Raw genomic sequence first — 72,089 nt, 5'->3', positions numbered from 1 at the left:
TATTAATTGTATTTGGAGTTAAAAATAACTATATATATACATTTACATTCTTATAATTTGTGAATTTAGTATTTGTACTGTCTTTGAAAATGCCAACTTATAAACAGTGTATGTAAATTTTAATATTTAAATAAAATTTTGAGTTCATTTTATACGTAAAAATAACTGATAATTTATTATATGAGTCAGTATGCAGCTACTTAAATATTGTATACATTTATACCTATCGGATCATTACAAATTTACTTATTTTTTTTTTCGCATAAAAATAATTCGCTTTACATTTTCTGTGTAAATGTATGCAGAGATATTAATTGAAACACGATTTACTTCATTATTTGTATACACACACACATATATATTGTGTGTGGTGTGTGTAATATCATCACAAATTGCCTTATTTTTTACGCATTAAATTAATTCACGTACTCGTATAGCTACTGTGTTTATAAATTTACACAGGTTTACTTAATAATATATATATATATATATATATATATATATATATATATATATATATATCATAATTTATAATACATTTGAAATTGAATGAAATTATTTTACATCATAGCATATATTATTGTATATTTTTATAAAATAATGTCATGTAAATAATAATTTTCTTTATAAAATTTGGAAAAATCATTACATAAGAAGTCTCTGTGAAATATTGATGATCATTTTACGTATATTATGGTTTTAGATTATAACTGGTCTGCTGGTGTACAACGCCGCAATGAAATTATAATATTATATTTATTGTAAAAAGATAATGTTTTTATATATGCATAATTGATCCGTTTATTAGACCTCGCGCAAGCGTTAATACAGCTGAGTTTAAGAAACCTAACTATAGACATTTAACGTATTTATTGTAGATACCAACTACCTATATATTTATAATAAACATGTTGCGCAAACTCAGAATGATTTATTAAGTATAATATGTTTGATATCTATTACTGTACTATCAGTATATTACGTCTACTACTACTGTATATATACGAGTATACTAAATATCCGACAATCATATACATATATTACATGCATAGGTGTATACTGTATAGTACTATAGTGTATAGGGTATATAAATATACTATAATGAATCATTTTGTATAATAATATTGTAAGTATACTATAATATATTATAAAGCGAGACTTTTTTGTACATAATTATACAAGCGCATATACTCATACATTGGTATTATACATTATATACTCAATGAATATTTCTATTTCTCCCACTCCCACGACCCATTTATATATTATTTATGTATAGGTATACCTTGCACTCTATAGTTACTTATATGGAAGTATATCACAGAAAATAAGATTTTACTCTGGACTATATATTATGCTATATTATATTCTACTATAGAACGAGGTTAATTGTTAATTATGTAATAGAAAATGCATTTAATAACCTATTCCGTAATATCCAATAGATAAACCCGTTTGGTTGGGGGGAAAAAAATTATTAAAATAGTTTTTTTTCCTTTTTCCTTATTACGCATTATTATTTTAATAGACGTAGATATTAAGTACACACAAATGACACCACATAAAATAGTATGTAAAAATATTATTGTGCTGATATAGTTATTGAAAAGATAAAAAAATATTGGTTGCATTTTATAGATCGGTAATAACATTTTGTTTATTATTGTATAATATAGTAAGTACTAAGTAGGTAGATATAATTATCAAGTAAATTGTCTTAGTAATACGTATACACAATAATAAAAAATGTTTTAAATAGTTAAACAGTATGTCAGTTTATCAGTAAATGTATATGCATATTATACTATTATATATTTTTCAATAAATTTGTATTTTGAGAGAGTTCCTCAAAATAACACAAACCGTATGGAATGTTATTATTCGATTATAAACGAATGTAAGTTGAGATAGAACAGGTTGGGCTTAGGAATGTTCAAGTGGAAACATTAAAAACTATATTAACTGTGGACTAAAGCTAAATACGTTCACATAATATTATTACGATATAATATATTATGCGTTTGGTAAATTGGAAAATGCATTTCGTTTAATAGAAGAAATAAAAAAGAATTGTTTTTGATATTTTACGAAAAGAAAAATTAATTGAATTAATTGTTTTCTTTTTTTTTTTTTTGTTAATCTCCAAACCAGTTCTGTCGTGTATCCAATGTGTAATTTGTACTTTGGCGAATATAATTGGTGATAACCTTACTTTAGAAAATGACAGGGTGATTTGAGCCTCAAAACAAACCGGTATTTTCAATTATTTGTAATTCGTTTATAAATTAGTTTTTCAACAAAAGCACAACGCTAAAACATTGATTACAACGTAGTATGACTAATTTCTAAAACTGGTTTCGCGAAGGAAATTCGATTTGATTAATAATATCTATTTTAGAAAAAAAAAATTATTTTGCCACAGCCATCCAGCGTGGATAATAATAATGTACATCCATGTACTTTATGCTACATACATACAAGTAGAATACAACAGAAGATATTACGATAATATTATCATAATATAGTTATTTTTATTGACCTACCTAAACATTGTAATTATGGTTTGAAGAGCCATGGATATTAAATATATAATATAGCCATGTAGGTTAATGTACCAACGAGTCTCACTATCGTTATTATTTTTAGCACAATAGTTTGTATATGAGGCTTAGTACACAGGGTGATTCATTAATTATACTCATCTTTATTTTTAATTTTCCGATGAATTCATTCAGATAATGATTTTTGGAATTTAAAGTACAGTGAAACCTCTATTTAACAAATTTGAAGGTTATTTGAAAAAAAAATTTGTTAAATACAAATTTTGTTAAAAAGAAATATTATTTTTATTTTTTTTTAAAACTCTTTTTTAGTGTTCAAAATGTTTGTAAATGATAATATATTATATGTTTGCATGATAAATAAATAAATTAAAATTAAAAAAATGTATATAAATTATTTAAAGTAGGTACCTACATAAATTGTAAAAAATACTTTTTTTTATTCTTTATTTTCATAGAATTTTCTAATATTCTGTTGAAAAACGTTTGTACTTATTTAAATAAATCTGATCGATGAGTGTGTATCTAACAAGAATAAAATAGTTTTAAAATTCGCTGTAGAAAAATTAATTCGTTAAATAGAAAAGTTTTTGAATGAAAATAGCATAGTTTCAAAAAAAAACAAATATTTTGTTAAATAGAAGTTTATTAAATGGAGGTTCACTGTGCTCATAGATAATGTTTTCAAATTTTTATTTTTGTAATTTGACGGAAAATTTTTCTGGACATTTTGATATATTATCAAATTTAAAATCCGAATAAATAGATTTTAAGCTATTTAACTTTATGTACTAAAAATGATAACTTAACAAAACAATCCTTATGTAGTATAAAAAATAACAGTAAATTGAAAAAATGGTCATTAACTACATTTAAAAATTTCAAGTATTAGAATTTGAATAAATCACTAAATGGAAAGGGGCAGGGGAGTGACCATGTTCGGTGAATCATCTTGTATATAATAATTATAATGTGTGGTATTATAAATAAATGAATCGTTTTTTATTCGATAAAAAATCCAAAGTTAAAGTTCTACAAAATTGCACGAATAATCAATTTCTAGTTTTAATTATCAGTGGATTCGGGCCGCTGCTATCTGCTATATATATATGTATAAATTGGAATGGTAACGCCCCGATAGTATACATACATGTACACGTGTACATATTATATTATATATAAACATAATAGCTGCTATTACTTTTAATATCGATTGGGAAGCAAATGTTCTTGAATTATCTATCGTGCGTAGGTATTTTTCCGTTGTATATTTTGGGCGTGAAACATATTATATCTTGTGCGTTCATATGTCTTATATATTAGTATATTACCAATGCCCTATGATATAATATATTTAAAAGCGTATCAGAATAATTGTTATTCTAATTTTCTAAAATACTATATTGTTACATAGAAATAATAATATATATTATAATAAAGTTCTTTAACATTTATAGTCAGTATCCGTGATTATATTTTTTTCGGTCGGCCAATTTCTAGTGGGTGTTTGTATAGAGGACGACAAGCGATTTGCTGCTGCTGAAGTGTATAATATGAGTGCATGTAATATGTATGTATAGAAAAATAAGGACAGACACATAAACGAGCGCACGCTAAGACGGACATTTGTGTTTTTAATTATCTAATTTATGGCACGATTTTTAATGAGACGTCGAGTAAACAGATGTTGGCGTATATAAATATGTGTATGTGTATGTATATATATGTTATTTTTTAAATATAATATATAAGTATCTCCAACCCCTCTTTTCATCATATATATTAAATAAATATATTGTACACATTACAATACGCCTGCACTGTTGCACTGTAGCACACGCGCTATAGTGGTGCACCTATATATTCCATGGATAACAATATGTTATGTGTGAGTATGTGTATAATTTTACATATATATATATTGAATATATTGACTTTTTAATTTATTAACCGGTTAGGTCAAATGGAAAAATGTCCCATTAAATTACATAAAATATAAATTGCCTGGTTGTCGAACACATCCCCCGACTGGCTATATATATTATTATTCAACGTTTTTTCAGTTAATTGAGGGCGTTTATGCATATTATATAATTAATATTTATTTTTATTGGTTAACTTGGTACGATCATGTTACATTTAGTTCGTAGTGTTTGCAGTTTTCACTAGTTTAGTACAATATAGATATATGTTTTTTTGTTGATTTTCCCTACATCTTCTACTAGTTCTACTATTACTACTATTACCAGGTAGGTTATACATACTTTATAACACGTGAAGGTTTTATTATATTACTATTTACTATAATATAAACTTAATAAAGGTTTAACGTTTAACGACAACGGACGATGTGTGGACACCAAGCTGTCATCGGAATCTTCCAAAATTCTTTGTTGCGAATCAATTAAATTCGAAACAGTCTATCAAATTAATCTGTGGATGATATTAAAACATTTTATACATAATAGCTACCAGAAATTTATAGAAATTATTATGAAGAACTGAATATAAACATTGATTATTCCGAGAAAAGATTAAAAGACTATAAGATAAACACTATATTCTATAACTGTATTATTATTTGTGTAAACAGAAGAATGACATGAAGAAATAAGAGGCTTTAATTTATCTTGTTTTGATCCAATCGCAATAGAATGTGGTCAATTTAAATTCGTTTATATGTTACGAAACTGCAGGTATTGTGAAAGAAAATAATATGGTATATACGATAAATCAAAGAAGACTCTTCGCAAATAAATAATTAGCAAAACAAACTAAATCAGTATAAAACTATAGATATGCGTATGTATAGTAATAGCATGAACAAAAAATGTCGATTTTCCCTTTTTAATGTATATTCTACTTTGCTCGTACGAAAATGGACTCGTGATAAATGCATGTATTGTGTTATTGTGTTCTCGAAGTACTGTGCAATTTACATATAACTACACAAGTATATAGTTTACCCAATGCGCAAGCCACAAGGATGTTAAACAATAAAACGATACAGAAAATAAACATTATGTGAAAAATATTAGTTGAAAATGTTATTAATAGTTATTATAAATAAACTTGTTAAGAATATTAATGGTACGTCAAAGTCTTAATAACTATTTTAATTTATACGGATAATTATTATCATATTAATTTCTATATAGTCTAAGTATAATTATATATTATGTTATAGTTCTATCTCCTTGTATATGAAAAATTTAATTTAAAAGATATATCTATAACGCGCATAGGTTATAAATATTTATTTGACTATAAAATAGTATGCATAGTCTTTCCTACAATTTAGTTGAAAAATAATTAAATTTATCATAATATATATATATCAATAACAGTTCAACAATGCATGCGTGAAGATTCTGATAAAAATGCTAGGGATAAAATTAATAACTCATGATAAAATTATAAAGAGTAATAAACTATCATTTGTCACAGCGCATTTCAGATTTATAATATGTAACTATGGCAGCTTATAATAATAAGATATTATCTTTTATAATTTAAACATATATATTTTTAATTGTAATGTATCAGTATTTGTCACAGGAGTTCACAAAAACTTACATAATATCTATCAGAGCGATAATAACTATTTTTCATGAACGCGTCACCATTAAATAAAAGCGACCGATATAATTTATTTTATTGAGTATATTTTCGTTTTTCGTACTTCTTTCAGATCAGTATATACCAATTAATGAAAATATATTATAAATAAACAAGGATAAAGCTACTTATTTATACTTTAATGTTTAATGGGCAGTGGTTACTATATTATCTAAAAAAATATATTAACTAAAGAATTCGTGTAAAAAGACAACGGGTTTACCATTAAGTTATTCAAAGGTTTTTAAAAAATGTTTTTAACATATTTTTATAACTGGCGAAATGAAAAATTAACATCTTTTATTATTGTCAGATAAAATTTTGATGAATTATTATGTAAATTATTGAATAACATGTAAAGCGTTCGTATTGTATAGGTAAACGCGTTTTACCAAAGACTAATAAATCTTTTGGTGAGAAGTTTTTAGAGTTATTATATAATGATACCTTAGGGAGGGGTATAGTTTACTTGAGATATTTTCACACTTTTTTCGGTACAATATTCTTAAAATGTATTTGATTTTAAAACACTGCACAAATTATTTATTTTTTTCGTATTGGGAGTAAAATACTCTTTGGAAAATCTAAAGAGAGACATTTGAAGGGCGATCTCACCCGAAAATTACTTGAATATACTAATGAGTTACAATTGTGTATGTGTTATTATATAATAATCATAATATGATAGGTATGATCTCTTGTAATTTGTTATTAAAAATGGGAATAACGATAAACTCGTATTAGACATTTGTGCTGATAATAATTTAGAAATAATCAATTCGAAAATATGTATATCATGATTAATATTTATACTTTTTTTTATTGGCGAGATTTACTAATATATTATTTACATATTACTAAATCTTTTACGTTTCCATATAATTATTGATTCTGCAGAATGCAGATTCATAACTATGTTATTTATGTTCTTGCGTGCACTTTATTATAAATACCTTGTTACTGAATATTAATAAGTAATGAAGTATTTATAAAATTTACCACACGTAATCTTAAATCAACAACATCCCTGGATAGTATGTTATGTGTATAATATTACGAATCCTGTGATAACCCCCCTTAATTCATTCAGCGTTAAACTATATTTTCTAGGTACGTTTACTGTAGTCATGTCATTATGTGCATTGATACTTCATATTATATTTAATATCTATACTCTTCAATGATATAACATTTTGTTTATGATTAATGTACAATCTGTATATCAAATTATAATAATAAGCATATGTGATAAGCGAATACAAAACATGACAGGAAAAAACGCATTAAAATGATGAAAGAAGACACCTGTTAAAGACTCTTTCTATTATGTTAATTAATTATTATAATAGGAAGTATTGACAACATTTACGCTTCAGGCGTTAACGAAGATTAACAGGAATTGATTAAGAGAATAAGTTTTGAATTAGTGGATTTAAATAAGATGATGAACGATTATGAAATCATTTAAAAAACATTTTGCTCCTTCATACGCAGTTTCAATTTATAAATCTGTGCGTCATTTTAAGTTCGATAAGTAGAGAAGAACATTAATGAGAATAATATTTTGAAAAAAATGAATGTTATTTGTATTTATGTTGAATTCCATTACAATTGGTTTTTAAAAGTGTTATACATACATAGTTAAATTATAAAACGGGGGTGCGTTAATTTTAACAAAAAAAGAGTTCTTAATATCCGTAGATGGTTATACAAACTTCAAAAGAATCATCGTAATTTCAACTTGATTAATTTTCATTTTATTTTCAATAAAATTATATTTTAATTAGACTTAAGTAATTAGATAATAAAATACACTTTATGCAAAATATGTTTTTTTTAAATTAAAGATCCTCACTATTAAAAAAAAAAAAAATGTTTATGAAAGTCGATTCTCAAAGATAAAGTATAATATTCTTAGTAAATAGTAGATCACGGTCAAAAAAGTTTGGCCGTACCAAATCGTTATCATAGTCTATTACATATAAGAATTTGTTTTGTGAATTGTAATTATTTGAATAAAATTATATTATAACAGATGTATCTATTGATTACTTGTTTATAAGAACTTATTGTTATTACAACAATTAAAAAGTTATTAAAACAATATTACGCTATAACAATAATATAAAAAAATATTACCTATGCATATTTTAAGAATTATTTTTACACGTTTGGTACCTACAAATTGTCATATATGCTTTTGATCAAAAACATTTATTAATTTGTGAATTTGGTTTAAATGGTATAATAGTTTTGAATTTAAAACAGACCTAGATTTTTTAGTTGGATTTTTTCCAAAACACGTACCTGTAATACAATATCTACCATTTTATGAAAATATCCTATTTAAGTTGAAGGTCGTTTTACAAAAATATTATTATAATACGAATGAGCATAATATATATAATATAATAATATGGTATGTGTACGATCTCGAGAGAAGTTAGTATACCTGGTGGCTTCGAAATTTCATCCCCTACGGCCCAGTATACTACAATTACAGCGGACGATTACGGTTTATCTCAACCTAAACTAATATGGACTCTTATTATATAGAGGGAGTAATAATATGTATGTGTCGTCGGTTAGAAGCTAAGAAAACAATTTCTGACGATTCGATTGTGTCTATAAATAACTGGTTGGGTCTACACATTGATGTTTCAAGTCAACGATTAATTTGAATATTTTTAAACGTAATAATATCATGAGTGTCATGCGTTAAGAAATAATTATCAAATTATTCTAATAAACCTATGATTAAATAACAATATAAGCTGAATTATCCAGGTTTACCCATGTACTTACAGTTTTGAATGCAATTGTACCACCTATTTAATTTCATTAATTTTATTTTTATGCTAAATAAATTATTTATGTTTTTTATTTTAGCGCGCATGGTATTTTTAATTTGTATATCATTTTTATTATATCTTAAAGTATATGCCATATCTCTATAGAACGATAATTAATTTAAAATTTAGTTCTTCCTTTAAAAATTTTTATATTAAATCAAACGATTTGCTTTCGTATATTTTTAATATATTTATGCCATATTTCTATTAATAATTATAATTTATAATAGTAATTTAGTTTATAATCAATATTACTTAAATAAATAAAAATATATATTATTTTCCTTAACTAAAATTAAATTCATGTGTGAGCCACCTTATAGTTTTATAGATTAAACGTGGGTGGCTAAAATAGCGTTTAAATGAATTTTTAAAAATATCCTATGATGTATATTTTATATAAGTAAGTATAAATATATAATATGCATGTTTATGCTACATTTGAGTAACCTTTATACTGTTGCTACATGTTTTCAGAAACTATGTTATTGTTTTAGACCAAATTTATGCTTCTGCAGCAGTTTTATAAATTATCATATTTGTATCAAAAAACATACATAATCATATGATAAATATAATTTAGTAAGTGGGTAAGATTTAGTTATATAGGTATATCACCTATGTCCGACTTAATTTCTGATACCGTATGGTTTATATTGGGTGATCTACTCGTTTATTATTATTAGTTGTTATCGCTCAGATTGGTGTATATTTTATACTATAACTCATGTAAATAAATGTATATGTGATTTGAAAAATTAGTTTATAAGGGTTATTAGACTAATTAGGACTGATAATATGATATAATTAATAAGATTATTAAATATTATACATTTTAAATATACAGCAGTGTTATATATTAAAAGTCATTACGTTAGTATTTATACTTTATATTTTAATTATATTATTATAATAAAAAATCGTATGGTATTAATTTTGTTGAAAAAAAAATAAATATTTATCTATTAAAGATTATTATTTGTAAAAATAGTTCAATTATATTAAATACTAGATCCAATATTACATAAATCCCTTATTTTTATAAAACCATTCATAAGGACTACTATTCTTAGAAGTATATTTTAATAGCTAAAAAAATACTTGTTGTAATTTTTAATTAGGTACATCAAAATGTTCAATAAAATTATTCACTAAATAATTTACAGCAAAAAAGGTTGATCCTCATTTGATAAACACAAGTTTTTATGATCACAGAAAACTTCTTAAGCAGTAGGTACAAACAATTTAAAAATTTAGAAATTTGGTTTTTAAGTATAATATTATTAAATAATTCCAAATCTCAAAACTAGAATGAATTAATTATTAAAGGGAGAAATTAGGTAATCATGGTTGGTGAATCATTCAGAATTTATCGTGTGTGTTTATAATATATATATTATGTGAAAAAATAGAAAAATCCCCACAACTGTGTAATGGTACGCGATTTTCTAAGAACCTCGTCGCAGTCAGAACCGTAATTAACAACGTCCTACGTCCATAATAAAAACATGGTAGGTATAATATCTACAGTCTTGCTGATTTAGCATCGACAGCACAGTCATTAACTCATCATCATAATAATAATATCTCAGCTAATACGCGACGGATAACGGCCGACATACATTCCCCACACTCACCAGCCACCGACATATTTACCTCCCCTGCAGCGGGTTAATGAAAATATTGTTAATATTACAATTGTTAGTCTACCGATTTATTAAATACTTCCTACAGGGATAATAATTTTGTATACGTATATTATTGTATTTCTGATAATTTACTTACGGAATCGATATTAATTCCATTTACATATGAATACAGAAAGTTAACTTTCTGCAGAAATAATTTAAAATCTTTAACAAATTTTGAACTGTAGATACATAATTGCATGTCTGTTTTCTATTTTAAAAGTTTACCGTACAATTAATATTGGCAAATGCCAAATGGCGTTCAAATATAATTTTTTTCTTGTTATTACAGAAGTCATATTTAAAAATTACCAATATGCTTGTAATAATATATTATATGAAAAATGACATGGTAAATGAAATATAATTTAAATTTAAATAGTTATTATAATGTTATGTAAATTATACTATATAAATTATGTACCAGTGATAAATATTAAAATAAACGTGATAATATAAATTAAAAACAAATATATTAAAGTTTTAAATTAGTAAAAATATATTATGATTATGAATATTATTATATTTGAATGTCTTATATGCCCAGATGTTTTTATTTAACTTATAAAATAAATGTTTAAAATTTCTAGAGCTGTGCCTATCAAGACATACAGGTTTTTTTTAAAGAAAACATAAATATTTAATGAACTTATATAGTATCTGTTGTTAGTAACCAGAAAGGTCGATTTTGGTGGTAAATTACATATAAAAAGCTCAACTGTCGAGCATAAAATTATAATTTTTTTTTTGCGCAAACGACATACTATAATTGCAATCAATAAAGTATTATTTGTTATATTTATAAGATTATGTACATAAATATTATGCATATAGAAATGATTACTTCTCATCGTTTTTTTCAGTCAAGGAATTCATCCGCATTTGATTATATTTACATCGGACCGCGGCCTTCGGAGAAGATTAATCTAATCGGTGCGCGGTTATATTATTTAGGTGTTTATAACTACTCTTCGGGAGCCATTGAATGAAAATATAATTGCAAAATAATATAGTCATTCCTATACATATATATTCATTTGAAATGTTAATAACAAAGTGAACATACTACAGGAAAACAAAATTAAAAAAATCTAACTTATAGTTGGTAAATTTGTCTATGAACCCGTCTCTACACGCTAGTATGCTACTTTATTTTATCTTTACTAATTACATTGCCCCATTCGTCATTTTGTATATTCTATATATATATATATATATACAAACCTAATTTTCGTATTATAGAGATAGTGTTTATGGTATTACACTGAATCGTCAAAAACAAATTCGATTGTATAAAACCGCTAAAAGGTAAAAAAAAAAAAGGTAACCGACGACGGTAGCTGTACATAATGTCTTTGAGGCGCATTTTAATTGACATCAATCAGATTGCATATAATTACTGGACAATAATTGGATTACTCTGTCAGACAAAGGTATAATTTTAAAATAAAAAATAATAACGAGACGACGTTTATATTTTTATCTAATCAATCTCGAGATTAGTGTGGGAACGAGTTTTTGAGAAAAACATTTTTCATAGAGGGTTTTTTCTCCTTATATTCACTATTCGGATTCGTGGGACCGCGTAGATTTACAAGTAAGTGTACAATATAATTTCTAGTTGTATTCCGGTACATAGTGTGCAGGATATTATTCCAAGAGTTATCATCGGGTACTCGTTAATCTAATATATATGTATATTTTATATAATATATAGGTAGGTATTTAATAACGGTAAACATATAATACACGAACTGTTCCGAATGACATTTTAGTCTAAACCGTTTTTCTATATACCTATATAATATAATATATAGATGTATAGGTGATATACGTACATATTGTAACAATACGGTCAACTCGAAAAACACCCATATAATATTTTATAATACTGTATATTCTCGTATACAAAAGAATAAGCCCCACAAAAGTAATTTATTATTTTTAGTATTATCATAATTAACGTCTACAAGTAACAAGTGTACCAATCTCTAGATAGGAAAAATGTAGGAATTAGGTACACTATTATTATGATCGTACATAATCGATTAATATATTAAAGTTTAATAACTTAAGAGAACGTTGTACCTGCATGTGTTGTATTCAACTTACTAACGCATACAATACCGAAATATAATTTCAGTAGTTTCAATTTTATGTGTTTAATCTTAAATATTAGATTGAAATGGCTTATAATTAAATTTCAAAATAAGGACATTATCTGTGTTTTCTTGTTGAGTTTTTACGGTATTTTTTAAATATTAATATTTTACATACTTTTTTTATTTTTAAATTTGATAATAGGTCGAATTTCACTTTAATATTTAAGCTAAACATATAAAATTGAAACTACTGAACGTATATTTCTGGTGCGTAAGACGCACGCAGGTACAATGTCATCCTAACGATAAAGCACAATATTTCGAATGTAGTAATAAATTATATTTAATTTTTATGGAACGATTATTTATGCATAGTTATTATATTATAATAACAGAAATTTTCATCACACGAATAGATCTCGGTTTTTAATTATCATTCGATTGAGCATTTGCGCTCGTATACGTATAGTAATTGTACAATATCAAAGTACCTATTATAATAGCGAACGCCGAGATGACGTCTCGAAGATTTAAACGAATGTGTACGTTAAATAATATTATTATTGTTCCAAAAAATCTGCAGTCCAAGTTATATTTTTCCGTCATATATTATGGTACATGTACACAACCACCCTGTAATAATATTATATTATGTATACGATGACAAGTATTTAAACCATAGATCTTATTTTCAGTATATGGTCTATGAGTTATATACGTTCCATATATATATATATATATATATAACCTAACGTATAATAATAATATATAACGAACGCAGTGTATAAATGCACACATATTGTATAGGTTTAATTTACGATGGGCGGGCGGCAGTCAAGCAGGAATGCATCAATATAGGTACCTCTCCCTTATTCCGTATACGCATGTTGCATATATTTAATACTAAGAACACGCGCAAATAATGAGTCTGAAAAAGTCAATTTTATTTTCATAAATGAGATTTTTTAATCGCACTTATCGAGTATTCGTGTATTACTACGAGCTCAGCTCGTATGTGTATGTATGTATATTCACATACCTAAATATATATATATAATGATTATATAGATTTGAGGTATTATTCTTTATACTCATTCATTTTTTTTTTAATAGACCCGTGGAGTGGGCATAGACCAGGAAGTATAGGTTATAAATGCATCTGCAGAAAAAATTAGTTCGTTACTCTAGCGTGGCTCACGTATTATAACGAGATTATATAATGTGCAAGACTCCGTGTACCGTGTCCCGGTGATGGTAATTGGATTCCAATGAGACACGACCATCGCAAACATAATCCATAAAATATAATATAATATATAGGGTGAAAATGCAAAACGTTTTATTGGCATTTTTGTCAAAATTGAGTTACACATTAAACAATGTTTTTAAAATGGTGGCGAATCGATTAGCGTCATTGGATACAATCAAAAATACTATTTCTCATTTAAAAGTCAGTTGATGCTAAATGTACTATTATTGACAATATGAATTTTGTCAAAATGAAATATTTACTATTTGAAGCTTAACATACAATTTTCTAAAAATTCCGTGGTAAAAGTTTAAAAAAATATGGTCAAAACGTACTAGTTACATCAAATTTTTCAAAATGTATTAATTCTATATTGATGCAAAACGTTCTATTTCCCGGGTAAATGGTATAAGAAAGAAAATTTATAGGTGCAAAACTCACTATTTACAAAAACGACTATATCTTAGACTTTTTTTTTTATTGTTACGTTTCATTAAATTATAAATAGTGTTGATAAATGTTGAAAGTTATTTGTTAATCACATTATCGAATTGCCAACATGAATTAAAAAAAAAAAAAATCATTTATATCGTCGATACCTATTTAACTATTATAAAGCCTGTCAAAACTTTATGATTTGGTATACATAATAACTGAATCATGATTATAAATTTATATTTTTAATTAATCAATAAATCTTCGTAACTATTACTAGTTGCTTTCATTAAGTTTGATTTAATTTACATCTAATTAATTTATATTTATTTTAGTTTAACTATGTTAAAGAGAATGAAGCTTATGATAGACAAAGTGAAAATCAAGGTTACCTATAACTATACTATACTATATATAATTCATAAAAAATAACATAATTTCAGAAAATTTAAACTTTTGCATACCACCAATTCTATAGTGAAATTATCAATTATCATTTCATGATTTTTATTGATTATATTCTCATGTAGTTGATGTTGAGCAGCAGAGCATCAACGTTATTGATAATACTACTAGAAATAAGATAATATGACGTTTATCTGCAAATAGTATTTTCTAACTTATTAGTTTATTGATATTATGTGCACATTATAATATCTATAAAACTAATAGTAATTTATGTTGCTGTTCTAATTGCATTATAATAATTACTAGGCAATTATTTTATTATCGTCACCTAAAGTTTTAAATTATTATAAGCTATTAATATCTAAAATTGTTTTTATTCTCTAAAACATAGAAGTTATGAATCACATTTTGTTTCTAAAGATGAATCTTATATATATGTAATGGCTACATGCCTACATTTGGACTATGTGTTAAATATTTTATTAATTTAAAAGGTTTAAATTAGATTGAATTATATATTTTATAATAATACTCAATTAATAAAAATAGAATGTCCTGTAAATTTTTTAGTAAAAATGTACTGTTTGTGTTCATCAAAGCAAAATGTATTATTTATTGCAAATAATATTTTTTGATTAAACTTAAAAATTAAAAAAAAAAAACTATAAATACAAACAATACATTTTAAAATACGTTTACTTGTACAAATATATTCAACAGATTTTTACCTATTTTTATATATTTTCGTGACATATATACCTAAATAATTTAATGCATAGCAGAAAATGACCTTTTCTGAAAAATATGTAAAACACAAATAGCAAATTTTGCTATGTTACCCTTCATATACAAGAAAATTAGCAAGTACCTATTTAAACTCTTTTTTTAGTTAAAAAATATCTGTTGCATAATGGTGGCGTTGATGACCAAAACCACGACTTATTTTAGATAATTATACATATTATGTATAAATTAATAAAAGTAAACGTTTATTCGCATCAAGTGATCAATAGCCAAGTTTGCGCACTTATAACTAGTTCTGAAATTTGGCACATGGGTGATGTTATTTTTAAGGATAAACATCTTAAAGCTAATATTCTAAATTTTGTGTTTTAAAGAGGGGCTCAAAAAAGAATTGGTTGACTCACGAAAAACGATTTTTTAATGTATTGGGATGCTATTAGTTTCATAAAATAAAATAGTTATTATAAATTATAATTTTACATCTGTATTTGATATTTGGTCGAAACAATTTGTGTAGTTTACATTCAACGGAGTTTAAAAAGAGATAAATTCTCGAATCCACGGGCAATGAATTTGTCACGGGCATTACTATGCAGAATCAACTAGTATATAACATAGTAAATAACTATACGTATATAAATATTATAACGATGATTCGTGTTTATACTTAAGTTATAAATTCGTAGCTGGTTCAAGGAATTAGTATATATATTATATATACTGATATATGTGATCACAGGAAAATACATAAAAAACCGATATTAAAATTATATGCGTTATATTATATGGATAAAATTGTATACTATAATAAATCTAAACGCGTAAATAATGTTTCTCACGAGTTATGTCTAATTATGGAGTTAGATTTTTTTTACTGCTGTTAGACGCGTCTGATTACTAATTACTCCACTAATTTGCAAGTAATAGGCGTGCTTCGAACCCGGTGTAATTGAAATTTTGATCGTAACATAATTTTGATAACGTCCGTTTAGAGAAAAATTTAAAATTTCTGAGTTTATGGACGTAGAGAGTAAGCGTAATAAACATGCTATATACACTTATACACTATCTATAATATAATATTACCACCGCGTTTAAAATACAAGGTACATATATAATATACGTACATACTTAAGAGTATAATGTGAAATGCAAAATCCAAGTTTCCGTTCATTATGCATTAAATTACGTGTTGTGATATCTTTTCTGTGCGTGATATAAAGGGCCCCAAAAACATTAAAATAATATAAATTAGTAGGTATTTAAATATATATGTATTTTATGTATTTCAATTGACAAATTACCAGAGGAAAGTGCTCTAAAATTAAAATAATTTCGTTACGAATATGAAATATTATAAATAATGTTCCAATAAATATAATATATTCAAGAAAAATATTATTTATTTAGTGATTTAAGTATACAATTGTAAAATGAATAATTTGTAAACTGGTAAACCTCAAAAAATAAGAGTATATAGGTGATATAAATATATTTAATCATTTTTTTTTATGTAATATTTGTAGGTACGGAAAGTTTTAATATAATAAAGTTTATTTTAATTACGAGTATTATTTATATTTTAAACCTAATAAAGCATTGATCGCTTGTCACGTTCGTTATACACTGGCACATTGCACAGCATCTAGGCATTTTTATAAAAAAATTAAAAGTATAAAAATTAAATTATTTTATGGGGAGGATTAATTTACATTAGAAAAAATTAAGACTTAATCTAATCAGTAATTTTAACCGTGTAGATACTCCAATTCTATACAATAAATTTTAATTGACCTGTGACCAATATAATATGTGTGAGGTATATGTATGAAATTTGACATTTAGCTTATTTTAAAACGCACCAATTTATTTTTACCGCTACACCTTACATATTTATTGGTATAATAAAATAAAAACATTTACGTAACCTAACTTAACCTAGGGTTATTAGGATTTTGCGAAAGCTTTACGAACGACGAATGGTAAATATTCGATATAGCATAATGTATGCATTTATCACGATTCACTGCTTATATATATATAAACACTACCTCACACAAAGAAAATTGTAATATTGACATATTATAGTTTAAAATATTCTTAGAGACGTAAATATTCTGTGTTTTACGTAATGCGTGAAAGACGATAATAATAATATTATTATTATAACTGGCAACAGTGTATACTTATATGTAATAAGTTATATTCATATAATTTATTCTATGGGACATGGTTTAAATAACTAATTTTTTTTTTGTAGATACATCATGAGACATTTTTTTTTTTTTTAATGACTTTTTATCATTTTTAATCTCATACATGATTATTTCCTATATAATGTAGAATATACTGTGTTTATAACACTGCAGTCTTTATGATGACGGTTTTGTACAAATCCCAGATTAAACTCTCTCTCTCTCTCTCTCTCTCTCTCTATATATATATATATATATATATATATGTGTGTGTGTGTTTGTTCGTACCTATACCGGCTATACTACGTAATATAATACACTATACCTTCCAGACTCGATCACTAATATTTTTCCACGGATCCGATACTTATATGCACACGTACTACACGCCATACAATAATACTTATAAGTTATAATAAAAGAATTGCAATATTCTCGCACTGTGTAGATGTATACTATATAAGGTATATGTTTGTACATTGTGCTTGAAGATAATTATAATTTATAATATACGAGGTGAATCGCGATATTTTTTTTTATTTAATAATGAATTTATTTAAATTCCAAAAATCAGATTTTAAATAACTGCATTATTGAAGAAAAAAGAGGGGATGATCATGCACGTGAATCATTTTGTATATTAGTACTTTACTACATTTATGACATATACTGTCATAATAATCATAATAATAATATATTATATGAATATACGATGATCAATGTTGTTATATTACTCGCTAGTCGCTACTCAAGTAAGTACCAATATAAGTAGTATAATACCATGTTTAAATAGTAGTAGTTTTAGTATTAATATTAATAGTAGTATATATATAGCAGTAGTTTTCGATTGTGTTATCGATACGAGTTTTGCTTCCTGTTTACCCCGCGGTCAGCATTCTCGCTCATCGTTCGAATATAATACCTTTATATTATTATTATATTGTACAATGTTATACATATTATTATACATTATATTTTACTTGTACAATGATCTGATCGATCGGTGTCGACGACGACAACGACGGCTTGCTGTCCGATAACACTTTATTCTTCAATCTCGAGAGTCGAGATGTGTTTACCAAAACAAAAACATCCCGTTTTACGCACGCGCACGAACTCGTCGATATATGAGTTTTATTATTGTTATTGTTATTATTATTATTATTATTATTATTATTATTATTGTGTAGTGTGTACGCTTCATTACGCGGCACGGTCGCACCTCAATGTATAATATAATGATCTTTTTTTCCAATCCCCGTCCATCTACACACATCCATCTCCTACAGACCAAATATAATTAAAATAAATCGGTCTAGGTCGCGTCTTTTGTACGACCCCAGGGGTCCTCAAAAGATTACTGGCCCGTTTTGGATACATATTTTAAGGTCTGCATGGTGAGCAGGTCGTGTGAATCGTATCGTAAATACATATGCAGACGCAATACGCACAAAGGTACATGCGTCAAGATTATTAATATAGAAATTTCAATCGGCCTATAGATATAGTTATATTCGAATCGAAGATCGAAAGAAAATTATTTTACACACTGATCGTTTTAATCGTTTTTATTTTACTCTCGGACTATTGTTATACGTGAATACTCGATTGACACAATAAAATAGATTATATTATTAATTTTTAAGGACTTATGCACGCGTAATACATAAACACATTATTCATATACGCAATACCAAACACAACATTAAATAACTATAGTGTATGAAAAAATCTAACCTGAAGAGAAAGACAACACTTAAATACTCAAATAACAAATGATGAATAAATAAAACATTTTCTGCCAATATTTTTATAAATAATAATTTTCTTTCAAAATCGGTGAAAAAAAAAAGATTTAACCTCCCATCAGAAATTTATACGATCTAAGGGCAAACCCTGAATTTAATTTCTTACTTTTTATTCACGGATATGGTTTAAAATATAGTTAAACAAAAACTTATAATAGATGCATTTAAAGATGAAAAATTTTAAATATTGAAATCAACATCGTGCTCCGATTAACTCATTGTAAACGCGTACTATCATCAGCAAGAACGTCCGAAGGGGTTGCAAGGTATAACACTTTAAACACGCTAATACCTTTATCCTTATATTTTATTAACGTTTACCATTGAGACTCGACCGTATTATATTACGTAAATAATTTATTATTGTTTTTGCTATAGCTATAAGGTTCAACTGTTATGATTGAAAAATCACGTTTTCACCGCAAATTGATTTCATTAAGAAGGAACGGGCGCAACTGGTTGCCCGGTTTGGTGAAATTAACATAGCTAATAGATTATCAGTTTAGTCGTATTCATCGTTTTATGCTGGTCTATTGCTTTGGTAATATTATTTTCATGTTTAGTATAGTATTCCAAAAATGTTTGGTATAATGCGTAAAATTGGCTCGCTAAATTTTTACATTAAAAAAATTGACATTCTATAGTAGGATTAAGTTACCCATCTCTACAGTAAGGTATTCACAAAATATTATCACCTCCATTTTTTCATTAAATAATGAAATAATTCTAATTTATTTATAGTATAGAATTATTTTTGTACTGTACCTTTTTTAGGGAGTGTCCTAATACTTTTATGACAACACAACTTTTGTTTTTCAAATAAGATTTCTTTTTTTACTGTAATTAAGTTAATGGATATTTATTTTGAAATTTTTTTTTTTATACTTCTTTTAAATTTTAAATAAGAAGTTTTTCTGTTATTAAAATTTTATATTTAAGATAATTTATAGTTCTTAAAAATTATTTCATAAAAATATTTAATAGATGTAATATTTTGACGCACGCTTTTTAATTTTATGGGAAAATAACACATATGACGTATTTAATACATAGATTTACTTATATACGTAATAGTAAGTACCACCTACCTACTTAATATTTTTATATTATTATTATTATTTTCTAAAGATTACATCTTTACTTTAGTATAGACAATAGTTGTTTATTTTAAAGTTAGTGTTATCCATGTCAACCACATTAAATGTTATATAATGTTATGCATAACTACTAACATAAAATAATTTAAATTAAATCTAATTTTTGACTAAAAGAACACGACTATATAATATACGCTTAAAAAATTACACATAGTAATTACACTCAATTTTTTCAAATTATAAATTTTTTCTAATAAAACTGATTTCACCGTTCTACCAACAGTTATTTATAATAACAATGTATGTATTTTATTGGTAGAGTTTTGTGTATTTTAATAATTATCTCATTAAATATTAACTTATAGATAGTATTATGTTAAATCATACCTTATAATACGCAAACAGCCAATTCTCTTATTTTTCATTTGTTTTTTTTTTTTTTTTTTTTTTTTTGTCACGAGAGTTATCCTGTAAATGTAATCTGAAAATAACAAAACATTTTAATATTATACGATATAAATATTACAGATTAAATTTAAACATTTAATTAATAAAAAAATTATGTCAAATATAGAAGACAGTTTTTTTTTTTAAAAAGGTCACAACGGTGTCTCTGTTATACATCCACTCTTAGTATATCATAATAAAAACTGTTTCACTAGTACCCCAGCGATTATATTAACATATAAATAGTTCAAATGAAGATAAATAATAATTTATGGCTTAGATTTTATTTAAAGAGATTTTAAAATTTATCATTGTTAAATAATAAAAATTATTTAAAAACCAATAATTAAAGTCTAAAAATATTGATACTAAATTTTCCACTGAAAACTAAACGAATGCTTTAATCAAAATCGTTACTATAATTAATTAATATTTTATTAAAGTAATTGATTGTTATTATTAGGCATTAAAAATATTGTGAATAAATAAATAAATTTGTATTATAAACTTTGTATGATTTTAGCATCCCAAAATTTAAGGTTAATTACACCTATGTTCTACATACTTAACCTTTGCTAGAAGGATTGTTGTAGTTAATTATATTTTAATATAGATATTAAGTAATGACTTAAAGAAATTATAAGAATTAAAATCAAAATTTAAACGATAGTATAGTTTTTGAGTTTTTAACTTTGTGTTCTAAGGATTATTTAAGTTCAGTGTAATGGGCTTAGAAGACGTTAGATTAGTTTTGGTGACTTGAAAATTTTAGTATTTAATCCTAATCTGTTAAGACTTATGATTTATACGAATTAGTCCGTGTATAATAAATACTTTTCCGATATTTTATGAGTACTATATTTTTGTGAAACTATATTTTCAAGGACTCTTTCATTATACACTAAAATAAGTACTGTCAATTAAATTTTTGATTTTGCTGCGTTAATATTTTTACAAAAATTATCTGCTGAATAATTAACTGTTTAGAATTAAGGTTGTGATTTAAAAAAACCGCCATAGGACATATCTTCTTAAGTATTACAAAAAATTTCTAAAATTAGAAAATAAAGTTTTCAAGTATATTGAAAAATTTAAAAAATTAGAAACTGAATAAATCTATTATTAAATAAAAAAATGAGAGAGAGGGACTAACCATACAGTAAATCTGACTATTTAACGTAATATCTATGATATAGGTATTTAAATTTGATATTCATTAAAAATTTGAGCTACATATATTAAGTGTAAGTGTACCTACAGGTCCTATAGGTTCACATAATCAATTTAATAATGTACAAAATATTATCATATTATATTTTAAAGCCATTATTGTCTATTTCTTTATTAATATTACATTAAAGCTTAAATTAAAATCGGATACAGGATAGATGGTCAAGCAATATTGTATGACAATATTTATTATTGAGGTAGTTTTTAGGTGTTTTTAAAAATAACGTATTTGGTTTGTATTATACTTCGAGTTTAATATTAAAACAAATTCAAAGTTTGTTTTATTATTCTGACCAACATATATGTATCAAACAACAAAATATACATATTTTTTTCAGAATACATGTAGTGTACAAAAAATTATAAACGTAATATACTTAGGTAACTATAAAATAATTTAAAGATGTAGGATTTGGAATTTATTCCATATTAATTATTATTATTACTATTATTATTTTTGATTACTTTGAAGTCTATATAAAATGATTAAAAGTAAAATATACCCATAAAATTTTCATGTGAATAAAGTTCACGTCCACCTGACGAGAAATTATATAGCTTTGCATTGTGGCATAATAATATCCGACGGAAATAGTGAATACAGAAATAATTCACGTAAATTAGGTACAATGCGTTTTAATCATAATTTTAAATTCAAAATATATATATCGTTTCTAGTGTTTTTTTTTTTTTTTTGTTTCAATTATTATAATATTATTTATAGCGCTAAAATATAAAAACGACCTGACCGACGTCCAGCATGCACGACTGTTTAGAAAAAAAAGAGTTGCAATTTTTTATTTTTATTATCATTATTAAGTTTAATTTATAAAATTATGTATGACTAAAACTAAACAATAATATAAACGAGTTGCTCAAGTGCCGCTTACGCATAATACAACTTTTATATTTTACATAAATATGTATGCCGGTACATTTCCTATACGGTTTGTGATGTGGTGTTTGATGTTTAAATAGCAGTACAATTTAATAATAATATTTTTAATGATTTTTTGAGATTCGTTATCAATGGTTTTATTGTTAATTGTTTTTTAGCCGTTTTACTTGTCTGTGATAAGAATTTGCGTTGCACATATGAAGGGAACCTGGGTGCTTTAAAATGAGAGTTATTACATATATATATGATTATCGTTTTGACTGGTCAGTCTAGCATAGGTGTCGATTATTGCATCCAAGCAACAGAAGTACCCAAAGTAGTAAAATGCACATGTATACATGGCTAGCAGTGGGTGTATGACAACTTTTTAGGTAATTTGTATTTAATATATGGTGACAAAAATATCTTAGGGCACACCTTGTACATATACATAAATCATTAATGTATTATATATAAAATAGTATATTATAATATACGTGTCTTAGTGTGTTGGAAATAGTGGGCGTTTGCCCATTAAAAGACACTAACTAACGTTATACACCATACTCACACATTCATCTATAAAATAAATAATTTTTATTAATTATTATTACAAATAGGTACAAATTTATTCAGAACTAGAAAAAAACTTTAAATCTCAAAGCATTACTATACGTTGTTCAAATAACAATTACAATATATTATTATCATGTTTGACGAGTACACCTATATGATCAATTATTATAAGTAGGTAAGCGCATCTGGAAACTTCAGAAATTAACGATTTTTACTACATCAACCGTCAATACAAAGTGTATTTATTATGATATTGAGCGTGCAGTGTGCAACAGTGCATTTGGTTTTTATTTTTTTTTATTTTTCATGTTTAGATAAGGGCGTAAACCATTTTTGCAAATACGATAAAATAATGAATATAACACACATACACACACATGCATAAACTTAAAAATAATGATCTGAAAGAAAACTAATTATAATAATAACATATCTAAATATTATGCATATTATACACTCCTTTCAAACATAGACGATTACGATGACAGGAGTAATAACAAACAACCATAAAAACAATTTATATTGCGAAAAAATACTTTATCAAAACAACGCATTTAGTTTCGCCACAATCAATTATTATTCGCTCTTTGGTTTTTTCATTGAAATCAAAATGTTTCTTTTTATATTTACGTATAATATCAATAGTTTGACACTAATAAAAAACATAAAAAATACTTTTAGTTTTTTTTTTCCGTTAATTTCCCATTAGGTAACATTTATTACAGTAATATAAAAAATCAAAAATTACGGATCTTAATCTGGGATTAGATTATTAATGGACAAGGATGAATAAATCGTAAACATTTGTAACAAGTTGATATACTAAAATCTTAAAAGTAACTAATGTTATTATTGCGAGTAGATATCTCTATTTATGGTCACATTCACCGTGGAATATATCATCATCAACTTCCGAGATAAGTAACTGGTTTTTGTTTAACATTTATTTTAGTGAAAATTATGTATTAAAAAATACTCCTCTTACTACCCAACAATAATTTAGAGGTTTGCACACGGTACGGGGTTGCAATGTGATTAAATGTCATAGGTATTTTACATGTATTGAACGATTTACTAAAAATGCTCATCTCCATTTTTTTCATTTAATAATGAATTTATTTAAGCTTTGATTTTTGAAATATTTAAATTTATTTAAACATTATATTTTCAAATCTTCGAGAAATGTTTTGTTTAGTAATACTTAAGGAGCGTTTTTGTAGTGATATAAAAATGTGGGATCCCTTCTTTTTTACCATAAATTATTGAGTCGATATTTTTATTTTTTTTTTATGTTGATATATTAAATTCTAAATTTTAATTAGTAGTTTTTTAGTTATTTAAATGTTTATACTAAGAATAAAAGTTCCTAAAAATAGTTTAGAAAAAATATAAAATAAATGTAATAGTAGATTTTATAATATTTATATTGATAGATTAATATGAATCAATACAATATTCAACTATTACTATAGTTCTTAAATCTTCCAAACCCATTATTATGTACACAAAATAAAATAATTTAAGGATTACTCATTCGAGTTTTGTTTTAAGACGTCAAAATTTTCAGAAAAAATATTTAATAAGTAATTTTCAGTATAAAAGAGAGGTTCTCATTAAAAAAAAAAAACAGAAATTCGTATCTTCAGAGAACACTTAATAAGTAGTAGGTACAAAAAACTCAAAAGTTTAAAAATATAGCCTTTAAGAGGACGCTACCTTCCCACGTACTGTCTTCGACTTACAAATATACAATGCAACATATTTAGGTCCAGTATTAATATTCAATGATCAATATTGTGTGTTCTTAGCTTTATTTTAAAGTAAATTTATCTATTATCACTGTTTACGGTAAGAGCATTATCTTTCCATATATTACTATAATAATATATATAAACATGTTTAACTTATCATATTTATAATACAAAAAAAAATAGTGATAACACATATTTCATATTAATAAGAATTTGAGTGGGAATTTATTATAAATGAGGTTAATAGTTGTCGATAACAATAAGTATACGGTTATGGATAAATAAACATTAATCATTTTTTTTTTCATTTTTTTTGAATTAATGTTCAGAAATTCTTATCATATGGTTTTACTTTTCGTACAGAAGTATCTCGTTTTCTCTAACTGAAAAAAAAACCAACACTTAAGCACTGCTTATGTACTTATCAGTTATCACTTTAATAATAGCTAATTGGTCGATTTAATCCAATATTAAAGTTAAGAATACACAATTGATTTTCCAAATTTTACAAAATTTCATTTTGCAAATTGTTTTTTTTTTGTATTTAAGTAAAACGATGACAACACCATACGGAGGTTGCATCTTCTTAAATATATTAAGAAATTCAAAATCAAAGTATGAATAACTGCAGTATTGAAGGAAAAAGGGGTAAGTGTGCTTGATGATCCACCCATATATACATATATATTATATTGAGCTTCAGTTATTATACAATAAATTGTAAAACATATAAAATGTTGTAAGATAATTTATCACAAAAATTGTCGATTTTAAAAATTATTTTTATAATTTCATAAAAATATCTAACCTATATATTATAAAATCCGAAATAGACGATATTTCATTGGATTTTAATTTTTTGAGCACGTTTGTATGGATATTGGTCAAAGCATTGCATTAGGTATTAGCGCCAATGTGATTAAATTGATACAAAATTCGGTTTTTTTACGTATATAGGTATATGTTATTAGGATAGGCAGTTTACAATATTAACATGTGTGTATTATCCACTTTTTGTTATAGGTAGAATATTCATTTTTCAACAAAATAATACACAAAATTACTTACCTGATATAATAATACATATACGAAAACGTTACATAAAATAATTTGACCTCTGAGAATAATGATAGTATAGTGTCATGTACAAACATCAAGGGTACAACGAATTGCACAATGTCGGGGTCACGTAATATAAAACATAATATATTATCCTCTTTAGGCGCACACCGTCTACAAAAACGCACGTTTCGGGTGATGAAAAAGGGTCGACGTGAATGAATGATCTTCAAAATGAATATCAAAGAAAGAATCACGCAAATCGCATAACCCCCTATCTCTATGTTTATTATATAAATGTGAAATCTAATTTTGTCGTAAGCAGCTAATTTTAGAAACTACAGGGTCAATTCTAATTTCAATAAAACCTTTAGTTTTCTTCCTTAAGAATTGATAGATATTTTTAATTTTATTTTTCAACCCGTATAGGTCGGTATATGGTGGTTCATTTTATGCCAATAATTTCGTTTAAAGTCAAAAAGTGTTTACGTTAATAAAATAACTTAATTGTATTAAGTAAATACTAGTTTTTCTATTTTCATTTACATTTCTTCACAATCGTTAGTCTTATTATAGTTGATCATGTCTATTATTTTTATAAAATACCATAATGTAAATTCAGTATTTGCCGCTATACGCAAGGAGCTAAATTATTTCGTTATAAAATAAAACAAATGCCAATAAAACCAATAATTCCAATAACACTGACAAACGAATTCGTTATTAAGAACGTTGAACTCATGAAAAAAGTAATAAAAATAAATATTTTTTATAAATTTAATACGTTTGAAATATTTGTGCGTTAATCATAAATGCTTAATTTTCTTTTTTATAAATATTTAATTAAATGGTTAATATATATATACTTTAATAGGTAGGCTCCAGGATTTCAGATATTACTAATTATAATATATAGTTTATTATCAATTGATTATGTTTAATTAAATATTAGATAAGTTTATATAAATTTTAGCTTCTAACATCTGTATATTTGATGAAATCTTGTTATACATTTTTAGAACCATTAAAAAAAAATTATTTCAGTAACAAAAAAATAGAAAAATACTAAAATATTGGTTATTGAAATACAGCAGTAAAACCAAAAAAAATAAATAAATATTAAAATATGTCCAGGATTAAAAATGCTGAATCGTAATAAACGTAATAATTGAAATTGTACCCATATACATTTCGTATTATGTACTCGTATTTTAACTAAAACGAAACAGTAAACAATAGAAAGATTGAATAATTTTAACACGGACAGAGTCGGGTACTGTAGTTATATTACATTATTATTGATCGACGACAATAGTTGTGGCCAAACTTGGGACGTGTTGGATTTGCCCCATAGTGGGGTGGCATCAAGAGATACTAAGAAGACTACGTTTTAACTGCAATACTATCGTACATAAATATATTATGGAGTTGTACATGAACATATGATTGCATAGTGCACATGGCTCAGATAAAATTGGTAGATACTATAAAAATTTAAAAAGAAAAAATTCGACGTTACTTGCGAAGGAGAATGAACCACCAATAACATAAACATACACGAGTGTCAATTTCTTACTTACACTTCTGTGTATACATATTAGTATATTACATAATGATACCTATAATATGGAACCTATTATAATTTTGAATGATGTGCACATGTGGAGAGTGTCACAATTCCAATTCATGATTTTGAATAGATAATTTAGCAGTATTATACGCACGATTGTCCAAAATATACATATAGTTCACCTAAATAATATTCTCAACAACAATAATAATAATTTCCCATACTTTTACACCTCTATTATGGCCTACTTTGATATTTATTAAAATGATACACTGATGCATACAAGTATGTTTTCACTAAAGTCTAAAACTATACATTAAGATTTAATTAAGTATAATTTGTAAGGCTGATCGTAATACACTGTCTTTATAAGTAAATATAAACGCGTCAATCGAATTAAACCGTATAGAAATATGCTCTTTTAGTTGAAACATTAAAAACAAACAATAGGTGTTCTATCCTCCTGGCGCCTGAATCGTTTTTATGTTTTGTATTTATAAGTACCTAATGTCCATTAAAATGGACAAATCTTTCTACCCCCGATAACGCCTGACCTGTTTTTAAAATTTGTAAACGTATGTGCCGGATGTCCATTCAAATGGACATTTGTTTTTAGATATTGTTTTATTTTTCTTATTTTTTTTATTATATTTATTTGTAGTAAACTTGTATTAATAGTTTCCATACAATATTTAGTTTATTAATTCAGTTATTTTGTAATCATTGTTAAAATAATTATGTATTTATTTAATTCATTTATAAACTAACGAATTTTCCATATTAAAAGTCTATAATTTTCGTATTTATACAAATATTTTAGACAAGAAAGTTATATTTTTAGTTTGTATACACATTAATGTGTAATCTGGCTAAATTTGAGCGTATTTCATTATTTTTATATAATTTTTATATTGCTCGAAACAATGTCCATTAGAATGGACATCCGGCTGTTATTACTACAATACCAGCTGTACCCAGTTATTTAATATTTTTTAATGTGTTTATAAATTCAAATATCTTTTCGTTGGGGAATACCTATTATTGTGACTTATATAATTTCAATAATATTATTACATGTCAACAATAAGTTATTTTTATATTAAACATTCTAGTATATCGTTATCATAAATAATTTTTATAGTATATTTTACTGTTTAAACATTGAGTTAATGACGCAGACAGACACAGTGTATTATTAGGTTCAGACGATTCCGTGTAGACGTGCGTACCGAATATTTTTCCAAGTTATAATAATATGATTCGTTCATCAAATTTATCTGATGAGGCAATATTAGAACTCATTAATAATGGTAACACGTCAGAATGTGAAATTGACTTTGATGTAAGTGGAGATGAAGATTATGGTATACCAGATCCACTAGGAGTACATAATGATATTTCAATGGATATTAACGAACTTCTAGAGGAAAACGATAAGTATTTTAGTCAGTTTTCAAATTCTAATATCAATATTGAGGATTTAGTAGTTGAATTAAATACCGAGAGTACCGAAACGTGTGTACAAACAAACAATTTACGTAGTCCTAGTCCTAATACTAATTTACATAGCACTAACTCTTCTTCTAATATTAGTGTATCGCCAACTAAGTATGTAAATAATATGAAATGGAAGAAAAAAAATGGTTTTAAAAAAAAAATAAAAAGAACCCAACCCGATGAGTACAATGATTACGAGAGAACCGGGTGGACACCAATTAATTATTTTAATCAATATGTAAATGATGCGACAATTAAAAATATGGTAGATTGTACTAATATCAGAAGTGTTAAAGAGACTGGAAAATCAATTAATACTACATTATACGAAATGAAATGTTTTATAGGTTCAAATATGTTCATGTCGACTTTAGGTTACCCACGAATGCGTATGTATTGGCAAAAAAGAACAAGAGTACCTACAGTTAGTAATTCTATATCTAGAGATCGCTTTTTAGTAATTCGAAAATTTTTAAAAGTAGTGAACGATGATGATATTTCAAACGAAAAAAAAAGAGATGCATTTTGGAAAGTTCGTCCGTTCATAGAGAGTGTTAGAAGTGGTTGTTTAAGATTAGTACGAGATGTAGAATTATGTATTGACGAACAAATGATTCCTTTCACTGGTAATGTTAAAATGAAACAGTTTGTTCGCGGAAAACCAAACCCAACTGGACTTAAAAATTTTGTTTTAGCAAATAAAAACGGATTAGTGTTGGATTTTTGTATTTACCAAGGAAAAGGAACGACATTTGAAACAAACAGTGAATACCTTCTTACTATTGGAGAATCTGCTGTCGTTCATTTATCCCAAACTGTTCCACCGGGATCATGTTTATATTTTGATAGATTTTTTACAACTCAAAAACTTTTGGACATTTTGAAACAAAAGAAAATTGTTTGTACGGGAACAGTTATGAAAAACAACATACCTAAAAATATTGATATATTATCGGATAAAATTCTAATGAAAAAACCTCGAGGTACTTCTGTACAATACGTCCGAGAAGACAAAAAACTATGTTTAGTTAAATGGTTTGATAATAAACCCATTCATTTACTTTCTACTGAAAATGGCAGTACTCCACATAGTAAATGCAAACGTTGGGATAATAAAAATAAAAAAAGAATTGAAGTTCCTATTCCTCAAATTATTAAAAACTATAATGATTATATGGGTGGTGTCGATCTTTGCGATCGTATGATATCATTTTATCGTATGAAAACAAGAACTAACAAATGGACCATACGAGCAATTTTTCATTTAATCGATTTAGCTGTTGTTAACAGCTGGATAATGTACAAACAAGACCAAATAAGAAAGGAAGTTCCAGTTAAAAAAATACATCAACTATTAGATTTTAAAATTCAACTATCAAGTGAACTATTGGAGTATGATGAAAATAGTATTGATTATCAAAAATATTCTGGAAGGCATAATTCATTACCGTCAAAAGAGAAAAGACATAAAGGTTAACAAAAATAATAATAAATATTAGGTATGTTTGCGTTGAAATAATTAACTTATTTATACCTATATTTCAGGTGCTGAACATTTACCAATAATGAAGGATATAAAAAATTCATCAAGGTGTCGTTTTATAGGTTGTAAAAAAAAAAACAAAGATTCAATGCAGTGAATGTTCTATGTATTTTTGCATTACCACAAGCAATAATTGTTTTTTTTAATTTCCATAAAACATAATTTAAATTTAAATTTTGTAAATAAATATTTTATTTTAACTTTATAGTTATAATGTCATAACATAAGTTTTTATCAAGTCAATTTTATTATTATTTTATGTCTAACACCAGTTACTATTATTTTATTAGGTTTATTATTCAAATAAAGGCATCAACTTTAAAACTTTGCTTGAATATTACTAGTGATTTATTAAACAAGTTATTTCTAGTATTAATATGTTGTTGTAATAACAATTACCTAATGTCCATTGTAATGGACATTTTTCGGAGCGTATTTTATACGTGAAGGAAGAATGATAAAAATGCTTATATTATTTATTATTGTTCCTTATCATATCTATTTTGAGGTTATAATATCATATCAAACTAATTGAAAATAAAATATGGCCCGGCACTTAGGAGGTAAATATAAATATCCATTGAAATGGACATCAGGCACATACGGTTACAATTGTTATAAACAGGTCAGGCGTTTCAGGGAGTAACACAAAATGTCCATTGAAATGGACATTAGGCGTCAAGAGGCTATACAGTATTATTTATATTATACTTGAAACTAATTATGATTAAGTCGAGCGTAAGTATTGTTCATTTTCTAATCGATTTATACGTATTATATTACACGTATGATTAAAATTATAATTATATTTTATGCATGCATACTGTGAAACCTAACTGATGGTTTATTAAGAAAGTGCAATGAATTTCAAGGACAAATAATTATCATATTTATTATTTTGAAATTAATTTTCCAGCAAAATATTTAAGTATTAATATTAGTAAAAATAAACACCGTATTGTCAATATTACAACTGTTGTTAAAATTCCGCTTATTGTAAAAAAAAATTTAAAAATGTATCATAGCGTTTTAAATTACGTACATATTATGCATTTTATAGGTGCTAATAAAATTGAAATATGTTTATATTATATTTCAATAAATACGCTCTACCTATCCACGTATACGATCATTTATGAACGTTGTTTTTAATATTATCTGGTTTAAGACTTTAAGTATATACAATAATCTATAATATAATAAACTATATTATATAAATGTATTTATAATATAAATTGCACCAAACATTGTACCAATTACTTTGGCTAGTTGACAGTTGTACAAGACTTTAGAAATACACGAAAAAAATTGTCGTGCTACCCGATTGGTCACGTTTTTTGTATTACTATTATTTTTTTCTACCATCAACAACCTTGGAGGTTTATGATATTATGTACCTATACGTGGACTATAAAACCTTTGACCGGATTGTAAGTAGGTATATACATGTAATTTAAGGTAATATAAATAATAATATATTACTTTTTTTGTACCCACTCCACATTTGTGTAAACCGCTCATACGTGCATGTAGACCTACGTAAAGAGATTTCCTTTCGGAGAAAGTGTCGGGTATATTGCAGTGTGAAAAAGATGGCTTACCCAAACCTGCAACAATGAGAAAAGGATTGGGCCTATACATGTATACATATATATATATATATGACAATTTATCAATCATTTGAGTGTGATATAATACATTTAACTAATGTAGTTCTAGACATCCAACCAGTCTGGTCATGACCTATAATGGCTTTAGTATCTTCCTACTCTTAAAAAAAAATTACGTATATATGTATAAATATTATATACTGTTACAAGTGTGCTTAAAAAAAAACCGAATAACGATCGTTTAAACTGCATTTTTTATGTTTAAATTTCAAGTGCTGTTGCTGAGAGAAAAAAAGTGAAGAAGAATTTTCCTCTATATATGTATGCCTTAACTGTTATTTAGTATTTGTCAATTTGTATTTTGTTTTACGTGCACGCAATTTAAAATCGAATAAAACTCAGAAGCTGAAATTTAAAGTTAAAGTTTGACATTTCTTATGCGACTTAAAAGACCAAACTATATCATATACATAACATATTTCTTGAAAATAAATATTCAAAACAGCGTTTATTACGCTTATTCTTTTGATTTTAGGTATTTTTACAACCATTATTTAGATAACCTAGTTATAAATCTTTAACAATACTTACAAAAATAACAATATATTTTTAATTAAAATGTTGTCTTGTTGATATTATTTTACATTTTTTACTTATGATATACACGCATTTATAAAAATTCAAAGGGAGCAATGTCCTCTTCTGGTCACCCCTGTTGCCGGCCTTGGTAGTGAGTAAATTATATGAATATTATATAGCTTATAGCTAAGCGGTAATTCTACATTTAAGTTATATTATTTTGCACCATGAGATGTATAATATTATATGCTAGAAGAAATTAATCAATTAAAAATGTATAAAATAATATATTTTATAATACGCGATTCATATCTATAAATATGAGCAATGTGTATATATATACAATAAACCTCACAAAGAGTATTATAATAAATGTCTATATCTAAACATAATCTATATAGTTATACTGGTAAATATTTTAATTAGAACGAACGTATAAAAGCATTTCATCTGCATTACTGATGGTTCAGAGTTTAACTATATTATATTATATTTTGTAATAGAGGTATATATACAATTTATATATTATACATAATATGTGACTTCTGCTGTAGCACAACAACAACTAAAATTATTTTTAACGTTTTGCTCTTAATTTATCGGAGGAAAACTATAATTACTGTCTTCGGCAGTTGGGCTATAATACGTAATATGCTGCGGACGCGCACATAACATTAATGCATCATAATACGAATATATATATATATATATCAGATTCGATCGATAAAGAGAAATTAAATTATAATTAACAATATAATATATTAGAACATAGAGTGTATAATATAAATACTATAGTCTATAACGGTTAATCAGCTAAACATTCCAATGATTTAATCCGATACGCGTACATGCGTGCTATATATTTATGTATATTATGTATGTGTATGTACTACGGAATGATGCTTAATAGTTTTTATTGAAATAAGTCATAATAAGATAACATTTTTTTTTTTTTTTTTGATTTTAATATATTAAGCAAAAATTAAATTTTGTATTTTATAATAATTATACTTTTTAATAATACATATTGTAAGTATGCAATTAGCAAAAGCTTAGCTTCTTCTTGAACAGATAGAAAACAAATTTTTAAATGATGTCACTTTTAAATTTAATAATCATCATACATCTCAGGACTTTTTCAATACAAGACAGCCCTAAATCTTCAAACATCAACTTCCCGTCGTAAAGCAGACTACAATTTCTCATTTTCTTTAGTAATATATTATATAAATTACTTTATTATTCAATATTTTCTCGATCTCCTTGCAATCATATTATTTAAAATTTTAAATCATTCTTCTGAAACTCGATTTAAGTTCTATATATCAGCACATAAACATAAAATGGACACAACCACATGTTGTATTGAATAAATAGAGTTGAAAATATCGCTTAACTTCTTAGTCCACGTCTCGCGTTACTTAATTTTTTTTATCATTATTGTATGGGTAGTTATATTTTTACTTTATATAAATTGACTAATAATGAACTATCATGTATATTAATTATTTTTTCCTTCGTAATTTACAATTTTAGTTAAAATTTATCAACTGTATCTCTTTAAAAATATTATATTAAACTGCTGGTTAGTGTTAATAAACTAATAATAATAAGGAATTTCATATGAAAACCACGATTAACACCTCTACAATATAACGATTAATCACATTGGATATGACTAGTAATGATTATGTCGTAACGAATTGTAGAAATAAAATATAATATGTGTCATATGCATATGTTGTATTATAGTACATAATATGTTTGAGGATGCCTTATTATGCATTTTTCAATATTTTATTTACACTAAACCATGTTTTTAAAAATTCAGAATAAAAATAATTATTGTATAATGAGTATATCTTTCACACTTTCTGTAAGTGAGTGTTTTAATTATGAAGCAGATAGAATAGTTCTAAAAAAAAATGATCATTTAACAATATAAAATATATACATTATATATACTATTATATATACGCGATATCGCGTTTTAGTCTCGTAAAGTATTTTTGAAAAACTCTTTTCTTTCCTTCGTCGTCGACGCATATATCGTATTACCCAAAAATCCGTGTGTATCTATATATTATACAAGCGTGCAAACGATCACACCGAATGTAAGAAGAGTTTGGATATCTCTCTCTCTTCGTGCATATACATATATACACATTATATTATAGAAAGAATTCCGCCTTAACGCTTCGCCTTAAACGAACGTATCAAGTTGCCATTTTTATCGGCTCTCCTATGTGTTTTGTGTATACATACAAACATATATATGTATACATAATATAGGAACCTATATAAACTCACCGCAGCTGTTGAACTACGTATACGCGCGCGCGGCATACACGAAAAGGAATGCACATGAAAATAATAATGGTAAATATGGACCTGTTTAACCGGACATTCTTTGTTTGCGATGTTTTTTTTTTTTGTCTTTTCGTTTATTTTTTCATTGCAACCATCGCAAGCAGCGTATACATAGATAGGTACGACGACGACGATGGGTTTTCTCAAACAAACAAAAGTAATCGATCACTTATCCCTGTAGGTATTACATTGCCGGAGGACACCGCGACGACGGTACATTATATTAGGTGAATGTATATACAAAGTAAGATGAGATTATGAGGGTATATGACTCTTCTGATATTATGGTATTATAATATTTCATAGAATAGGTAACGTATCATAATTTTTATCGAATTAGATCTATCCGAATTTGTTTTTAGAATTTAAACTGGCTCTTTCTAATAGGTTCTATAGTATTATTATCAACAATAAAAATCTTTTCTTGCATATACGTATTTACTTACAGTAAATACATACATTACTTGTATTATATTTATATTATACGTTTGGTACGTACATTATGAATAATGCATATTGATAAACGCTTTATACATTTTGGAACACTATAATACACATATCAAGGTATACACAATACATACACATTGAATTATCTTAGCATATAAGTTATATTTGGTTTTTTATTTTAACATTATTTGTATTTCCATAAAAAAGTGTAAACAACCATGGCATTTTTGCAAAAAAATAAAAAAAATACCTTTAGCAAAAATTATCTAACCAATTTATAAAATTTAATACTTCAACTTTAATTTTTTATTTTAATTACTAAAAAATGTAGTACATTTTTATAGATAGGTAATACATAAAAATTAAAATAGATTATTAAAACTATTATTTAAATTTATTTGGTTTTTCATCGTTTTAATTCAATGAAATAGAATACTACATTGCTTGCTTGGGCAGTAATATTTATTTTCCATAGAAACATAAAAAAAGTAATATATTTTTAAATCAAAAAATAGATAATTTCGATAAATTTAACAATACGATACAATCTGCAGTGATCTGCACGCAACTATATTAGTATGTTTTACATTTATTATTAGGTTATTATTATTATTACTTTTTTTTGTCAAGTTTACATAATAGTATTTTTAATGGGGTCGTAAATAAAAAGAAAAAAATATTCACAAATTAGTGGTATTATGGAACAACATTTTGTGGCGTGGGATGCGTAAAAAAAAAGATGTATATCCAAGTAAAATATTGCAACCAGTCTTGGCAATTATTCTTTGTACTGTCAATATTATTCTTATACAAGATAATTTTGTTCAGTTTTAATTATACTAAAGTAATATCAATAATAGGTATAATCTCGATATTAAACTGTTATGGAAGGGAAGAAAAAAAAACAGTATTCCAATTCTTTAGTTTCTAGTAGTAAGTAGCTGACTGTGGGCTGCCCACAAGTATAAAATAAAATCTTATATATATAATAGTATAATACGCGCCGCTGTAATTTAAATATATTAACGTTAACGGAAAACGACCTTGAATATTTCAAACAAAATTAATTGAGGTAAAAACACAATATTAACAATGGACAAAAGACTGTCAACGTCGTCCAGACTAATAATATAACATGTGTGCGTTAAGCGTGTACATACATTTATTCTATATTCTATAAATTATATTATTTATTAACGATCGAATTTTTCCCTCCACTTGTACACACACACACACACACACACATACACACACAATATTAGATATAACTATAACTTTGTATTAGTATTAAAATACAGTAAACGCAGTACATATAAAACATGTTAGGCCGCGATGGTACGCAACTTGAAGAATATTGGTAACATACATAACTTTACTTTTATAACAGGGCACATAGTGATATATAGAATGATTCACCGAGCATGCTAAGCTCATTTTTTTTTTTTAAATATAGTTCATCAAAACCTGATTTTTGAAATTTTTAAATATAATTAAAAACCATATTATTTTTTGTACTACTTAAAGAGTGTGGAGATACAAACTTTTATTTTTCAAAAAGAATTAATCTTTTTATTGTAAGTTATTTATTATTTAGCAAAAATTTTATCTGAAAATTTTGATGCGCCAAACTTTAAATTTAAACGAAAAGATTTTAGCTTATTTAATTTTATGTACTAAAGATAAACTAAAAAAAATCTAATAATTAATATTAATCTATCAACTTTTACGATTTGTAAAAATGGTACAAGGTTAATATATAATAGATCTAATATTATATTTGTTAATACCATTTTTAAGGACTATTGTGCTTAGAATAAATATTTTATAATAAATAGAAAAGTACTTGATAATTATCATCATCGATGTACGTGTGAACATACATTTTTCAACTGTATATACACGGGGTAAATTTAAAAACCGCAGACGTGCTAGATTATACACTAGGTAGCGTTTATATAACACGTAATCAATTTTACTAAATTAAAAGTATAAAGTATACATCTTAAACATGATTATGGATTTAGACAATGTTAGTTCATAAAGTGAAAAATAAATATATAGTAATATATAGTAAAAGGTGTTAATAGATGCACCCAATGAATCTGGAGAGGACTCAAGAAAGAAAATTTTAAAATAATTTTGTATGATACTAAAAGCATATCTAGAAGAATTTATTAAGTACTTCCGAAAGTCTATTCCAACATTTGATGAATGGACATAATAGTTTAAAATACGCAAGACGTCTTTGCAAACTTGTGAAAAAAATAAAATAAAATATTCTAAAAAGACTTCCATCTGTAGAAATAACATTTTTCTATATTACAAAAATAATTATCTTACAATATTAAATACGTTTAATATTAATATACACTTTATGGAAATCTCATATTTCTAGACAATCCTACGAAAATATTATACAGGTTAATTAATGTCCAATAAGAGTAGTAATCATTACATTAAAATTTCACAAAAAATAGATTTGCAAAAAAGTCCTCAGTATTTAAAATTAATGGATTTATATATTTGTTTAATGATGATCATGACTTGGATTTAAAAATTCTAAAAATTATTAAATAAAATAACCAAAGATGCTTGTTTAAATCAATAACTCCCATAAAAAAAAAAATATAAAATTTAGACACGCACAATGTCTAATTTAACATAACGTCATATTATATCCTTAATTTTAAGACTAGGAATTTACTTTTCGGCTATTCTTTTACTTACCTACTATATAAATATTGTCGACCTTAAAACCTACATAGTGCTTTACCTATAATCTGTCCAATGAAAAACATTATATGGATTACATCTATAATATAAATCGCATATTATGTCCACATCAATGCAGCGGAGTGCGTGTCAAAATGAAAATAATTATTGCAAAATTTCAAGCCATCGAACTTCGCAGTCCACGGAAGATTACAGGTCGAACGGCCCAGATATATATATATATATATTATATATATACAAGTACGATATACGTCGTGTATATTACCTATATGCGATGACGCGACGATTGCGGGATTTTTAATTAAAACATTCTCGTTTTTGGTATGTATACAAACAAGTCTATATTAAACACACGCGATACAAATATATATATATATATATATATATATATATATATATATATATATACAGAGTGGTACACCAAGTATAGGTACTAACCCTCATTTCTCAATGATGAATTTATTCAAATTTTGATTTTTTAAAATTTTGAAAACTATAAGACCATGTTTTAAAATACCTTATATTTATTATATTACACTATATTTTCAGATGAGAATCCTCGCCCTTTTTTTTGTTATTAAAATGTTAATATTAATAATAATAGTCCTTAAACATGGTTTTACAAAGTATAAAATTTAGATGTTATATCAGATATAGTATTTATAATACTTGAAGGATCATTTTTATAAATAAGATATATTTTAAAATGATTATATTATGCATATTCCCCAATACCATGAACTTATACTATCCTTAGAACACAGAGTTAAATAATTTAAAAACTACTTGTTTGAATTTAAATTTTGATACAGCATTTTTCAGTAAATAATTTACTGTATAAAAGAAGGACTGTTAATTGAAAAACATAAGTTTTGTATCTCCATACGACACGCATAGAATAATACAGAGATTTAAAAAAAAATAAAAACTAGATTGTCAGTAACTGCTATATTCAAGAAGAAAAAGGGGTAAGCACGTTTATTAACAAATCGCCCTGTATGAATATAATACCTGCAATAAACGACAACCGCTTTTGGTCGTTCCGTTTTTAGCGGAGACGCATCGGTGCGCAGGTACCCACCACCACGTCTCATGACCTCTGCGCGGGTTTCCAATAGTTCAGACATTTAACATTTTTTTTTTTTCATTCTACTCGAAATTTACTTGATTTATGCGGTCTCGAATAACTGGTCCGGCAAATGTATATGTATATTATAATATCGTCTTATATATTAACTTATACGCACATCTAAAATATAGGCGACGAGTATTTGCACAGAGCTGTAATGCGTTCGCAGATCGTTATAAAAATTTCGGGACGGCGGTCCGCAGAAAACAACGTGTTCATTATGAACGAAACGCCGCCGCTCGCCACACATATATATCGCCGACATCGACAACGACAACGGTTTGTTTTAAAATTAAAAAATTTTATTTTATTTTTATTCAACCGAGGTCTATTTTACACGCGATAATTATTCGTTTCGAAACGTGTGAAAAAAAAAAAAACAAATGGTAAGTCGATAAACAGCTTTCGGGGGAGTTGCGGATATACGACGAAATTTAAACGAAATTATTATACATTTATGTTATTTATAATATATATAAGTATAATGGCAACCAGTCGGCTTTATTTATCAAACGCAAAACACGCGATAATTTTGTCCTGTGTGATTATTTTACAACGAAGTCGGGCGACTACTAAACTAATTGGACGGAAATTGTGTTTTTCCCGTGGTCAGAAGAATTTGACGTCACCGCCGTGATATTCGTATATAATTTGATAATATTGCTATATAATACAATGTGTGTGTGTATGTTCGTGATGAGTATATACAACTATACTACTATACTACGTGTATTTTCTAGTAATAATATTATTAAATTCTAAAGTCGAGGTGTATACGATGGGGAAAACTTGACATTTTGTCGGTCTCGTTAATCACACAGCCCTTATCGGAAACGAGAAAAAAATAGTATGTTATAAAGTGACAAATTGTATATATTAATGTGTGTACGTTTGAAATAAGACAGTGGCGGAGGCGACTCATGAAAACGAGTCAAATTGATTATACCGAAATTATACATCATCACTGATTCATCGCAGCAGAGTTCCGTGTACAGAGCGCGTACAATTTCCGGTGTACGCAGCGTAAGTTTCTCAAATTCGATTTCCAACAGTTTTTATTTTTTATGTTCTCCCTGCTCGAAACCAAAGACTAGAAAAATTGAATTTTAGATCGCATTTTCGTTTTAACACGCGGCGCTATACATCTATAATAATAATAATGTTATACGTTTCTACGTTATATATGACTGTTGTCGATATATGTTTACGTGTGTAATTGTGGTTTATATATAATAATAATACTATTATATGTTATTATATTATTGTACGCGACGATCGAAAGAAAAACTATATTATTATGAGTGATGAACAGGTACGAAGGGAAGGTGCAGGAAATGTGTGTGTGTGTGTCTCCGTGTGTGCAGCAGGAGACGAAGCGACCACGCTGAAGGACCGGTGGTTGCGGGCTGTCGCGATCGTCATTAACGGGCGCCACTTTATACCTATTTTTTTTTCTATCCCCATATCCCGTCTTAGTAGCCTAAGGCCAACAACATCAGAAATATATATTTTTTTCGATTATTCTCTTGGCGACGGCGGCACAAATATGATTTCTATCTGCGGCTGTACACAGCGTTAATAATAATAATAATAATAAAATACATGTGTAATAAGACTTTATGTAATGAGTTATAACTATAAATAAAATATAGCATTAAGATTAGGTATATATATATATTTATAATCGATGCAACAGAGCACGTCGTCGACAATTTAATTTATATCGTTAATTGTTAGTTTTCTTATGCGAAACGTATAAATCGACGTAATCGCGTCGTAATTTATTATAAAACGATTCGTTTTAATTTAATATATTAAAATAATAAATAATTTGATTTTTGTTGAATCAATTTTTACGCAGTTTTATTATTATGAAAAATACTAATACCAATATATACGAGAAGGTAACATTTTCAAATCTGTACCATAAGAATAGGTATAATATATTCCTTCTACTAGAAATTGTTATTACTCAGAAGAAATAATCATTGAACATGTCATTTTTGTTTTAACGCAAAAACCTGTTGCCATACTTCGAGGTGTCTGGTTCGATTCCAGATGGATGACCACCCCATGACAACCTCCCTGCTGACGTAATATACATAAATAGTTATTTATATTTATATATGTGTAGACACTATACATAGAATAATAGTCAATAAATAGTTTAACAAACATTTTTTAGGTTAAACAAAATATTATTTTACATTTTTAATAATACTATAGCTATCCCCGTGCACTTTGTTACCCATACAAAATGCACCTGAGATAGATTTGGTTGCCAAATCCTAACATTTAGCGTAATGTGTGTGGATAAATAATAGATATATTTAGCTTTCTGATTGGATGAATAAATGATATTTTCGACATATTATTAACTTTGTATAGTTGTTCCACCCAGCGTTGTTTTTATTTTTTTAACCATTTAACTGTAGATTTTATTTTAATCATTTTTCTTTTTTTTTTTTCGTTGAACGACTCAATTTAATTTCCTTTTCATTATGGAACAAAAACCAACTACTCATTAAGTTTTAATAATTTAAGTAAAAAAGAAAAAGAAAAATTTTTATACTTTTATACTACATCAACTATTCACTAAAACAATTAATAATTAGAAACACGGATGAAAAAATAATTATCTTCATGTGCGCATTTGCTAATTATTTAAAAAGCCAATTACTCGATTTTTCATTAACTTATAGAATCAGTAATAGGCTCCGCGATATGCTCTTTCATTTAGAAATTCAAGGTAACGCGGCAGATGAGTAGTTTTAGAAAACATGCGTGACAAAGATTTCGATTTTCACGAAATAATAATAAAAAAATAAAAGTGTGAAAATTATTACGAAACAATATTATAACGAAGTTTGATGAATATCGAGTCTGGACTAAAATATTGAATAAATATATTAAATGATTATTTATTGATACAAACTAAAATAAAATTGAATTTTAATTTATAACATAATTATTATTTTTATAATTTATAACAATAATAAGTATGTGATGAGTATTTATAACTTATAAATAATATAATTATGCCACGAAAATAAAAAAATTGACATCCCAAACGATAAATTAATCCGTTATTGTTTTACATACATGTATATAAAGTTGACTATATAATAATAATAATATTAAATTTTAAAATCCATCCGCAATTGGTTTTAAGAAAAAAAAAAATGACGCAGCTATATTATGTTATGTTGTACACTTGTATGTTATATCACATCAACGCCGCCGTTACAACTCACTTTATACACAAACACATTAAATTATATATATATTATATTATCTGATTGAAGAACCAGAGTCGTCCACATGTCATTTCCGTCAGCCTTCAAATACATAAATGCAGGACGAGAAGAAGAGCCATTATATTATATATACAGAGTGATTCAACTAGTATGCTCACCCCTTTTTTTTCTTCAACGATGTTGTTATTCAAAATCTGGTTTTTAAAATTGTTATTAGTGTATAATATTTGTAATATATTTTAAGGTTATATTTTAAATTACTTAAGAAATTTTGTACCACTTAAGTAATATTATATAAAAATATAATTTTCTGTTTTTTTTTTTCCAAATAAAAACTCTTTTATCCACGGTAAATTATTTGGCAGAAAATTTTTCTAAAAATGTTGACGTATTAATAGACATTTCAATGAGTATTTTTTGAGTTATTTAGGTTTATGATAATAAGTGAATGTTAATGTGGATTTAGAGAATATGAGGGATATGGTATTTACTAATTTGTACCTTTAAGTTTAAATATTAATCCATTATATTAACATTTATGACGCATAAAAATGGTTCAAGTATAATAAAAACTAAATCTGCAATTACTGTATTTATTTTATATTTTATTAAAATAATTTTTAAGAACTATTTTTCTTAATATAAACATTTATAAACTACTCGTTTAAATTTTAAATTAGATAAATCAAATTTTTAAAAAAATTATCCACTTTATAATTTACAATAAAAAAGGGAAGTTCTCATTTGAAAAACAGAATTATTTAATTATTACAGAACTCTAATTAAGCAGTACAAACAAATCTGAAAATTTGAAAGTTTGGTCTTGAAGTACATATTTAAAAATACAAAATTTGAATATATTTTTTATAGATAAAAAAAATGGGGGTGAAAATATGCCTGGTGAATCATCCTGTATATATGAATGTTAAGAGAGTTTAAAATATAGTTTATAACGCGTATTATACATACATACTTACATAAAGTGCGAGGGGTCGAGATAATTCGGACTATATATTATATTAAAAACAGTCAGAGTACGTACGAGTATAGGTACTATTTTTTATTCTTTATTACTGGTTATGACTAGGTTTTTGTGTTTGGCAAAAAAAAGTTTGGGGATCGTATACTCATGCGTGTACACACATTGTATTACAAAGTGAAGTACACCTTCATACCGATGGATTTTTGAACGATAAAATCTAAACTGCAGTTACGTTATAGGGTAATCTTATCGCGTACAGCGTTGAATTTAATAACAACGATAAATAATATGACTGAAGACGGCATACATACTACATTTATACCACATAATCATATATATATGTAGATTTTATATCTACTATACCGCCATAATCCTCTACGGAATAGCCCTAACTCCAAAAGTGTAGAGTTGTTTTGGGAAAAATTTGAACAATTTTTAACAATACATTAGGTCATAGTGTTAAAATAATATTTATTTTTTTTAATTAAAAATATATTTTGTTTTAAATATTTTTTATAGAGTAATTATTAATCACAAAACTTACCAATGTTGACTTTTTATGAACCAGTAAACGATAAGCAAGTATTGACATTGTTATTTAAAGTTACTGCCAAAGTGTCAAATTATTTCTCATGTCATTGTTGAATCAATTTGATTATAAAAGTATCTAGTGTTTTAAAAAGTTGTAATAATATGTACATTTTAAAATTATATTAACTAAAAAATATTTAATATTTATATATACCTATTAGGTACAATAGAGAGGATGAAAAAATAACAAGTATTTAGCACTTAAAAAATTTTAAATTTAATAGCACAACTGAAAACGTAATTTATTATAATATAATTTTTTTTTTTTTAAATGTATATAATATTAGTATTATATTATTCCATGAAGTTATCGGTAAAATGGTATAAAAAATATCAATTTTAGAACCAATATAAATTTTAAACTATAAATATGAATTTTGTTGGACATACTGCTCTGCTGTAAATACAATAATTACTTGGAAGAAAAGCAGTAATTCCAGATCATTACTAATTTTTATTTTAATATTCGGACATACTGTCTATTTAATTTTTATCTTGATGAATGTATTTACATATTTACATACTGTTTTCTTTGTCATTTAAAATTTATTTTTATGAATATCTAATGAGAAAAATCGTAAATTTTATTACGCAAATTGATAGAGAATTATGATTTTTTAATATTTTATGATCTAGACACAATTTTTAGAACAAAAATATGGCATATTATATGGAATAGTGGCAACACAAGTCACATTTATTGCAGGGTGTTGCAAAGTCACGGAAAAACGAAAAACTAGCAATTTTCCTACAATGTCGAACCCACAAATCTCGAAACATAGGTACTGTACACATATAATTATATTGTATAGATTGTAGATACTATATAGGTATTAGTCGCGTGGAAAATATAATAACCGAAAACTGTATAATACACTCGTGTAAACTGCAAAGAAATATAAATATATACTTAGCTGACTATGTCAAGCGAGACATTTAACGGGACGTTAATAACAATAAAACTGTCGACCGAGTAGACGTGTGTTGTGTAAGTGGATGTGTGTGTGAAGCTCAGAAGGAATGCGTTTAGATTTCGCTGAGATTAATATCGCTCGTCTACTAGGCGCAGTCACGCAGAGAGTTAATTTAGAGGGGACGTCTTTCTCCTTGCCGGGATGTATAGATACATATACATGTATATAATGTGTATAGTTAATCCCGAGACGACTTTCCATTCAAGTTCTACATGGCGTACCGCTAAACGGCCGATATATTTAAGTATTAAGCGCGGTATGTTTGAATGCATATGCCTATATGCTATAAGTGTATATAATACTTATATATACATGTTTACTTAACAGATATATTATACAGGTATAATACCTATGAACTACGATAAATATAACTACCATTACGTTGGGTGGTAGACAGTTGTGTATTTGTATCGTTCATCTGCCGCCGAGACACAAGCTAATTCAAAAATTCAAATGTACATTATTATACCCTTATTATTGTTCTTTTATATTGTATTATAAATTATACTAACACAATATATAATTTTACATAATATACAAACTTAAATAAAATGTAAGTTACGGATCATCGTTTTCGACATCATCTTCGGTATAATAGTTCGTTTAAGTATAATATGTTAACAGTCGAATAATTCGAGTGTAATAAGTATAATATAAGACTACGATATATAGATTCACTAAATTATTTATTTTAAAATTAAAAAAAAGTAACTATTTCGATAACCAAAGACACATATATTATATACCTACTTGTATTACCAAGAAGTACTTTGCATAATAGCATGGGTGTTTAGACAGAATACGCTGATTTGGATATGTTTTTATCGTAATCAATTAAGAAAAAAAAAAATTAAAATTCCAACTACGTATCATTTAAAAGGACAATACGGAATTGGTTCTCGGGTCAAATAAAAGCGTACGAATTGGTTCCCGAAAAAATTACATTAAAGTATACAATTGTTCGAATTGTTTCCCAAATAAAATTACTTATAAGTGGGGCCAGTATTTCAATATAAAATGCATCTTTTTTTGGTTAGTCTTAGACAATACTTTCTAATTTTATAATTTGATTCATGTAACAGAGACTTTAAAAGTGAAATTTTTATTTTGCATTTTTTTTGCTTTTTTTGCATATTTCAATATTTTTTCATTTTTAGAGCATATTGTGTTTTAGCATTTTCGATCATTTTTTCTTTTTTAATACATATTTGTACAATATACGAGTATAATAAATAGTATTTATACATATAACGGTCATAGATTAAATATACTTAGAATATTAAATCTATGATACGACTTATTTTTCTTATCATAAAAGCTTGCAGGAACCAATTCGTATGTTACCTGTAGATAACTCGGGAACCAACTCATAATATTATGTTAACTGTAGACAACCCGGGAACCAATTCGACAATTGGGAACCAACTCGTAGTCGTCCATTCATAATATAGTAGTAGAGCTATTATAACTATAGAACATATCAATATGCGTGATGCAGGTGATAAAATTTCTCGTTTTCGTAGATCCGTTCGAGTTGTCTATTATAATATGTAAATAACCATACATTGGTGTGTATATCCAATCATCGCGCAGTCAAATGGTAATGGGAGAGAACTCGCCAGATTTGGTTAATTTAGTCCTATTTTATTGTTTTTAGGTAAACTAAGCCTAACTTAAAAAACAGCAATAAATATAGAGTCTCAGTTAAAGAAAAATAAAGTGATAAATTGAGTACCATCTAAGTTATTTATGCGGTATATTATTACATTCATAATAAATAATAATAATAAACATAATATTTTTCAGAATATTATCTATAATGAGGTAAATATTTAAATGATGCAAGCAAAATTTAAAGTACAATCTAGTAATTTTATTATCCCTAGGTATTCTTCATCATTTATTTTTTTTTCTTAGATAAATACTGTGTTCCGAATTTTTACTCATATCTTCACTTCTTACTTGAATGTAATCGATCACATTTTTTAAACTAAAATAATATCAATATTTTAATGTAAGGAATAACTAGCGATAACTTGACACATGTACGATTTAATTTTGCGAAAATTCAGTTCAAATATTAGGCGAAAATGTATATTTACTATTTAGAATCTGATGCAATAAATTTGCTTTTAAAATATCTATATAATCAGTGAATAATATTTTATGTACATTTGTACCAAGTTTTGGCATAATATCTTGAATGAAATAATCACAAACATTTTTAGGATTTAAAAATGGTAAACCAAAAAATAATTTTAAATAACTATTCTTGTTCAAATTCCGTTGAATTCACCATACTAATATCTATATATTATTAACATTTACCTACCTATTATGAGTAATAATTATACATGTGTATATATAATATGGTATACATTTATCTTTATGTATATATCGTGCTGTATATTCAAGCATCTATATTTTTTTTTATTATTTATTGTATTTATTGTGTATGGATTGTAAATATTATTTTTTTAGTAAAATAAAAAATAAATATTATTTTTATGTCACAAGCTGACACAACACTGTTAGTCGGTGGACCCGCAGGATCGGTTTTGTCGAGTGACAACAAAACTATAGCTGTTGGGAACGTCTTTTAAATTATTATAGCGCGCGTATGTATTTGTGTATTATAATATACAAAACGATACAATCGAATATATTAATTATTGCTATTGAGCTATCAAAATACGTCCGGAGAATTTCTAACACGGCCGTTTTTTATTCCACTAAGTCTAATTGGTCGATTATAGTGTTTATTTATTATGTAAGTCCGGTAAAATATTTCCGACAAAATTCTCAATTTAATCAAACGACGAACTATACGACATTATACTATAATGTGCATACGCAACAAATTATGTAAATTAAACGAAACATGCATTATACACAGTATAACATATATTATCAAGAAAAACAGTTTTAGTTTTTAACATACAAATGTATCGAGATTCCAATACATATATAATATATGTGCTATATATAATACTATTATTCTATAGTTATATGTATAACGTATAATTTTCTGTGGAAAAAACCAACGCCACAAAAAACTAATATAATATACGGTTTATATGCCTATGCATATTTTAATAGATAATTGAATACGGCATCATTTTATTGTATATATCTATATAATATTAAACTGTCCAGTGTAATACATTAATATGTTTAAGGATAGATAATAGATATTGTATAAACTCATTTTTTTTTAGAATTATCTTTCTTGTGTTTAGATTATTAGAAAATATAGGGCAGATATTATGGTTTATGGTTAATACCATATAGCCTATGATATTTTTGTTTGATGTCAATTATATTCTTTTTGTACATAAAAACGTGTCGATTTAATTAGGTACGTATTTTAAATCATTTTGTATTAACTTTAAATAACATACTTAATATGCCTATCAAGGGCACTTAGCTAAAATTACTTAAATACATTATTGTATTTTGCAGAAACTAGTATACAACATTTAGAAATGTTTTAAATTATTAATAGAATAGACAACTGCTACTACATATTTGCATATTTTGCGAAAATACCACAAAAAAAGCAAAATTTGTTTAATATTACAACAAAAAAAATATCTATAATTTTATGTTTCATATTTTGAATTCGTTGCATATTTATGTTTTCTTTTGAAACATATTTTAGATTATTTTTGCATATTTTCTTTTAAAACAACGTTTATCAAAATTGCATACTATTAACCTTTCAGCATTTTGTACAACAATTATAGATTTTTTGATTTTGACATAGCTTTTATCTAAATATCCCGATTATTACTGAGTTTTTTTTTTATTCCACAATAACGTATATATTATAAAAATTTAATAATTATTATCTTATCATATGTATTTCTCCAATTATTGTTGAAGTATATTTCAGTCAACTTTGTCCAATCGCTGCGCCTGGTTGTGATATTATTTTATTATTTTTGTTATTTTTTCACCTCATTTTGATTGATATTACACGTTCATTACAAGAGTTATTAGACGAAAAAGTATGAGATAATTTTGGATATTTTGATAGTGACAGTGATTTTAGTGTCAAAAATATTGATTTCAATCATTTTAACAGAAATACAAATATATTCTTATATAAATACATAAAATATTATACAAATAAGAGTGAAATGTTTTCAAAAAATATTTGTATTAAAAATTACTTATATATCCTTGTTTTAATTAAATATAATATATGAAAAACATTCTGTCGTATAAAGTACAACACGCACCTGCTCATGTAATACACAGTATAGCGCGCCTGCCAAAAGGTTAAATAGTCTTATAAAATGATTTGATCATTTAAAAAAATAAATCACTACATATTTTATGGTTTATAAGTACTTAAGTGCTTGTATATTTTATATATTATTTTTAGAATTATGTATGTTCTGAGGGTTCTGTCACTGGACAGCCTCCTTCCTCACACTATATCATCTTGTAAATATTTTCCATATAATATCTTATTTGCTTATTATACAAGTATTTTTTTTATTTTAATAATAAATAAAAAAAAAAAACTATGTATGTAAATTGTAAAGAGATCAAAAAGTGATTACCTTAAAGAGCAAATAATAAGTACGATTTATTTCTATTTCAATTTTTAAAAAATTCGAGCTTTTATTTTAATACGATAAAACTTGAATATATTTTACCAAAACAACAAATTTAAACTTCATATTTTATGAAAAAGCAATACTCGGCAAGCGCATTTATCCATATTTATAAATGAAATAAGGTTCATTTTAATGCATGTATATGACTACCTTTTAATTAGGGCTTACACAAAGAAGTTGTAGCATTTGACTATTATTTTTTATTTTTCGAATATCTTTAATGTTAAATTGACTTTAATTATATTTGAATAAATCAGTATGGTAATAAAAATATTTTATAACTTTTTATATTACTATAAAATTCAATTTTTCTTAAATTTAAAAATAAAACATATTTTTTTGCATGTTATTTAAAAATAATCATTATATATACTACATAGGTTTTTATAATGTTTGGAATTTTGTTAAACTTTTTTTAATTATTAAAATTACACCTAGCTAAATGCTACTAATGGGTAGCTTCTTATTTAAAAAATCAGCTATGTTATATAACCCTTATCCTATATATGCTTATTGTACAAAATTGTATAGATTGTGTATATGCGTTTGTGAAATAAATAAAAAAAAAATATTAAAATACTATATGCAAATATTTTTTTTTATGTACTTATGTATATATTACATTTAATATAGGTGCTTTCTACCTATTAATTATATTAAAATCTTATAAGAGTATTTAATTATATATTTCAATTAAATGTATGTTTTTCAGATACAATTTTCTGATTTTTTGTGACAACCATTTAGTTACTTCAATCAATCTACGTTATTATTTTTAGTTTAATTTCTTCACCCTACTTAAAATATTTGTTTTTACGCACTTATTAAAAATTCAATATAGCATTATATAGCGTATCGTTTATTATTTTTATCAAGCAATCTAATGTCGAGTCGTTGATTTTTAATGAATACTGCAATGTTATAATATACGTTTATTAGTGTTAACCCGTTTACATATTAGATATTAATATGCCAATCTCGTCTTAGTTTTTTGAATCAACACTGCTGATGGATCTCTGTGTGTTAACATTTATTTATGAATAACGTCGTTACAATATTAATAATAAGTAACTCGATTTTTGCGTGAGAAACAATATTAATACATCCATATGCATGTGAATATAATATACATATATATTAAATAAGTGAACCGATATTGAATACGTTACAAAAAGTTTTGTGTTAAAATTAAATAATATAATAATAATAATAATAAATAACCATAGTAATAATAATAATAAAATTAAATAAAAATTTCACTTAACTACATTAAAAAACGACTCACGATATTTTTAAGTTCGACTACACAATAATTACATTTATAGGATGAAATAAGGCGTGAAATAAAAAGGCGTATATTATAACATAGATAACCTATATATAAATGTGAAAATAGAAATCCTTGTCACATATGTTCTCTGAAACTACTTATTTGATTATCTTGAATTTTTAATTGAAAGAGTTTATTATAGAGCCTATTTCTGATTTTATAAGTTAATCAAAATTCAAGTTAGTTAGGTATTAGCTTTTTAAATAATTGGCAAGCAAATTTGCAGATAAAGGTTTTTTTTTCATCTGCGTTACTAATTATTAATTATTTTAGTGTAAATAGTTGATATGATATAAAACTTTAAAACTTTTTCTTAGTTTTTGGTTCAAATTATTGAAAATTTATGAGTTTTTGGTTTAAAATGAAAAGGAAATTAAAATTGAGTCATTCAACGAAAAAAGAAAAGAAAATGATTTAAAAAAAGCTACAGTTAAATGTAAAAAAAAAGCAACGCTGAGCGGACAGCTAGGTATTTAAAGTTGATAATATTTTGGAAATATCATGATCAAAAAACCAAATTAGAAAACTAAAAATATTATTTTTTCTCGCATTAGGTAACCAAATTTTACTCAGATGTATTTTGTACGAGCAAAGACGTTCATGGGAATAGTTAGTCTAATAATAAATATATTATTATAAGCAGTATATCCTAAAAATACCATATCACTCTCATTATCTCCGTGACTAATCAATTAACTTAAATACGGGATTTCAATCAAAATTTACTGGATGATTTTTCGAACATGTTTTCTCACAACTTTTTCTAAATTTATATAAATTTAAATGCTGATTTTTGGACCACTAAAATGAATCGTGATGCATAGTAGGGTACTAACGTATTGGTGCTCATTCACGACTTCAACAATATGGGACGTGGTCATGCGTGACAACAAGTACCGATAACAAACGATCAACGTTCTGCAAGGCATACAATATAACCAATTATAGACAAATCTGGGCGTAACCTTTTTCTTAGCAACCAATGACAGACGAACCCGTGCGGTTTTGCCCTGTGATTATTGATGCAATAGGTGGAACTAAGAGTATACCTATAAATACAGGTGTGAATCAACAAATCATGTAATACACTTACAGTTCTACAAAGAAAATAGCCTTTCAAGGCTGATAGAGACTAAGGAACATTAAGACAACATCGGCATGAGATAAATTTAGTTTCGTAAAAATAATTAAAATAATAAAACCTAATCACATCATAAAATCACCGTATAGGGCCGGATCAAAATGAATAATTGTATCAGTAATAGATGGGATTAAGCGATAAAGCAATTAAAAAAAAATTCAAACATTATTGAAACCTAAAAATGAAGTAATTTTGATACTTATATACTATTTTAGTATAAATAGTATATATTTTTATATTTTTTTTTAGCTATTAGTATGAACAATGGTAGCTCAACAAGTATTATATATATAATATAAAATATATTATTACAATTTTGAAAATATTAATATATTTATTGTGGTAAAAAAATCCGTTTCAATTGTTCAATTTCATTGACAATTGATAGGTATCACAATGATTGGGCCAAATTATTTTAACGAAAACGTATGATGGCAGCGTAGTTCACAGGCTCAGTAGTAAATAGTTATATCACACATGATAGTTGTACATTATATATATATATATCAAGGGCGGCCAAACAGTCGATCGCAAACGATTTCAAAATATATCGTGTTAGAATTTATTTTTAGACTACACACGCGAAAATTAATTATGGTGTTACAGTAACTTAATAATAAAAAAACTTTTTTTATCGAAGTCGATCCTCAAAGGTGAAGTATATTTTTAGTAAATCGCAGCAAAAAAAAGTTTAGCTATCCCACTGATGTATATCATAATATTTAACATTTAAACAACAATATAATATAAATGATAGAAATATATTGAATAAAAATACCTTTGTTATAAACTATAATACTAATCATATTATTATATTATTGTTAATGTAATTTCAGCATGTCGCATACAGTTATAGTATAAGGTATAAATATAATATATTGTAATATAAATTTATAAAAGTGTAAAAAATTACCGTAAAAAGATGTACAAGCAAAGTCATTTCGCTTGTAGTAATTGAAGTAATATATACTTATAATAATATTATATATTATAAGACATTTTACGTCATATTTTTCATGGTTAAAATAAGTTCTAAAGATTCTAAGAAATTTGACGAAGTTAGATCATCTATATAGCTATATATAATATTATATAATAATAATATGATATAGGTACTTTTTTTTTACATGTAATTATACGCACACTGCGGCCCAGTATAAAAATATGATTTCTACATAATAAACTAATAAACTGGTGTAATTATATAAGGCTTTATACTTTAATTTGTTTTAGATAAGAACATGAGACATATTATTATACTGTTGACTCAAAAATCATAAAAAGTGACTATACCTTTATTATGTATTATGTAGTAATAGTTAAAATTATTGTAAGACATTCAAGGATACGACTGCGATATTGTATAATTAAAACACAACTATATTATATTTTATACGTTTTGCTAGGCTTCCTCAATGGACAATTGCAAAACTACATATTATTATTTACATTCACATAATTATTTTTTATATTTTAATTGATCTGCGCATTAAACGCACAAATATTAAATAACATAAATATTCAAAAAATAAAAATATGTTGAAAAATCTGGTTGAATTCTAGTTGAGTCTACAAACCATATCATAAAGAGGTCTGTATATTGGTGAATATTTAATTATATAATGTTTATTCAAATACACGCTAGTATAAATAATAAATATATTATATAATAGGATGTGAAAAACTGATGGGTGAGCTACACTTAAGTATACGACTAGTATAAATTGTAAATAACGGTAATTAATCCTATATAGTGAGAGGTTCCTGTGAATTGGGTGTGACTGCAATGTACGTCTTACCTTGATGCGCCGCCTTCAATAAATCTTCGAAAAAGGGGTGACACGTTTCGTTGGACAAAAGTGATGGAGTGAGAAAGCGTAGATAACTTGTTTTACCAATAAATCGTTGCCTTAATAAACGCTTTTCGAAAACAGTTTGATCAAAAATTGAATATCGCACAACAGACATGGATAAAATAATCAGTGACTAATTATGTTTTCTTTTAATGCTGAACAATGGAAAATACCGCAATAATTAATATATTTATGGGTATTAAATGCATATATTAAATTTTTATGATCCTTTGTGTACGATATACTTTCAAGCTGCGTCTAACAGTAATCATTTTCTCTTTTTATCTGCGCGTCGTACCTTTTGATTTAAGATCAAACTGTTTTTGTTTTGTCGTCCAGCAATACCTACATATTAATTCATTAATTATAAAAATACTAAAAATTCTATAAAAACGTATCTTAATTCTTATTGTATACGCGTAAAAACATATGGATTAAATAATTTTTGGTCTGTCGAAATTTATTGCATCGCTTGTATTCTGGAAATTAGTATATGAGCAGAGGGCGGACGCACAATAGTATAACTCCGGTTGGTACTCTTTAACGGCCATTATTGGCAAACTAAGTATGAACAAATTATTTTTTATCGAAATTATTTTGTTTTTTTTTTTTTACAATTTGTAAACAGTTTGTTTAAAACAGCTTATAGCTGTGTTCAAGTGGTCGGATCAATGTGCAATGCGTATATTTTTTAAAGTAACATGGAATATTACAATATAGTTTCATTTTCAATCAACCACATGAGCTGTTACAAACAACAATATAAATAATATCATACTTTAAGACCAGATAATATAACATAAATTCTTTTATTTACCGTGTTTTTTATTTCAGTTCTGATTAACCGTCGTCGCTTCATTTTTTCCGGTCGGGTTAACAAGACATATGCGGTGGTACAGCATAAAATAAAAAACCTATCGGTATAACCACAGTTAAGTATCGTATCATGTGAACAAACGAATGGCTGTAGGCAAGCTATAGATCCCGGATTTTATAGGTATCTATATGTTAGAGTTGGAGCATTGATTAGTTTACCATGTTTATTTTATATTATTAATTAATACATATTTTCTATAAAGTTTATTGACTTGTAAATTATTAAACCAATTGGTACCAAATTGTGTATTAGTTTAATTTTTTAACTCCTATAGGTTTTAATTAATGAAATTGAATTTCTTTGTTTTTATATAGTGTTATACTTGATTACAGAAATTAAACTAATTTTTAGGGGCTCATAGGTCACATTATTTTACCATCGCACAGCATTCTAGTACATGTTATGATTCTAGTATTTAATGTTATGTTGAAAAAAATAAAATGATAGAAGTACATTGTTAACATAAGTGTTAATAAAAAAAATTTCATTAAAACGGTTATTAATATTTTATGTGCAATGATAAAATAATCGCGTATTTACATTTATTATAAGTTTAAACCAGGTTCTTGTGTATAATTGCATGTTATTGATTGTTCCAAAACCTGTGAAAACATTGGGAACTAATTAAAATTTTTAAATTAGAATCAAGTAAATTAGATTAATTTATTCAATGTTTTATTTTGAAGAAAAAAAATTGCATAATTGGATAAAATGATCGCACCTACACCATTTCTCTGCATCATACTTAGCCACATTATTTGGTAGTGTAGGTTCAAGTTTACTACAGGTCATAATAATGTATGCAAATTTATTCATACGTTAACGTTTTAAAATTAATCTATCACTTAAAGGAATGGTGCAAGCAAGTATGATACGATTAAGTATGTACGGAAAAATAGTTTTGGTGCAGCTCTAAAATCAGCTTTTTTATTCTACTTCCCAAATTTCAAGGGTTGCCAGAGTTGCCTATTAATATACTCATTTCAATTTTATTTCTTCTAAAGACACATGTTTATATTTTATTAGTTATTATATAAGTATTATAATATACATACTTATTATTTTTAGTTTGTGTCACTTTATCAATATTTTTAGAACTGAATATGATATGGTTTAATAAAGATAACAATGATGTAATAACGATCGATATACGAATAAAAGATAAAATATGTACAAAAAAATAAAAATAGTATCTACATTGAAGAAATAATTGTAATATTATGAAGTCTTTTTGAAATAGCTTTATTTATTTTAATACTTTAATACATAACACAATAGATAAACAATTTATTTCCTTAAAATAATTACATTTTATGAGATGGGATTATAAATCCGTTGTAGTTAATTGTTGTACATGCTTACATATTTGTTAACATGTACCTATATCATGACTTTCTGTTGACAGAAAAATCAGAATAAATAATAATAATTATAGCTCACATAAAAATACAAAATGCAGAGATGTATAATGTTGTTCTATCATATAATTCAAAATATTTTAAGGAATTAAAAGTTTATACCTACTAAAGCTTTCGATTACTTTGATTTAGCTTAACTTTAAGAAAATATTTATCTATATAATCTACAAAGAGTATAGTAATATGAAGAATTTATAAATTATAATAGTAAATATAACTTATATAGTATATAAATTTGTAGAAAATGTTATGAATTATTGATTTATACAATATATACTGAAAAAAAATAGATTGATTATTATTATAGATTATATATAGCCATATAGGTATACAACTGAATTGATATGTTACAGATTCTTTCATCCTTACATAAGTCATGAGCCACCAATTACCCAAACTACATACCCACTCAGTACTCACTGAAAAAAAAATCCAGAGGCCATGGCCTCTCAAAAACCTCTTCATCGCGCCATTAACTGATCAATATTTAAGGGTGGTGGGGTTAGAAAGTAATAATAATAATTTGAGAACCACCGTGTGCGTATATCACGACATTAAAATCATACATTTTATAAAAATAAGGGATTTTTTTTATTTTTACTAAAAAAATATTTGATATAGATTAAATATACATATTACAGCACTTTACTTTTATTATTTACTTTAAAACATTTTTAACAATATTTATAAAAGTAAATATAATGTGTTAAAAAAATCGTTATTTATTTTTTAACCAGTATTTACACTTGAATAGTCTTGTAAGTTATATAGGTTAGCTAAGATATAATCATAAAACGCGTTGTAGTACGTGAAGCATAATAATAGTACATGATTGTGTGTATAATAAACTAAATAGTATATATAATAGATGTTTTAGAGCACGGCTGTTCTTAATAATAATTATTAGACAATTTACGGTAATATCAGGATATAGTGAGCATAGCGTGTGTGTAGTAAGTCAAGCGCGCGTCTGGTTATATAGTTAACGATTTGTTTTTTTCAAAGTAGGCAAAGTCGATGTATAGTTCGAGTGTAAGACACGAGATGAAAAAACCTCATTACCGAAATATTTGGAGAAATTTTTTTTTAATTATTCTCGAAATCATAGCAAAGCAGTAACCCCCTTTTTAACCAATATAATAATGTCTACATACATTACTGATACAGATAAATATCGTAAAATTATATCACATACACACACATACACACACACAGATTTCACTGGACCCGTTTGGTATGTAATATAAATTAATAATGTGTATACATACTATACATACCTACCATCGGACGGAAATCGCAACGACTGCAGCACAATAGCATCGACGGCGATATATCATTCAGTGAAACGATAATAAATCACGTCGAAATTTTTTTTTGTTGTATCATTTTGTTTAGTTTTGTAATTCGATATTATATTATCGTTCGACTCTCGGGAGCTTGTTTTACGTGTCATATAAGCTGCGCACAGCGTATCACACAAGTAGGTTAAGGCTGGTAGTACTGGGGGAAGAGGGAAGAAGTAATTTAATTTTTCTAACAAAAATATGGCACAGCTATTTATAGGGTTTAATTAATGCTGTTTTCATTAAATATTTAGATCTGTGTCTCTATGCATCTCATGATATAATAATATACGCGTCAATGTTTTTTTTTTTTTATACTCATGAATCTTATGTGTCAACGGTAGCTATTAATGTCAATGTATTTAGCAGATATAGTTTAGAAAAGGTAAAAATAAAAATAAAAACATATAATATTTATTCCAATATACATATTCAATAGCTAATCAAAGAGATCCTAAAACTGTACAACCAAATCGTGTATAATTACCACCGAGATCGTTTCAAACGAAAACGGTCGTTTCTAAATATTCAACGTTTTAAAGCACGATAGCGATATGCGATGAGCGCACATCTTGCGAGCGTTCGGATCCTTCCGTATAAGTAATTTAAACGCAGGCTATAATATTAAATTTTATTGAGACCGATTTATTCCGTATAACGTTTATTATGTTTTACAATTTCGCGTTTTAAAAATATCTAAAATTATTTCATGATTGCGGTGGTCTCACACGTCGTGTTCATATTATAATATACGTATAGTGATGTATATACTTAAATAAATGCCAATACCTGTCATCAATTCGATTAAAAATCTATGAACAAGTTTTCAAATCGAGTCATTTATTTTAAGATGTAAAATTTCGAATATTTGTAAGGTGTTGAGAAATCGTGATAAACTATAATATATTATGTGCAGTTACAGTTACGTATCTTAATTATGATATATTTATAAATCATGATAACACAGATTCTTAAATTAAACGAAATACATATTTGTGGGGCGACAATGCAAAACGTACTATTTGCGAAAGGTCATTTTCTGCTGTGCATTAAATATTTGAGATATACATGTTGTGAAAATGTTTAAAAATAGATAAAAAACTATGAAATAAATTTCTGCAGGTAAAAGTATTTTAAAATGTATTTTTTGTACTTAAATATAACTTTTTAAATTTTGAATTGGATCAAAACGTACTATTTACAACAAATGGTACGTTTTGCTTTGATTAACAAAAATAGTACGTTTTGACCAATATTTTTACAAAACGTTCTATTTGCATAAATTACATTTTACAATAAATATAATTTAATATAATTATATGTTAAGAAATTAAAATACTTTGACTCAACTAAGTGTAATAATATTACACTTACTAGTTACTTGTACTTATTCAATTAAGTTTATTTAAATTAAGAAAATATATAACATATAGGGAACCGATGGTAGCATCCATATAGGTGAAAGGAATACAAGTTAGGTATAATATATTTTAATAAAACACTTTTTTAATAACTTTTAATTAATAAAAACTAAAAAAAGGTAAATAAAAGATTAAAGAACACTTAAAAAAGTAAAAAAAAAGAATAATATAATATCAAGTTTTAAATATTTAAAATGTTAAAATTTAAAAAAATAACAAAGTGAATACAATTTTGAGGAACGCTTTCAGTCTTGAAAAATTAAAATATAGTTATAAAAAAAAAAAAAAATAGTAGTTAAAATATAGTTATTAACATATTTTATAACAATTAATTAATATAAAATTATAATCAAACACTTAGTTGAGGTAATGTTACACTTAGGTGTAAGCATTACCTTATTTCTAGCAGTATTAAGAATGTTGATGCTCTGCAGCTTCTTAGCATCAACTACCTGAAGATATGACTTATAGAAATTATAAAATAATTATTGATTATTGTATTATAGAATTGGTAGTATACAAAATATTAAAAGTTCTATCATGTTATTTTTTAAATAGTACAATAATATATATTGTTTTACTAGATGTATGTACCTACCTTGTTTTTTCGCCTTGTCCATCATCAATTTTATTCTTTTCGACATGGTAAATTATAATAAATTATAATAATTATAAAAAACATTAAGTAAATAGCAAGCTGCAAGAGTAAGGTACTTTAAAAATAAAATATGTGTTATCATAAATGAATTAATGAAATAGTTTCATTGATTAGACCTTATCACTAAGTTTTGGCGCGCATAATAATTAATGTTTCAAAGTTATAAACGATTTTTTTTTTTTTATGATTTAGGTTAGCACGTAGATAATATGTTAAACAAAATACGTATATCATATATTAAATCTATATAATTTAATAAAATGTAACAATTAAAACAAATTTTAAAACACAGTCGTTTTTGTAAATAGTACGTTTTGCATCAATACATTTTTAGTCCTATACCGTGTACATTGGAAATAGTACATTTTGCATTATGAATGGAAATAGTACGTTTTGGAAAAATTGATGTAATTAGCACGTTTTGACAAATTTTTTTTTACTTTTTATTACGGAATCTATAGCAAATAGTACGTTCTGCATCAAACAGTAAATAGTTCGTTTTGACAAAATGTATATTGTGCAAATAGTACGTTTTGCTTCAATTTACTATTTTAAAAACGGTTATTGAATGGGAAATAGTACGTTTTTACCTAATCTGATGATGCCAATCGATCCGCCGCCATTTCAAACATATAATTCAATGTATAACTCCATTTTGACAAAAATGCAAATAGTACGTTTTGCATTGTCGCCCCACATTTTCAAACTAATGAAAACGATTTTATAAAGTTGAAAAAAATTAATAAACCATATTGCTAAAGAATTTTTTTTACGAAACATTATTAGAATATATTATTGTGCTATTTTATATTTAGGTAGCTACAATGCATTATGCAAATTATTTCATATATTTTATTTCAATATAATATGCTAATAATATATCCAAAAAGCCAATAAAATACAAGATAATAATTAAACGACAAACTTTTATAGTCGACTATACTTGCAATTACCAACACCGAAATTTAAGACTATAATATTATTAGTTATTTATCATAGAAGATAAATCAAAAAAATGCAAAATCCATAGTTGAAAATATTTGAAAATAAAAATATGTATTATGAATAAACAACGTTTAGAAATCTACACACAAGATTAACGTTAGGATTTTTAATATTGCAAAAAATAACCATCAATATGTAATAGGTTAAAATAACAATATAAAACACATATAATAACGTTATGTTGTTCAGCATTACGCAAAACAACAAGATTGTAATATCATTAAAAACAAAAACCAAATTTGTACAATTAAATTTAACCAAGTTAAATAACAATTAGTTATGCTCTATGAAGCTAAAATTTAAATTGATAAAAAAAAAAAAATGATTTGTTGGGTAGATTTATTATATTATTGTAAAGGTAGAAATGTTATGTAAACAAAAAAAAATAAGAAAATATTTTTTTATTTTGATCAATATTAATATTGCTTAATTCAACAACATGCATATATTATGTAAATATTTATAGTATATAATGATTAGAAAATTTAAAATTATTAACTTCACTAAAGAATTCAATCATTTTGAACGTATAAACTTGATTATAATATAAACTAATATATGCATTGGCTGATCTCATTAAATAAAAAAAGGATTTTTGAAAATATAAATTTAAATAATTGTCTTTAAAAATTCACGGAGGTAATTCGAGCATTCCCTTTACGATAAACAATCGCCTTGCATGATACATTGTTTAAAATGCTAAAAGTAGACACTCGTAAGGTTGGGTATAATTAATGTACATTGCATAATACATAACATGGAAACAGTACAATTATAAATAGATAATAAGTGTATCTATAGAGTATACATAGCATTAAGAAGTCACGACAAATTAAATTTAAAATGTTTTGATGATATTTGGTATCTAAAATATATTTATTACTTAGGTATATAATATAATACAAACATTTAAATGTCATGATAAATAATATTAAATACATACTATATATATATATAATTTTATTACTATGTTCAAATATTTTAATAAAAAAATACTTAAACAAGTCAAAATAAATAACACAGTATGATGACCAATGCATAATATAGTCGTTACCGTCTTTGATGAGTTTTGGTCTTAATTTAGTTGAAATTTTAAACATTTTTAATACAAAATTGTCATTAATTCAGACGTATTTTTACTATAAAATAGAGTATATATACTTTATAACTATATATTTATACCGTTTATAGGTATAAAATATTTAAATATAACAAGACAACTAGTAAAAAGTTTTGAATTCTCACAAAGTGTTCACGTTTAGTATTTTTTAGGTGCAAAGTCTATTATATATACTTACTAACGTAAGTATACCCTCAGTGCTCACAATATACCTAACTGATACCTAATTTTATAAATATAACGAACAAAGATATAACACATAAATATAGTATAAATCTTACACTATGTAGATAGATTCGGTGAACGTTTTTAGTAATAGGATTGGAGAGAAAATCACGCACACATACCAAGTTTTACGACTATACGGTCAGTTATAATATACATAACAAATAGTAAATATAAATAAACATATATCGACCATATATTTACGACCATTAACGACTTCTGTACGAAAATATTTCGATTTATTCGTTATTATAATCTCTAATTCCTATGCCAATATTATAACTAAACCATATATATATATATATATATATATAGATCTATCGTAGATCGTGATTTTTATTTTTTTTGATAATTTTTTAAGAATATCATAAAGCTTTTTATGAACTCTAAAATAGTATAATTTCCATTGCATTTCATATGCAATGCACCAAAATTCCTTAATTCTTGAACGTAATAAATGCGCGTTTCGTAAGAATAGTAATTGATACTTGTTACAAGTTTTATAGTCAACTAAGATAGTTATACACCATAGATTTTATTAAAAACAGACAGTTGAGTTCATTTTTTAAATTAAATAAATTTTTTTTACTGAGATTCAAATCCATTATGAAAAATCATTAAGCAACTGTAAGAGATTAAAATTTACTATTTTTTTTTTTTAATTTTATTTAATGGCGGTAAAAAAAAAAAAATAAATGTGTACGAAACTATCTATATTAAATAATTTAATTCACACTTTTGATTAGTAATAGTTTTAATATGCATTTTCTGATTGAAAAAATACTTGAGCACAAGTACCTTCTTTTTTTTTTTTTATTTATTTATAAATAATAGCAGTCGAGTTCAGAAATAAAAAAAAGGGTGTAAAAATAAAAACAATCGACAACTGCAATCGGGTTGCGAAACTCGGGCCGTTAAAAAGTAAAAAGTAAGAACAATAACGTACTTTTTCGACTTTCATTCATTTCACGCACGTAAACTAGTTTCCCACAATTGCAGTGTAAGAATACAATAGGTCTCTTGTATTTTATGTTATAAACATTTTGACGTTCAAACAACGTGTCAAAAAACCGTTGACAGCAATAAGGGGGATGACAGGGCGGCGGCTCGTTAGAAACCTGATTGTACTTGATGTTACCTGTACGTATTGTAGGTATGTACATAGTGAGGGATTGTCTGTTGATTGCGCGTGTTTCTAAATAATAAAATAAATAATAATGAAACGAAATACCTGTCACTATATAATATAATTACGCAATAATGTTATTTGTCATCTTATAGTTTTATAACAAACATTAAAATATAAAATAATTGGTACATTAATAGTCTCATCAGTCATACCAATTATTATTATTTATTATACGTCTATTGACTACCTCTCTTTCAAACAGGTTAATGATACTAAAATAAAATGCATCAAACTTGAGCATAGTCAGTTGGAACTTATATCGAAATTATATCCTTTGATTTAAAATTGAATTTTTCTTAAATTATTTTAGTAGAAATTAACGGTTTTTTTCCGACATACATCTTAAGTGATATTTTTACGCAGTTTCATAATGTAAATTTAATTGTTTTTCTGATTATTAATTAGATTTTAATAATATCTTTTCTTTTTTGCGATTTAAAAGATCATTTTTACCATCAAATAGTACACACTGATAAAATGATGAACAAAACCTGTTGACAATTGTTAAATTTAAAATTGTAATAATGTTTATTTTTTAATTTTAAATCGATTTGTATAAACAAATTATAAAACAATTACTTATTAATTCGGTATAAATATTATTGTTTTTTAATTATATTAAATTTTTTTCAATGCCAATTTCAAGTTTGACAATATGACTCGAGTTTTAACAATTTGAATTCACATTTAAAATCTATTTTGATTTTAATTTAAAGCCTTGCACAAACTACAAAGGTAGGTATTACAACTCTTAAGAAGAAATTTTATTATATTTTATTAATTAATAATAGATATTTTAAAATTTAAGTAATGTGTTTACTAAGAATATATTGATAATAAAATCCAATAAAATACGGGTTTACACAGAGTGATTTACAAAGCATGGTCACCACCATTTTTTATTAAACTATGAATTAAATTAAATTCTGAATTTGAAATATTTAAGTATACTTAAATACCTTATTTTTAAATTATTGAAATTTACTTTTTAGAGAGTGTAGATACAAATTTCTGGTTTTTTTTTTTTTATATTCGAGAATCTTCCTTTTATATTGTAAATTATTTCACAGATGATTTTTCTAAAAATGTTGACGTACATCATTTAGAATGTAATCGTGTAGTTTTAAGTTGTTAAAATGTTTATACTAATGATAATAGTCCTTAAAGACGGTTTTATAAAGATTTAATATTGGATCTATTGTTTATTAATTTATTTTAACTACTTAGATCATTTTTATAAATAATTAATATTATATTAATTTCTAAAATTTTAAATTCACACTATAACTAACTTATCTTCTAAACCTATTATCTTGATCCTATGTCTTTATTAATACGTCATTAAATTAAAAATACATAAAAACCAGTTGTTTAAATCATATATCTTTATAGTTAAAATATTCAGAAAAATTAACTACTAAATAATTTACTGTAAGAAAGAGGCTTCTCTTCTGAAAAAAAAAAAAAAAAACAACAAAAGTTTGAATCTCCACCGGCCAATAATGGATACTTAAAAATGTCGAAAGATCACATTTTTAAATTTTAATAACCACATTACTGACGTAAAAAGAAAGAGATGCTTAGTATATTTAGTGAATACTAATAATAATAATTAATCTTGAGTATAAAGTCGTTAGTTATAGTCGTCATTACTTGCTGCAGCTTATAATATGTAGAAGATGAGACTCTAAACAGTAGTTAGTTTCAGTGAACCAAAATCCTGAGAAGTAGTAGTATTATAATAATATGTAAAAGTGGTGTGGCGTTTCCATCGAGTAACCGTATTCATTTTGTATGCATACGAGCTACCTATATTTTTATAATGCGCGACACATATAGTGTGCGGTATATGCGTCTGTACGGACGCGCGCGTCCGATGTTCTCTCCGAGTTAACGCACCGACGCCTCACGGTGTAATCGGGCGGATGAAGCGCGCCAGGACCTTACGCACACGGTCCTCCATACGTGTGTATACATACGTACAAACATTGGTGTGCATACCTATATGTAAGTATGCGCGCGAGAAACGTGATATTGTGGCTGCCCGTGGTGTGGTTTTTATTCGAAATTACTTACAATAGGTATATGTACAATACGTACGAGGATCCGACATACGGACGCACGTGAAATCAATATTTTTTATAGAATATATTATTATTATGAAGAGAGAAAATTCTAGTGCGAACGTTATCGTTTTTCACGCGACGACCGTTTTTTACGGTAAACCTTCACAGTCTTAAAAACAATTTTTTTTTTTCACATTCCAAAAGCACAAAACACAATACATTTAAGGTACACAACAGTATTTATTATTATTGTTCCGTATTTTTCGCTGTATTCTATATCCCACACATCTCTTAAAGTTTTTTTTTTTTTTACAGCTATTTTCGAGTATAATTTATATATGTATTATAAATTCCATTATTATTATTTTAAACCTTGGTTACATAGGACATTGTTTATGTACTTTTGTTTTACTCGAGTTATTCTTAATTGTATGGGTTAAGATTGTTTGCAGGATTGGGTCGCCTAGCGTTGCGTCTAAGATGTTATGATATTTTGCATTAATTGAGATCTTCTTTGTACTTGAGACATCCCGCTAGTAGGTGTTTGACCGTTAATAATACTCTACATTAGCATTTCTCAAACTTTTTTTCGCGTACCACTTAAGTACATTATCAATCAGTCGCATACCATACCACTGATGATTAAAAGTAGAACGATAAAAACTTTACATTGAATCTAATTATTTATTTTTAATTTTCTGTTTTACCCCCATGCGGCTTTCCTCGTACCATCATGTATCACAGTTTGAGAACTGCTGCTTTACATGTTTCGTATACAAGTAGATTTTACTTGAACCACCTTAATTATAAAAGACAAAAACATAATACATACCAAAGTATTATACATGTACCTATACTATATATTATGGTTAATAATAATAAAAGTAAAAATATTATCTTAGAATTATTCTAATTTTATAATTATATTATTATTGTTTTTTAGTATTTTTTTTTCTAAAAAAATCCAATTTAGTCACATTTTAAACATAAAATAGTAAAAAAAATATTAATTTTATCTTTACTTTTTATTAGTAAAGATAAAATTAAAATATTTCCAACTTTTATAGTTGGAACGGAAAACATGAATTGGGTTGCAAGATATTCGATCGCTTTTGTTAAGCATGAATTGGGTCCACGTTGTTATTTTATCTTAACGTTATATTTATGACGACGCAACCAGACAGTTATAGCTTTTTTAATCTAATTTAATAGTGATTAATATAAAAAAATTTTTGGGAGACTTTCTAGTCAGCCTCCATATAGTATTTTATGGGTAATACTAATAAGCTGGACTCAAGATTAGGTGAAATATCTCAGGACTTAATTCATATCATTTTTGAAATTTGCGACCTTATTCAAGATTATTTTGTTAGAACGTTTAATTATTATCACGTTTTCGTACATTTATCATTTGTTGATTATTATAATATTAAACGTTTATGAGTACAATATTAAGTAAAAACACAATTTTAAGATGAGAGAAGATACGCATTTTTCCAAACCTATCTATGAATTATGAAACACTCGTGAACTATTTTTAAGCATTGGCTTTTCATGATCATTGAGATTTGAGATGGTCAAGGGAGCTGCTGTTATTCATGCAGGTGGAAACGTCTCTCTGAGTATAAGATTTAGTAATTATTACCTATATCCTGATTACTCACACATTATCGTTTTATAAACGTACACAAAGCACACGAAGCTTAGGCAGGACTACTATACCTATATCATTATATACTACAGCGTAATATAGTAATATTATTTTCTAAATATTTGTTGTATGCCGCCGACGTTGTCGACGTTTAGTCAAAACATGATGATTAAAAAAGATAATTACGAAAATCTATATAAGTACTAGTAAATACATTATTATACAAAATAGTTAAATTGGGCATAAAACTATATTTATTTCAATTATAAGAAATGTAATAATTTAAATTTTTCAGTACGCGCGCTAAGAGTTTTAAGTTATTCCGTGTCTTAAGTCGTCACCGTCTCGTGACTTAGAACGACACGCGCTTATCTACACCATATGTATACTTATACATTATATTTATATTATATATGTATTGTATAAATTACTATGAATAGCAATCAAATAGATTATAACTTCACATGTCGTGTATTAAAAAAAAAAAAAAATGAAATGTTTTTAAGCATTCAAAATTTGTTTATGTTGCAACCTCCTGTACAGACTCTACAGGATTTATATGAGTTTATAAAAAATATAATAATTTTAAAATTTCATTATTTTAAGCAGACTAAAATAAGACGAAGTTTTATTTGTTAAATAACCTTTTTTGATTGTCGTGTTTATAATTTATACAACAGTTATAACGATATTTTTATGAAAATAAATATCAAGTGAATGAACAATAAAAATAAATTAATAAACCATGAAATTAGAAAGCAATTTATTATGAAATATAATAATACTTGGATTTACACAAATATGTGTTACTATATATTTAAACACTATTTTATTTTATTATATAATCAACATTTTTACCTTGGTAAGTAGTTTATTATAAAATTACTATTTTAAGAGAAATTAATAATCTTCCACTGAAGATAAGAAGTTATCCTAAGTATTTTTATTGAAAATTGCATTCTTGAGTTAAGATAACTATATTTTTATCGTATTTAATTAATAATTACAGGAATCAACATAATATTATCTAATTTGGTATAATTTTCAATATATTTTACTTTCTATTTAATGTATTTATATTTTAATTATTTTAAATTTTTTCTTTAGTTTTTAATTCAAATTGTAACATTTATGCTTTGCAAAAAGCTTTAAAATTTAAGATAATATTCTTCATAAATTGCTCTGACTAGAATAAAGTAAGAAGTAGAGACTAAATTTTCTTATGAATACTTGAATCAAAATATTAACGAAAGTTTAAAAGTTACGAACGTTTCATAATTTTAATATTTAATACAAGATTCTTAATAGTATTTTTTCTTTACTAACATTTAAAAAAATGTTTAACATTAGAACATATATTTTTAAAGCGTTAGAAGTTCAAACAATAATTATAAGTGATCAGAAATTTTTTTTAAAAATTTGTCGGGAAACATACAAACTATATCCATCAAAAATTGCATTTTTGAATCAAAAGTAATATAATATATACAATATTCATGTATAAATGTATTTCATACAAATGTAATCACACACACATAAATTTGCAAACTCATATTATATTATGTAACCAATGATATTAATTCCTCAATATATTTGAGTTAAAAACAAAATATACTATTCATATTATTTATTAGAATTGCCTATCGATTTCCATAGCTATAATACTATAGTCATGAAATTTAATATTGTAAATATTTAAATTATTTTACATCAAATTTATATTCAAAATATCTTTAAAATTAGTATAAAATATAATGGTGTCAACTTATATTATTAATTTAATACAGATGGCAGTGCAAAATAACAAGAATATGAAGTAGAATTTTAATATTTTAATACCTATACTCGTACACCTACCTGTTACCAATAGTTAACAAACTTGATGAATTTAAGGTAATAGTATAAATGTATAATACCTTTAGTCATTGATAATTATTATAATAATTAACAACTTTCGATAAATATATATAATATGTTTAATTCCCTATCTACGTTTAATGGTTACCTAATAGAAATAATCTAGGTTCTATGGTAGCAAAAGTTTTTTTTTTATTGATTTTTAAATTTGTAGTCAAAAAAAAAACCTTTGCCTACTATGACCAAAATTCTCAATAAGTAAGCTTAGACATTACAAAGTAGTTAGCCTTGAGTCCTTCCAAATAAGCTTCATCTATAGAATCGCACACATTTATGCGTATATGACCTAAACGTATTAAGTCAATGAACAATAATTAATGAAACTTGACCATTAATCGCCTACTCTTTTTATTTCCGGTACAAAATATAATATACAATGAAACCATTTTATTTTTCATACATATACATACGATGATATAATAAGATTTTAACGAACTACTGCAGTCTATAACAATTCATACATAGTATAAAAAATTTTTGAGTTGCAATGACTTCGCAACTTTACACAAAAGTAATTACATGATTTTTAGTAATGCCACCACCGCATTATAGAGAAATAATAATTATTATTGAAGTTATATTTTTCAAATTATTCGTAGTCATTAGGTATGAGAAAAAAAAATGTGTTTTTAAATTATAAATACAACAATGTTTGGGTATACTTTTTGTCATATTCCAGTTGTTATAACTTATATTTATTGTTTTGATACCTACTTAGTGGTACATTCAGTTGTTCTATACTCATCAAAATTGACAGTACTTAATATTATGTTATTCGAAAGCATAGTTCAACGATTGATACAATATAATAATTATGATTAAACGCTTCTGCTAAACAATTATATATAAATGGTATTCGTCGAAACGTGAATAATATGTACAGTCATACAGGTAAAAACAAGGTATACTCGTATTTTAGCGTTAAAAAAATTTGTCCGACTAAATTGCCATACACACACTTATACACACATGTATATACACCTACCCGGTTATCTATATGTGTATAAATATATGAGTATATACCTACAAAATACATAATATTATATCATATTAAATTATTATACTCCGAATAATTTATCCATACGGAATAATAACAGTTATAATAATAATAATAATAATAATAATAGCAATGACCATCATAATAAAATATATATGCATATGTATATGTATATTAAACACATATAATGCGGCTTCATCTATACCTACGTATAGTAAGAGCACACTATTACTACTCGGAATTTAATCTAAAACTCATGTACCGCGCTCACTCCCCGCTATTTAATTATTGAGTGTAGGTATCTACTAAATGTTTTCGATTAAAATATTTATTTTAATGAACGCGTACTCGCATACTAATATAATATAATGTAATATTATAATGCATAAGGTTTATGTGGTAAAACGCAAACGAAATATCTTATTATATTTATAAGTACTTTGGCGGAAATTACTACTTTTCGTCGTTATTAGTTTTTTTTCTGATTAAGAACCCAATCATTTGTTAGCGCGTTTAAATTTGTAATTGTATTTTTCAATCACGACGCGAAAGAAAGACAAAATAATTGCGTGATATAATATTCCTAAGCACATTATATATCATTATTTTTTATAATATGTGCATGTGTGTGCAATGTGAAAAAATTTTAATTTTTTACGACTATATAGTGCACGCGGAGTTTATTAGTACTTGTGATATGTTTTATTCGTATTATAGGTACTTACAATTATAATATAGGTACACACACCATGCATTATATATGTACCTAAATATCAGTGTATACATAAATGTAATATCTATTCAATATATATTTATATCCATGGTTAGATATTTTATTTACGATTACATTATGCTCTCATTAAAAAAATACCGATAATATCTTTTTGAAATTTACAATGTCCGGGATTCGATAAGAGTTGGTAAAAATAACGACGTGCGATTGTGCAGATAAAAGCAAAAAAACTTGCAATAAATACAAATCGCTTTAATTACCTAGGCCACTGCTTTATGTAATGTATATATAATATTATAAATTAAACAGGCATGCAGTATATTATATTATAATATATGTATATATAACAAGGTGTACCTCCTGAATTTAATCAGTTCGACATGTAATTGTGTAAACAAATTCAAAGCAATTTTATTTTTATTATTATTATTATTATTATTATTATTATTGAGTAGAAAAATAACTACCAATGCAGGCAAATCAAACTGCTGTGTTAATTTTTGTCCATTTGCTTGTCTTCCGCCATATTGAAATGCTA

General features: G+C 25.7%; 1 protein-coding gene across 1 annotated transcript; it reads left to right on the top strand.

The window, feature by feature from the left end:
* Positions 1–29,522: 29,522 nt before the first annotated feature.
* LOC112599787 (piggyBac transposable element-derived protein 3-like) lies at positions 29,523–31,241 on the top strand. The gene is made up of 2 exons (XM_025346849.1): positions 29,523–29,772; positions 30,112–31,241. The coding sequence occupies exons 1-2, from the start codon at positions 29,523–29,525 to the stop codon at positions 31,239–31,241; spliced, it is 1,380 nt and encodes a 459-aa protein (XP_025202634.1).
* Positions 31,242–72,089: the final 40,848 nt, after the last annotated feature.

The sequence above is a fragment of the Melanaphis sacchari genome, unplaced genomic scaffold, assembly GCF_002803265.2.
Source record: "Melanaphis sacchari strain LSU unplaced genomic scaffold, SCAv2.0 Contig54_pilon_pilon, whole genome shotgun sequence".
NCBI classification, from domain to species: domain Eukaryota; kingdom Metazoa; phylum Arthropoda; class Insecta; order Hemiptera; family Aphididae; genus Melanaphis; species Melanaphis sacchari.
This window is presented reverse-complemented; position numbering and strand designations above follow the sequence as displayed.

Bases quoted from the DNA above. Each gene is read 5' to 3' on its own strand.
- LOC112599787 (XM_025346849.1), top strand. From the start codon at position 29,523: ATGATTCGTTCATCAAATTTATCTGATGAGGCAATATTAGAACTCATT. The intron at 29,773-30,111 runs GTACCGAAACGT...AATGTTTTATAG, and splicing joins AGTTGAATTAAATACCGAGA to GTTCAAATATGTTCATGTCG.